The sequence below is a fragment of the Canis lupus genome, chromosome 22 (genome assembly GCF_003254725.2).
Source record: "Canis lupus dingo isolate Sandy chromosome 22, ASM325472v2, whole genome shotgun sequence".
Lineage (NCBI taxonomy): Eukaryota > Metazoa > Chordata > Mammalia > Carnivora > Canidae > Canis > Canis lupus.
Genome location: NC_064264.1, coordinates 29,991,862 through 30,063,950, shown reverse-complemented (window position 1 = coordinate 30,063,950; position 72,089 = coordinate 29,991,862). Strand labels below are relative to the sequence as shown.

General features: G+C 35.8%; 1 long non-coding RNA gene across 1 annotated transcript; it reads right to left on the bottom strand.

Annotated features, from left to right (window-relative positions):
- Positions 1-14,060: 14,060 nt before the first annotated feature.
- On the bottom strand, positions 14,061-42,015 carry LOC112655989 (uncharacterized). Its single transcript, XR_003134008.2, has 4 exons — positions 41,951-42,015; positions 21,033-21,130; positions 20,011-20,153; positions 14,061-14,091 (listed from the first exon to the last, which is right to left on the bottom strand). It is a non-coding gene; the product is annotated as an uncharacterized LOC112655989 (long non-coding RNA).
- Between the last annotated feature and the right edge of the window lie 30,074 nt (positions 42,016-72,089).

Genomic DNA, 72,089 nt, shown 5'->3' with positions numbered 1-72,089 from the left:
TGGAGACCTGGATCAAGTTCCGCATCGGGCTCCCTGCATGGAGCCAGCTTCTCCCTCTGCCTCTGTGTCTCTGCCTCTCTCTCTCTCTCTCTCTCTGTGTCTCTCATGAATAAATAAGTAAAATCTTAAAAAAAAATAAGTATAAGGATTTTTAACAAAGCAATGTTCACAATATCCCAAATGATGTAAACAATAGGAAATTAATTAAGTAAATTATTATACATCGTATAAGGAAGTACTAGTAACCGTTAAGAAAAGAAGAGCAACAGAACTCAGTCCTATGAGCAATATTAAATGAGTTCTACAAACAGTGTTGATTTAATTCCCAGGAAACTATACAAATTGGCAGAATCTTTAATGACCTGACAACATAGATGTTGTCTTTTCTACACAAAGAGAATGAGTTGGTGGTTACTCTAAGGTAAAATGCTTTGGGCGAAGCTTAAAGCTGCTTTTTGGTGACATTCCATCTTTGTTCCTTTGGCTGCCCTAAGGGTCCAAGGCAAGATAATCCTGCAAAGATTCCTCTGAAAAGTACTGGTGAGCTAATCTATCTTAGGAAAATGAGAATCATTTTTATTCAAAGAATGGTATGTAAAAATCACATTCAGTGGATTCAAACAGATGTAACTATATCCTTTAGTCTTGTTATAAAGTAGTAAATTGTATGGGCATTCTTTCATTCTGTATTACATATACATCTGAATCCTAAAGCTATCTTTACCTGACGAAGAAAAGGACAAAAATTCCCACCAAAATATTAATTTGCCTAAAAGAGACATTAAATACAATACCATAATTTATTACTTCCATGTAAAGAGACATTAAATACAATACCATAATTTATTACTTCCATGTCTCTGGGGTGCATTATCTGTTTTATCACAACCCGATTTCAGCTTCTCTTATTCAGGGAGAGAATTTTAGAATAGACAAGATGGATTCCCACATAGCTGTGGTTCTCAAACTTAAGCATGCATCACAATCACCTGAAGAACTAGCTATGGCACAGATTTCTGGGTCCCAACCCTCAGAATGTCTCACTCAGCAGGTCTTGGAGTAGAGCCCAATTTTGCAGTTCCAAGTTTCCAAGGTGAGGCTGATGCTGTTAAGTTTGGGCAGCATATGCACTGGCATCTTTAAGGCAGACATCCAGAAATTGTATTTGTCTTATAATTTACACAATTCTATTGATTTATGACATGTAAGATGTGTAATATGGTGATACCATAACAAACTTCCTCCTGTGGTTTTTGCATATTTTATACTTTAATGAATACATGAATTTCAAAGTTTAGAATAGAATGAAGTCATTTATTTAATCCATAGTTATAGTTAAGCCAACTGATCCTTCAGTATTCAATCTTATTATTATGAAATTAACTGATAGATGGTACAAAGTGAGAATGAAATCAGGTATCATTTGTTACTTCTTATGTCATTATTTGGAAATTCTTAAAATGTAAAATACTTCTATTTTTAAACTGTACACTAAGTAGGGTATTCTGATGAAGAGGTAAGGCATAAGGTGGATCCAGACAGTGATGGACCATATGTTTTATATATGTATACATTCTTTAAATCATGAAAACAGAGGCTCAAAGAAGTCAAAATTTGCATAGACAGCACAACTAGAAAGACAGAAAATGGTGCTCCTGGAAACCACAGTATTCATTTCCAGCTCTAGAGTTCTGTGGCTAAGTTGCTGACATCTTTTCCTTTTCTTTTAACTTCTGGAATCAACCACTCAAATACTATTTCAAGCGGCCAATTACATACTTGAAACCTAACAAGCTTCCAAAATTTCCAGAACTACTATATCAATATTAAGAATAATAGTGATTATCTTGTGGGGTACGGAGTTAGGTCAGTAAAAGCACGGTGAGGTGTGCATGTGTGTGTGTGTGTGTGTGTGTGTGTCCGGGTGAGAACTCTCCATAATAAGGATGTAATTTTAATTTCTAAAGATGAATTATTAAAAAAAATAAAGATGCATTATTAACAATCATTATAGATTTCTTTTTTGATACAACCATATAACAAAGTGTTTATCATGTTTTTCCTCTTTACTGTGATTGACAATAAACTTTATGTTTTTACCTACTTATTCCTAAAAATTCTTAGTAAACACTTTCCTATTTCCAACAACACCAAAACCTTGGCTCATTATACAATTCCTAATAGCATCCAGCTGATTGCCCTGCATTCCTTTACCCATATGATCAGACATTTCATTGTTCAAACATGCTGTAACTGATGCCTTGTTCTTTTTCAGGGATCATTTATCTCATCATCCATTAGGCCTACAAGTCTAATGTTAGAAGGAACACTTTTTCCTCCTCTGGTTTCCTACAGGAGGGATCTGGACACTATTTTTGCCTTTCTCTGCCCCTTTATTCATTCCATTTCTTGAGTTATCTGGCATAATGTGTCTGTTTGGAAACATCTGGACAAGCTTCATTTCATTCTATCCTTGCTCTCTCTAGGGAGCAAGATGCCTGCAATAAGCATTAATTTGGGGGCCACTCCTAGGAGATGTGGTTCTTCTCCAGAAGAGACTCCATGGGCTTGTACTGCCTCAACTTGGTGGTTAAGCCTAAAGAATTCAGAAGTTCAGGATTAGCAAACCTTCTTTCTTAATGGCTCTAAAGCTGTGTCTTCTAACCTTGTCTCTATTAGTAATAAAATAAAAAGTTTGTGTCATAACCTGAGTAGGGAAGGGACGTAGTATTGATTGTGGCCACTACAGACCCCAGTACCAACCATAAATCTCATGTTAATTTCTATCCCTCTGGGCTTTTATAGACTTTACATTACTTATAAATCCCTCTCTATCTTTCCCTTCCTACAAGGGCTATGGTTTGTCTTGTTTTCCTCCCCCATTATATGTCTATGCATATATAAGATTCCACATGATATCATTTAGACAGATACATATAACTTTTTTTGTCTAGCTCTCTTTAAATACTGCTTTCATTCTTATATCTTTGGGTTCATTGCTCTTTTTTCTTCTTTCAGTGTCAAATTCATTCTCAGACTGGTCTTCATTGACTTTTCCAAACTGTGACGCCTGCTTCTTCTACTTAGCTGCAGATGCCTTTGCAAAACTCATGTTTGATATTTAGTACAAATAGAGGAGTTTTTCATGAATAGACATGAAAGAAACATCAACAATTAATTAGGATGACACACTATTTGAAAACACTAATCAAAGTATATACTAGTAAGTGGGTTTCATCTGCAATAAAAATTGAGTTTCTACATTGCTCTTTACACAAAATAAAGGAAGGCAGATTAAACAATTAAAACAACAAAATAATATATATATATATAATACAAGTAAACAAATAAAATAATGAGAATCAAAATTCTAGAGAGAAATGTGAGATTTACAATATTGAGCTAGAAAAAATATCTTAAGTATGACACATAGCTCAGAAACCATAAAGGAAAAAAAATTGTAAATTATAATAGAAAAATTTAAAAGCCAAAACAGAGTGAAATGTTTTGATTGATGGCAATTTGGCAATGTTTTTCAAAGTGACAAATGTACACATCCTTTCTTATACCAGAAACTCTAGTTCTAGATTCTTTCCACTAATATACTGGTATGTGTAAGAAATGGCACATTTTTAAAATGTGTCATTCACTTAAATGCATCATTATGTGAATATTCATTTTAGCATGGCTTATAGTTGCAAAATATTGGAGAGTGTAATTGTTCTTCAAAAAAAGACAAATTCAGGGATCCCTGGGTGGCGCAGCAGTTTAGCGCCTGTCTTTGGCCCAGGGCGCAATCCTGGAGACCCGGGATCGAATCCCACATCGGGCTCCTGGTGCATGGAGCCTGCTCCTCCCTCTGCCTGTGTCTCTGCCTCTCTCTCTCTCTCTCTCTCTCTGTGTGTGTGACTATCATAAATAAATAAAAATTAAAAAAATTTTTTTAAAAAAAGACAAATTCAGTTTTGGTATATAATTGGAGACAAATTCAGCAGTTCAAAATAATGAGGCAATTTGGTGTTTACTAACAAACTGATTTATAAGATAATCTGTGAATAACTTGTTAACTAGGGAAAAGTATAGGACAGGAGATGTAGTAGACTACTTCTTAAGTAAAAAAGGAAGATGAAGGTGGAAAGAAAGAAAAAGATGCACTTAGTTCTATAAGAATAAAGAAGAAATCTGTAGATGTGGATCACCCAGTATGAGGAATTAGTGAGAGGAATAAGTGGACCAGGGAACTGGAATGAGAGGGATAACTTTTCATCATATTATCTTTGGAACTTTTAATTTTGCTTGCTGTAAATGTATTACCTGTTAAAAGATGTATTTTAAAAGAACATATCTGTATCTATAAACTCCATCTAAAATTATATAAAATTTTAAGCTTGCTTATATTCATCTTCTCCATTTCCTCCCACTTCTCAGGAATTGTTTAAAGTATCTGGAATTACAGTTCTCAAATGTCATTAACTTTTTTAAAAAGATTTTATTTATTTGCTTAGTTTAGAAAGAGAAAGATTGAGAGAGAGAGAGAGAGAGAGAGCAAGCAATGAGCAGGGGAAAGAACAGAGGGACAGGGAGAGAGAATCCCAAGCAGACTCCATGCTTAGCACAGAGTCTGATGTGGGGCTCGATCTCACAACCCTGAGATCATGACCTGAGCCCAAATGAAGAGTTGGAAGTATAACCAATTGAGCCATCCAGGTACCCCTAGACTGTTATTAACTTTAAATTAAAAACACTTAGAACATTATGCTTCATGTTAGCAAAGGCTATATATTTTAATTTTGTAAAATGCTGAGTCTATAATTCAGAAGAGTGTACCTATGGAACATATTTATCTCTGACTGCAGTTGTTACTATCAAGTGTGAGAGCAACCTTGTTTGAACAAAAGTACCTGGGGAGCGTATGATCTAGAATCATTCTAGAGAGAGATTCGGGAAGATAAAGTTTAAAGAGATATGGTTTAGAGAAAGCTTCGGTAAACTTGCCAGAGTACTAATCATTACTTCTCAGTCTAGAAAGGCTGGATTTGAGAGAAAGATACAAGGTAACCATACCAAATCCTGCCAATCTACATGACCATATATTACTTTACTCCCCTTTCTGCTTCTGCCCCTTCTATAAGACTCGGTTTCCTGTTTTCCTTGCTGTTTCACAAAATATCTCCACCATGTAGTCTGTATCACCTGCTATAGTAGTTTGCAAAAAAAAAAACAAAAACAAAAACAAAAACAAAACACACACACACAAAAACCACACCACAGTAGTTTTCAGCTTCCCCTATCAAGAGATGGAAGTCTCTTTTTGCATCCCTATATCAGGGCTGCCTTTGCTTTCTTTGACCAATAGTAACCCATGATGGTGAGGTTACGCAAATTTGTAACCCACACTTCTAGAGACCTTCCTTTCCTGCTGCTAATGATACCCTGTGAACTACATGACCAAGCTCCTCAGGCTAACCTTCAGGATGATGACAGAGATGTGGCCAATGAGACCTCACTGTCCTACCAGATAGTTGGTAAAAACTCAGGAGAGCCATCTAGTTGACTAGCTACTGAACATAGACACATCAAGAGTCTACTAAAGCTGGAGACTCACTCAGCTGCACCTGGCCCAAATTCCTGCCCACCGCCCCCCAACCCCCAGAATCATGATCTAATTAAATGACTGCTTTTCTAAACTATCTAGTTTTAGGGTGGTTGGTACCCAGCAAGGGCTATATTATTTTGGAGCAGTCCCTCACTTCTCACCTCCAATGTCAGTAAGTATATTACCCTGATGAAAAATCTTTCTCAACACTTCTCAGGGAAATACATATCTCAATTTCTAAACTTGAGTTTTGATTCCATAAGAAATTTATTTTTTTTAAAAAAATATTTTATTTATTTATTCATGAGATACACACAGAGAGAGGCAGAGACACAGGCAGAGGGAGAAGCAGAGAAGCTCCTCTGGGGAGCTTGACGAGGGACTCGATCCCAGGACCCCAGAACCATGACCTGAGCCAAAGAGAGACACTCAGCCACTGAGCCACCCAGGTTACCTTCATAAGAAATTTCTGAAACAAACAAAAAATTTTTCCTTTCACTGTATTCCCAGACTCTAAACGCAAGTTTGTCTCAGATCATTCTGATTCCCTTCTACCTTGTCATTTTTTTTTCTACCAACACATCCCTCTTTATTGCCAAGAAGCTTCACTTGCTTAAGAAGCCTCTTTAGACTAATCACCTGGCTCATCATCACTTCTCTCAGGCTAGCGGTCTGAAAGCAGATTGCTAAAATACCCAGGACTTCTTTACCTGCGGTGCTATAGACAGTTTTCTAGACCAAGTTTAATATGAGATTATGTCCTGAGGAACACTAACTGATCTTTAAGTCATATAATTCTTTAGAAAAAAATAGTTGTTTTGATAAAATACACCTGGAATATACTGGGGTGAGCAATAGTAAACTGGTTTTTGTTTGTTTTTTACATCTTAAATCACTTTCTTCATAACATTATATGAACTGTTAACAACCAAGAAGATCTAAACTGCTCCCGAATTAGCCATGGCACCATTAACATTTACTGAACAGATTTTAGGAACCATTACTGTAATATTGCCTCAAGCTTAAATGCATAAGGAAAAGACAACAACAACAACAGTTAAACAAAACCTTTAATCCTAAATGCCTGTGTGAAAAAAAAAAGAAAGAGAACTCATTAGTGATATGGAAATAAAGGAAGCTTTTTTATTTCTCTTAAAATTTGGTACCATGAATTTCTAGACTATGAGAATTCCTTTAGATGTTAGATCATCCATGTTTTCATAATATTTGCCCTTGTGGCCAAAACAGGTGTCTTAAATAAGATATGGCTTAATCTCTGATTAAGTCATCTCATGACTCCCATATTATTAGAGTAAATGTATAAACATAACCACAGTTTTGTTAACAGTGAATTGTATCTGTGACAGGCTGAAGCCATGCTTCCCTGTTATGTGCCACAGTACTTTCATATGACCTGAACTGATAACCGATACACCAGCATTTTGATCCCTTGGGCTAGAAGGCAGGCCGGGCAGCCAGGGTTCCAGAGGATGCCTTCTGCCCAAGTAAGTCCTTTATCTATTTTCAATATGCTGTACACATAGTATCATCTTCTACATGTGCTATGAGAGAAAACTTTGGAATTTTCGAACTTTAGTGTGTGCAAGACTCAGCTGGGGAACTTGTTAAAAACACAGATTCTGAGGTCCCATTCCTAGAGTTTCTGATTCAGTCACTGTGCACTGGGACCAGGAATATAGATTACTAATAAGCACTTCTCTGAGGCAGATGATGTAAGAAGCTCTTTTTGAGAAAACACTGGCCAATCATAGTATTTGTCAAGAGGAGAAAGAGAAATGTGTGTATGTGTACATAACACACACACACACACACACACACACACACACATATACATATATTGTTTCCCTTAGCATCTTCTTTACTCCCATCCTATAAATGTGGGAATGGTATAGGCTTCCCTTTTGGACTTCTCTCTTAGTCTATAGGTGATTTATTCCAAGATCAGGGTTTTAAACCTCATGTATGTGCTGATGACCCCCAAGTTTGTGTCTACAGTCCGGACCTCAATGGTGAACTCTGGACATGGTTATTTGATTTTCTACTTGTAATCTCCATTTGAGTTTATGACAAATAGTTCAAACTTGACATGACCAAAGCCAAATTCTTTTATCTCCAAATCTCTTTCTCCAGTAGTTACTACTCTAATTAGTGGCATCTCTGTCCTACATTCATGGTTCTGGCCAGAAGTCTTGGTGTCATTATTATTTCTTCTCACCTCCAAACTACCATTATATTCCCTAAGCTCTGGCTTCTAAGTATTTCCAGAATCATAACTGTCTCATATTCCCATGGCTACTCTCTAAACTAACTCACCGTGCTTCCCATCGAGATTGTTACAATGACTTACCAGCCAATCTCTCTCCTATCCTCCTGTTCCACTTGCGATCTAGTCTCTACAGGGTAAATCCTATAGACTGAATCTTTGTCATACATTGAAAAAGTCATACATTGAAATCTGAGCCCCAACATAATGGTATTAGGAAGTGGGGTATTTGGGAGGTGATTAGTTCATAAGGGCAAAGCCCACATGAATGGGATTAGTATCCTTAGAAAAAAGTCACCAGGGGAAGAGAGCTTCCTTCCTCACCTCTGCCCTGTGAGGGCATGATGAGGACACAGCTGCTTATGCACCAGGAAGTGGACCCTCACTGCCAGACACTGATCTGCCGATGTCTGGGTATTTGACTTCCCAGCCTCCAGAGCTGTGAGAGACAAATTTCTGTTTATTTGTAAGCCACCCAGTCTGTGGTATTTTTGTTACTGCAGCCATAATGGATGGAAAAAACAAGAGAATCTTTTAAAATACAAGTTAAACCACATTAGTTCTCCATTCAAATCTCCCATATCACTCAGAGCCTAACTGAAGACTCCCCACCTTTCTTTTCCTTGCTGGATCTCTCTGGACATACTAGTTCCCTTATTGTCTACTTAATATGAGAAGCAGTTGTCCATATGGGGAACTTTGCACTTGATCTTTGTTCTGCATGATTTAGTCCTCTTCCCTTTATATCTCTGGTTAAATGCCACTTTAATAGAAGAGAACTTTTCTGACCCCTATCACTTTCTAGGCCCCTTATCCTATTTTTGGTGATAGGTAATCATCACTTGACATATTAATTATTTTCTTGCCTTTCTCTCTTCAAAACAATCTCCATGAAAGTGGGAAATTCATCAGCATTACTCATTGCCATATCCTCAGCAACTAGAACTGTTTATCTCAGAATTGAAACTCAGTGTTTCAATTAGTAAGTAGGTGCATACATGATACTATAGTATAAAATTTCTGTTCAGCAAATAGTATAGTATCATTAATTCACTTATTGAAATATACTATCGGAGGGACCCACCTCACTCCAATATCAAGGGTGACATATACAGATTGAACAAATATTAAGGTAAATGAATAGCTAACAGTTCATTTTTGAGCATTCAGTTAATAATACTTAGTGTAACTACTAAATATTAGCCACGGTTTACACAGAGTTTTCCACTTAACCATCAGATCCTCACTACTATATAGACAAGTATGATTAACACCCCTTTTTATAGATGAGGAAATGTTGCCAGAGGGTTAACGTTTCTTGCCCTTGCTCAAACAGAAATTATGGGACAGGGTAATAGTAGGTGAGATTTATTGTGCTTTCAAGAAGTGCCTGGCTCTGCATAAGTGCGTTTCAGGCATCAGGTCAATGAATCTCGTAAGAGCCCTCTAAGTAACCTACTATTCCCGTGTTGTGGATGGAAACAGAAACTTAGGTTAAGTTATAGAGTTAGAGAAGTTAGGATTCAAAAGTCTGTTGCTTAAACATGTACTTGTCACCTGTGATTCTATTGTTTCCCACAGGCCTTGAGTACTCTCTGCTCTGCTGTCTAGCATTTTTACTATCACTACTGAGGTCAGCTTCTGGTAGACTCAACTGTATTCTGCTGGACACATTCAGAATGCAAACTTGAGTAGGATATGAAGCTATTCCACTCCAAGGGTTAAAAAAATGATGCCACATTGTCAAGTATTCTTAAGTAAAATATTAAGAATACTAAGTCATTCAGCATTTAAGGTTATTGCCTAAACAGATTTTTCTAGTAGGTATAAAGGTCAAGGCTCCATGAAACAGTAATATATTCAAACATTTTATGCAGCAGAATATTTGTTGCTGTGAATATAATTAAAATTAACCTCTTACCTTTGGCATTCAATTTTTTTTCAAATATATATTTGGAAGCAGCATTGAACAGTTTAGTCTCACTTTGAATGATTCCATCAGCTCTTGAACAATTTGTAGGATCTGTGAACTGAACTATTCTGAAATCATGCCATAATATCATTTTTTGAATTTGGGATGCATTTGTTCTTTTGCAGTGACGAAAAGTTAGGTAGGAGGATTGGACTTGCTGTACTACACTAATGAGATTTTCTGGACTGCAATTACTCCCAAGCAGAGTTTTATTATTTTTTCCAAAGGTGATAAATTACTAAACATATGCTGTGTGACTTGAGTTGTTTGGTGAAGAGGGTGAGATTGATGAGCCCAGATGGGCCTTTGCAATGAAGACAGAAAATCAAGATGGTTCAAATTTTAATTATGCTCTGTTAATAAGATATATGTAGAGAAGAGGTAGATATGAGAAATATCTAAAGTTCTAAATTTCTCATAAATCATTCATTCATTCCCCAGTATGTGTTGGGTGTTTATGTGTGCTAGGCCGTGTGATATATGGGAAATTAGGGATCATCCAGTGATGATTATAGTCGCAGCCCTCAAGAAACTTACACTCTAATGGCTTTCTAAACATTGATGCTTGTCTCTGTGAATTTCAATAAATTCTATACCACATGGGGTAGTACAGGGTAAGTGATGGCAAAAAACAATGTTGACCTTGGCGTGTTTTATTCTGTACTGGGCATTTGTACTTGCACCAGTAGGAAGGTGTAGGGATCGATACCTTCTTACAAGAGATTTTCTGTGAGCTCTCAATTCTGTTTCTCCTTCAATATAGCTGAAATAGTTAAATGCTCAGTTAAATTACAGGTTAAAGTGACTTCCAGTCTTTTATAGATCATTTTCCAGCTATATCACCTTAACCAATGACCATAACCACTGATAAAGATCAGAGTAAATAAATATATAGAGATCCTAAGTCCTTGAAGAAACACTATAATGAAAACTCAGGAGGCTGGTGTGGAGAGTATAATTTGACTATACTAATATTAGCTTTTATTAAATCTGAGTTTATTACCCTGATTCTTAAAACTTGTCTTTCTGAAAATACAGTTTGGTGTCAATTTTACCTTTAAAACAACCATGCAAGTAACCAATCTGTTTTGTTTTTAATTAATACAGGATAATTAATTTGGCTAGTCAGCAATGCACAATGTTGCTTTTAAATTTGTGGTTTGTGAAATTCCATTTAAATTTTTTTAAAAATGGGGTGCGCCTGGCTGGCTTGGTAGATAGAGCATATAACTCTGAATCTCAGGGTTGTGAGTTCAAGCCCCACAGTGGGTGTGGAGCCTATTTAAAAACAAACAAAATTTAAAAATGTAGAATTGTCTCTACTGGTGTGGTAAGCTCCATGATGACCATATCATAAGGTAAATATGCTACAAGATGCTGGGTAGGAAATATATGAGTCGCAAACCCTAAATATGACTTTTAGCTTTAAAGGGCCCCAAAGTATTTTTCATATGTCTGCTCCTGAATTTAAAAATAATGAAATAATATCTCTCTTGATTCGAAGAAAGTCTCGATCCAGTGACATCTTGGACCATGGAACAAACGGCTTGATTTCCTGATGCTTGGAATCTGATTAAAGCAATTATTTGATCTAATCACTTGTTTGTATGTATCTAAGATATTCAAACTGAAAGATGCCATGATCTTGGGTGACAGTCAAGACACCCTTAGAGGTCCCCACTAGTCTGGCATGACAGAGACTATGCACTCAAAAGGAGCCCTTTACAATTTTTTCCAAACATATAACTAGTAAATATTTATTATATTACTAAGCCATTGTTACTAGATGCTGTATATGCCTGCAGCTGTAATCAGTAATTATTACATACAACATTCACTAATCCCCAAAGGAGAATCAGACTTTTGATCAGTTTCTTTATTTGCCTTCATTAGACATCCTTATGGGAGGTTTCTCTTAGTAATGCAAAGGTACTTCTTCCAAGTGACAGGTTTTTAAGAAAGAAAGCAAGAGAATATTTTCATGCTGATACTGGAAACATTTAAAATTTAATATATTTTGAATGTCATGATTCAGTTAGAAATATCCAGGGGATATAAATAGGTCAGTAGCACAATGGTGATATTTATATTCACTAAGAAGTTTAAAAAAACATCTCCAGTTTGTTAAAAAGTACGAAGAGGAAGGCAAAGAAAGCCAAAGTACCTGCATGGTGTTCCGAGTAACCAGGCAAACATTATTTCAGCCTCCTTTGTCTCATTTTTCTTTTCACTTCTCTGGATCTCTTAGCAACCATCATTTTCATGCCAGAAGCAAAGATAAAATATTCCAGTCTGAGGTATTTGGGGTAGGTTTTAGTTTGTTTTTCTTTAAATAAAGCCAGATTTATTCTGGTTGGAACAATGGGGGGAAAACAAGGCTATACAGCCTCTTTCCTGGATGGTAATGAAAACAATCTTCAAAATATAATTGGAAGCTTGGTGGTAAGAGTATAATCTTCTAGATATGCTTGGAACACAGGACTCCCCAGCCTCCCTAGACCTAATTACTGCTAAATTGGCAAAAGTAGCTAGAATTACTTTGGATAGTGCTTTGTCCTGTGATTCTGATGTGTTACAGATCAATGTAATTTTATTAGTTCTGAGTGTTTAGAGCTACACATATCCCAAGTTGTTTCTGAGCAACATAAGTAAAATTTCAAACACTGCATTATCAAAAACAGACAAGGATAGAGAGACATAGTGTTAAGGGAAAAACACTAATCCACATGACCTCTGAAGTCAGATGAACTGGCCTCTTAGTCCTGGTTTTGCCACCAACTAGCTATGCATCCCTGGGCAAGTTATTTAATGCACCTGTTTGTTCTTCAGGAGGATCACACTAATCATGACGAGACGACATCATGGAACTGTTGTGAGGGATATGTTTTTGTAAATTACATAAAGAAGTTTAGCTTAACTCCTGATACTTAGCAGATGCTTAATATTTTTCTTTTAATCTTATATTTTCTGCAACCACTACTGACTATACCTAAGTCCCATATTTACCTGAATAGTATTTGTAGTCACATCCTATTGCTCCACCAGAATATTAAACGTAGTTTGTCCTTGCTTTTTTTTTTTTTTTTTTTTTTTTTTTTTTTTTTTTATTTATTGGTGTTCAATTTACTAACATACAGAATACCCAGTGCCCGTCACCCATTCACTTCCACCCCCCGCCCTCCTCCCTTTCTACCACCCCTAGTTCGTTTCCCAGAGTTAGCAGTCTTTACGTTCTGTCTCCCTTTTTGATATTTCCCACACATTTCTTCTCCCTTCCCTTATTTTCCCTTTCACTATTATTTATATTCCCCAAATGAATGAGAACATATAATGTTTGTCCTTCTCTGACTGACTTACTTCACTCAGCATAATACCCTCCAGTTCCATCCACGTTGAAGCAAATGGTGGGTATTTGTCATTTCTAATAGCTGAGTAATATTCCATTGTATACATAAACCACATCTTCTTTATCCATTCATCTTTCGTTGGACACCGAGGCTCCTTCCACAGTTTGGCTATAGTGGCCATTGCTGCTAGAAACATCGGGGTGCAGATGTCCCGGCGTTTCATTGCATTTGTATCTTTGGGGTAAATCCCCAACAGTGCAATTGCTGGGTCATAGGGCAGGTATATTTTTAACTGTTTGAGGAACCTCCACACAGTTTTCCAGAGTGGCTGCACCAGTTCACATTCCCACCAACAGTGTAAGAGGGTTCCCTTTTCTCCGCATCCTCTCCAACATTTGTTGTTTCCTGCCTTGTTAATTTTCCCCATTCTCACTGGTGTGAGGTGGTATCTCATTGTAGTTTTGATTTGTATTTCCCTGATGGCAAGTGATGCAGAGCATTTTCTCATATGCATGTTGGCCATGTCTATGTCTTCCTCTGTGAGATTTCTGTTCATGTCTTTTGCCCATTTCATGATTGGATTGTTTGTTTCTTTGGTGTTGAGTTTAATAAGTTCTTTATAGATCTTGGAAACTAGCCCTTTATCTGATATGTCATTTGCAAATATATTCTCCCATTCTGTAGGTTGTCTTTGAGTTTTGTTGACTGTATCCTTTGCTGTGCAAAAGCTTCTTATCTTGATGAAGTCCCAATAGTTCATTTTTGCTTTTGTTTCTTTTGCCTTCGTGGATGTATCTTGCAAGAAGTTACTATGGCCGAGTTCAAAAAGGGTGTTGCCTGTGTTCTTCTCTAGGATTTTGATGTCCTTGCTTTTTCCGTGACTCTTGTACTCCTGAAAGTTACAATAACAAATTCAAAGTCATATTCATCATATTTGTTCCTCCTTCTCTATTTCTACTAATTCCTAGTGCTATGTTTCTGCCATATTCTCCAGTCCCTAAAATCTTCCCCTAGCAGACCTTTCCCCTCCCTAGCTCCACCTAACAATCCAACCACTTGCTAGGGTTATGCAAGTCTCTATATTGCCATTCATCCTGTCTTCCCTGCACATCCTCACTGCTTACTGGCCACTTTTGGCATTTTGTCACCTACTGCTGGGATTATTCAACAACCACCTGCCTGTTTTCCTGGCCGTGCAGTAGGCATTTTCTCCCTCAAGTCTTCCATGGTTAACAGATCATCTTTCCTAGAGGAAAGTTCCGATTGTTTTGTTCACCTTCCCCAAAACCCTTCCACATCTTCCCACTGCCTGGTAGTAAAGCACATGCAAACCCCCTGCCTGGTACACCATACATCATTCACCCTACCTTCCTTTCTGGCTTTTATATTCCACTACAGAATACTTAAGATACTCAAACTTTATGTCAGACTATTCCATTCGAAGTTGAATCTGCATGCCTGTTTTTAATCTCCTGCCTTTGTGTCTTTGCTTAGGTTGTTCCTCTACCTAAAATGTTCTTCCTCCTAGTTCTATTCATCAAATCCTAAGTGCATGTATTCATATCATGCCATTCATGTGATCTTTTAAAACTTCTGTCCTAAAATCTATCTTTTCATCTTCAGTGACCATAAATATATATCTCTATTATGATACTATCAATGATGATATTTAACACATCAGCACAATGCTACACCATGGTAGGTCAGCATTTATGTTACTTTATTTATAGAACATATCAGTTGTTCTGTGTTCCTTATTTGGTATGAATTGGTATTCTCAGTGATATTTCTAGTTCCCTAAAAAAACATTTTCTTCCTCTCCTCACATTATTGAAGTTTTATGAGGAGAGTTTATCCCATTACTTGGAGAGCTAGTTATAAATTACAGAAATTTGCAAAAGCAAAAGACACAGATTCTCAGCATTCATTCAACAAAATTTAAACACACACACACTTGTTCTAAGATTTGTCCAATGCTCATTGCTAGCTGCATAAGAAAGGTTCAAAGGAAACAGTCATACAAATACTAATTTATTTTAGCTGTGATGAATGCCAGTAATGAAACTGAGTATAATGAAGACACCATGGCAACAACAGTGCCAGAAGCCAGATTAGATCAGATAAAACTTGTTTTAGAAGAGGGAAAAAGATGATAAAGTTTTGAATGGAAAAGGGAAATGACCAAAGAGAGTAATATTTGCACAATAAAATATTTTGAAATGCCTGAAAAATACAGATGAGTGTAGGGTGTGATACAAAAAAAGGATTCAAGAATAACTATAAGATTTTACATCTATAGACAAATGAATAGATAAAATGTGGTATATACATAAAATGGAATATCATCCTTTTTTAAAAAGGAAAGAAATCCCATCTTACATTACAATATGAAGCTTGAGGATGTCATGCTACATGAAATAAGTCTCAGAAAGACAAATACTATCTGATTGCACTTATATGAGGTATCTAAAGAAGTCAAATTCATAGAAACAAATAGTAAAATGGTGGCTTCCAGGGGTGGGGGACAGTGAAAAGACACACTGTTTGATGGGTCCAGAGTATCAGATTTGCAAGAGGAAAAGTTCAAAAGATATTTTTTTTAATTAATTTACTTATTTATTTATGATAGACATAGAGAGAGAGGCAGAGGAGACACAGGAGGAGGGAGAAGCAGGCTCTATGCCAGGAGCCCAACCTGGGACTCGATCCTGGGACTCTAGGATCGCGCCCTGGGCCAAAGGCAGGAAAAGATATTTTTATAACAATGTAAATATACTTAATACTATTGATGCATACATTTAAACTACAATCTATACCATCTTATGGTTAAATGGTAAATTTTATGTGCTTTCTACTCTGATAAAAAAATACCAAAGTCCTTAGTTTGGCACATAAGGCTCAGTGCTACTTATGTGACATTCTTTCCTACTATTCTCTCCCTTGCATATTACATAACAAACACAGTGGCATTTTTATTATCCTCCAAATACACTTAGTATTCCTGCCATCAGGGTTTTGCACCTAGTTGTTCTGCTCTTCCCAGCTTATTTGTATTAATTGTTCCCTACTTCAAGTTCTGGTCAAATGTTATCTCCTCACAGAGTCCTTTGCTGAAAACTGAGTATGAAATCTAAATCATTTTCTTTCCCCTTATCCTAGTTGATTATTCTTTGTGGTATTTACTACCACCCGACATAGATATTTAGTTGCTTATTTACTGTTTTCCTTATGAAAATGTAGGTATCATTACAATAAGGTTTTTGTCTCTTTTCTTGTTTACTGTTTTACATCCAAATTTGGTAGCAGTTCTTGGTATATGATAGACATTTATTTAATACTAGCTAAATAAATCAATCAATGAAAGAGAAATCATTTTAACACCAAGAATAGAAGATAAGAATTGAGCCTTATGATTTGAGATGTTCTTCATTATTATGAATGTCCTGCATTCCATGTGTGCTCCTTTCTTATTCTACTGGAGTTTATAGACTGCTGTGAGACCCACCACCATCAAATGTGGTACCCACCTTGCTTTGCTAACAAAAATACCCTTAAAATAAGTTGCCAAAACTCAAGAATGGCCTGATATATAGGTAAGGTATTATGTCCACTATAAGAAGTGATTTCAAATAAACCTATCCTCTGCCTCCCAATCTCCACTACCTCTTCCAAAAAAATACCCTAGAAAGGGACCAATCGTTTAATTTTAAGTTTAAAAGCAGTATTTAACCTAAGGAAAGTTATTTTTTTTTAAGATTTTATTTATTTATTCATGAGAGACACACACAGAGAGAGAGAGAGAGAGAGAGAGGCAGAGACATAGGTGGAGGGAGAACCAGGCTCTGTGCAAGGAGACCGATGTGGGACTCAATCCTGGATCCCAAGATCACACCCTGAGCCAAAGGCAGGGGCTCAACCCCTGAGTCACCCAGGCATCCACTCAGGAAAGTTATTAACCTTAACTTATAGTCACAAGGAGTATAAGAGGAGACCATCTTTGAAAATAGGTTTTGAAGAAAATTATAAGACTTGAACTTTATACAGTTTTATAGGTTTATATATGATAATCAAGAGAGGTTATTTGGGAACAAAAGATAGGTTGGGTTTTATGTTACAGTTTCTAATAATTTCTCTTACACAGAAATTTACCTTCAGATCCTAATTTTATTCTAAATATTCTCCATGATTTAAAAGTTGATGTTAATATATGCATTATAATAATCTTTTAAATGCAAGAGTAGACATAATTCTAAACTGAATGATTTTGGATATATTTTGCAGGAATAAATGTTTGCTTTTGCTTTTGGACTCAAGTGGGTTCAATTCACTTTGCAAACCCCTTTCATGTTTCCAGTTCTTAGCTCCAGACATAATACCCTCCACAGATGGTGGATGTCATTTGATCCTGCCCCTTTCTAGCAAATTCACATATGTCAGCAAATGAGCCTAAAACAACTCCAGGTTTCAAATGCAAAACATTCGTAAATTACACTGATTCATAATCAGGACAACATAATAAACTACAATCTAGTCATTCTCCGTGGGCCTTATTCAGCAGGAAAAAAAGCCATAGAATGGAAGCCAAGAGAGGATGTTGAGCTTGGCTCTTCCAGTACTAGGCTTTTGGAAATTCAATTACTTGTCTGTGAAAAGTACTGGAATGACAGGCTTGGAGAATAAAATCTCTCATCATTTCAGGACACCAAATAAAAGAACAGACTAGCCTAACCACAAAGGCCCACCAAGAAACTGAATTCTCAGGAGCTTCCATTCTCAACCTTGAATGAAGCACTTTCATTGTCAATGAGTTATGTCTTCCACCAGTTCCCTGCCACCCCCAAACTCTGGCTGTCTTCTTTATTCACTTAATGAACTATCACTCATGATCTGAATTGTTATGATATAGGAGGGATTGTATGTAAGAGCAGAACATTTCTGTTACTGTAGTTATTTTTAAGACTATTTTTTCTTATAAATTGAGAGAAGTGAGGGAACTCAGCTGTAGAACTGAAAACCAGAAGTAGCATTTTAAAGGAGTTAATATAACTCAGGTCTCAATAGGGGGTCTTGTTTTTTTTTTTTTTTTTAAGTCTCTAATAGAAAAAGGACAGGAATAATGCAAAGATTAATATAAATAATTCTGTGACATTTATATGGAAATTATGTACATGTGAAGCATCAAATAAAATATTTGGGAAAAGTAAAGACTTTGATATTGCCTGTAGCCTTAATATGCTTGCCTTTTTGTATTTAAAGAAAAAATTCTGCTATTTCTGGAGAAAAAAATGAGTCAATCAGTTCTGCCATTTGTGCCCTTCCAAGTATTTAATTAGATAAGAACCAAGCTTTAAAAAAAAGCCAACTACCTGTCAAACATAGGTTTAATCTAATTTGAACCAGTATAGTTAGATGATCTCAGATTGATATTTCAAAAGCTAAAGAACTCAAAAAATTGTTGCAGTCATATATGGTCTACAAACAAAGATATGAAGCTGGGAGTGATGATCTTTATACCTAAGAGAATTTTGTGTAATTTTATAAACTCAAATTTCCAAATTTCAAATCTCAGGATTTTGCTTAGTGAAACTGTAAAAGATGGAGGCAGGCCTGTATTTTAGTACCATGTAACACTCTGTACTTCTGGGCTGTACTCTGTATAGTCTCTCAACTGCTAGATTATTTTTATTTTCCTCAAAGTAACAGCAGATATCTTGCAATTCTGAACATTTCCAACAAAAAACTTTTTTTTACATACTAAAAAAAGTTGCCCCTGAAAATTCTATCAATAGAAGGTTGGCATGTGAAGGACAAATGAAATGAATCTTTCCAATGTAAAAATACACATCTTTATTGCTTTCATTTTATTCCTTCCTATCCATACCACATAAAAGTACTTCTTTTTTATTTGAAATACATTCACAATTATTGAAGTTTAACAAAAATGTGTATATTACCTATGATATGGGTTTTCTAATCACTGCTTGAAAGAAAGAACTGCAGTGAAATAAATTATCTAAATAATGTCAGTTTAAGTAGATGAAATTGGGTAAATTTTGCTTTGTGAGATTCTAGTTATTTTATATTTTTGAGGATTTATTTTTGCCCAGTCTTATTCTAGAATGATTTGAGGCAGGTTAAAAAGATTCAGGTCATCTAGAAAGATACATTTTTATCAAAAGTGAGAGAAATATAATAAGGGAAAAATAAGAGCAGACAAATACAATGAACCCCAGAGTGATAGCCACAAATAATACAGACAGTAAAACCCTATAGGCAGTCATGGGAGATGGACCAGAATACTGATCTGTGTCCCACGTTTTCTAGCAGGTAACAGGAGCTGGAAAAGTTAAGAGCAAACTAGTTGATTAGGACAAAGCACAAATATTCCTTATAATAAGAAAAAAGAGAAATTACCATCTGTGTCCTTATAGATACTATGAGATTTGTTTAACAAACACCCCTCATATCATCCTTCAAATAAACACAGTTAGATGTATAATTGTAGAGTTTCCATATATCATACTTTTATGTGAGTAGATGACATTCAACAAAGCACAATTTAGTAAAAACCATTTCACCCAAGGGACTATATATTACAGTCCACAGAGAGTTCTCTCTGAGAGAACTTGCTTAACTCAGAGATAGATTTTATTGCAAAGGGGATGCACAGGCAATAAGTATGCTTTTCATGGCACCTTTTTTTTTTACAACTTTACATATTTTATATCTAAGTCTTCATCTCATTCTAGGCTATAAGCTTCATGACTATACAAACAACACTGTATAGCTAGGTTCTAGCAAAGTATCTTACCACACAGTAAGCATGCAAACATTTGCTCAATGTTGAATAAATGCTTGATTTTCAGGAATTTCTACAAATATTGTTCCTCTTGAGCATTTCAGGATTTTCTCTCTGTCAAGCACCTGGAGGGCAGGCAATGTATGCGATAGATCCTTGTGGAGATATATAATTAAAGCAATCAGTTGGACTCACTTGAGCTCCTTTCTAATCAAGCTAGTAATTGTAGGTATAGTGCCTGAAATTAGATAATGCTGGACTTATACAGCAACAAATTATCATCTTTCATTAAAATTGTGTACTACTAAGCCAACTTAATCACACTGGGGAATTCTGGGAGCAGGTGAAAAAGATGGATCTCAGAGTTATCCTGCTCAACGGGAGAGGCAACTAGGGTTTTATACACCAACTGCCATCTGTCACTAGTTGAGGGCTATCCCCAGAGGGATGTTGTTAGTTCCTTGGAATTTCTGGTTTGTCCTATTTGAGGGCAGGGCAGGATCTGGGGACCAGAGAAACTTCTCTGAATTGTTAAGGCCCATAGCCATAGGGGCACTATAGTATCTGCTACAAAAACCATGTTTAAGGAGACATAGTATATTTTTTTAAAAAGAAAGGTTAGGTGGAATTTGACAACCTTATCAAATAATATTCTACTGTTAGGCTTTTTCTGAGCATCAGAAAGAAACCTGAAGAAAAAGAAACAACTACATATTTAATTTATCATTAATTAATTAATTCTCTGTTGTCCTCATCCCTAAATTTGAAGTACAGATTCACATTTGGTGAGCCTGAAACCTGCCAGCAGAAGGCTTTTCTATCACCTGAATGGTAGTGATTTTACTCATTTGTCATTTAATTTCTTTATTATTTTTATTTGTATTATATCTTTACTCTCTCCTATTAGAATTTTTCAGTGATTTACTTTGGCAACTCTAGCTGGAAACAAGCTATACAACTTGAACTTTGAAGCACAATATGTGTTTTCTTCTGGCCTAAAAGTCTTAATCAATTAAAGTCAGAGTAATAGTTACCAAGCAGCTTGGAAAAGCAAGGACATCTAGTCTTCCAGTTAATGGTCAGAGAAGTCACATATGAAAAACAAGTATGTTTCATGGGCAAGCAGTCTTTCCTAGGAGTGAGTCAACAAAAGTAAGGTCAGCTTATCTGCATATACAATTAGTAAAACTTGAGTACAGAATATTAATGGTGAAAGCCAACTCAGTAACATGAAAAATAAATGAAACCTAAGGAAAAACATAAGGGAAATTAAGGAATTTTTACAAAGCTCTTTCTAAATTAAGCATGTTAGATATACATACTAATCCTGGTTATAGTGGGTGTAGTAGAAGAAAGCTGGTTAGCTCTCAGAGGCTACAAGATGACACATGGAAACGTAATTGTATCAATTAAGATTATGTTTGGCTACAACAGCCATAAATATGGAGGCTCAAGGGAAATAAGAGATTGTTATTTTTCTTTCTCATTTAAAAGAGATCCAGAGGTGAGAAGGATAGGTCTGTTGCAGAAGTTCCATGTTGTTATCAAGAATCCTGATGCCCATTTTTACCATTTCAGCATTCTACTGTATGTCTGCTATTCCCGATATTCTCATGCTTCAGAGTAACTGCTGGAGCTCCAGCCATCATTTTGAAGCAGGCTAGAATCTCCCTCCTAAATAGTCGAAATCCATAAACAGTCTTCCTTGAATTTCACATCCTTTAGTATGTTTCCACTGTGGTCAACATTACTTATCAAATGACTGCAGCTAGACTTACTTATTTTAGAAACAGAAAATTAGAACTGATAGAGCAGGTAGTTAGACATGAGCTAGAGGCAAGGGTAATGATAAATAGGTTATGCATTAGAAGCCTGGGGGCACAACATCCTGACTCTGTCCTAAGGGCTTTCAAGATCCCTCAACATCCTGGCCTGTGGCTTCTAAGACTCTGGGGCTAATAGACCAAAACTCACAGGTGCAGAACCTGAACTCTCCTCTTCCATCTCTGCTGCAGGGTAACCTCTAGACTCATTATAATGCATTTGGGTTGTGGGTTTGGCCCCCCTCCATGGAGGGAGGATGCCATGATGGTTCTGATACAAATCCCATAGAATCAAAAGCTCTCCCGCCTGACCAGTGGGAGGAGTCCCTACCACTGATTGGAAGCAGCCTCCATTAGAGACCATTCTGTCCATGACCCAAGACCCTGCTTACATAAAAAGAAAAGACACCTGCAGCCTCAGGGCAGTTACCACCTCTGGGCCTGCTCACTCTCCCATCTTGAGAGTGTACTGTGCTTAATCAACTACTTTGTGCTGGTTATCTTCCTTCTGTCTGTCTTTATTTGAGCCTGGATCCTCAGGCAAATCTTTTGTGGGGATCCAAGAACTGAGACCTCCATTCACCCAATGTAGACTCTCCCACTCATAGCAGAACCTAAATTTCCATAATTTTTTTCTTATTTTCAACTTGTATTTCAAGTTATTAACTTGGCTTTTGGTTTTAATATTTATTTTTATTCAAAATCCTATTACTATCATAGAAGGGAGAAAGTGACTCTTCTTCTAGGCAATTAATAGCTATTGTCTCTGTAGCAAAATAGGCGTAAGACCACCAAAAAGAGAGAACTTGAATGTGGCCATTAGCTTAGAAATAGCACAGTAAAAGAGATGAGTTGCATGGTGTCATTCCTTAGAAATTTTGACCAGCCAATACAGAGTCATTCTCCTTCATCCATCCTCATGACACCAGAAAGTACACCCAGTTCAGGTCTATGTTTTAATAGCACTGTGTTTGTGGTGCACTGACTCTATGCCCAGTTCTTTGCTAACTGATAAATTTACCCCTTGAAACAACCAAGGTACATATAGGTACTACTTTATCCATTTTACAGGTGAGGAAGTACATAAAGTGAGACGGTCATAGAGTTAGAAAGTGCTAAACCTATAATTTCAGCCAGACATTTAGAACTTAGAGACTCATTCCTCACCACTATGCTATATTATGTTTTATTTTTTGTATCTTGGACAGAACCAAGATTAGGGTAGAGTGGGTGAGATATATGCCCTGGCACAGAACTCAATGGGGGTGGGGATCCCTGGGTGGCTCAGTGGTTGAGCACCTGCCTTCAGCCTAGGGCATGATCTTGGAGTCCCGGGATCAAGTCCCACATCAGGCCCCCTTCATGGAGTCTGCTTCTCCCTTTGCCTGTGTCTCTGCCTCTCTGTGTGTGTGTCTCTCATGAATAAATGAATAAAATATTTCAAAAAAAACTCAATGGGGTGTCAAAACACTCAATAGTCAAAATAAATAATATTTAGATAAAGTATTTTTAAAAATATAGATGCAAAAATGTTTCAGATAAATAAAATAGCAAAATTTTAAATACAGACATAAATGTTTGAGTTGGGAAAATGTCGTATGACTTTTGACTCTATGAGATCTGATGAGAGAAAAATTGGTCTCATTAAAAAGAATTGCACATCACCTCAACCAGTGACATTTGGGGCTAGAAAATTCTTTTCAGGAAAGGGCTTTCCTTGTATTGTAGGATATTTAGTAACACCCCTGGAATCTTCTCATTGGATGCCAAAAGCACTTCCTTCAGTTGTGACAATTAAAAATGTTTCCAGACATTGCCAAATTTTGCATAGGGGACAAAGTCACTTGGTTAATAACCACTCACCTTGGTGCATCTGATTTATTTTTGAATTGTTAAAAATAATTTTAAGTCTTTTTAAAACTGTACTTTTTTTCATAACACATTCATCCCAGAAATGTGGTAAATGACTCTATTAGTGGTAGGTTTGTTTTGTACAAACATACTAAGCCAATGCGATGAATTCATCCTTTGCTCACTGTAATTTAAAAAGTCCTCTGTGGCTTGATTATTTGCTATTTGAAGAGTAGAGGTGAGCTCAGGTGAGTTGAAGCTGAATTTTTCATCATGCTATTATTCCAACATTAGATTGCAATTAAATTTTACATCTTTCTTACCTCAAACATCCTTGTAATTCATAGCTAACATTCCAATCCCTCATTAAATAGACAAGCAAACCAGATATTAACAAAAAAAAATAGGAGCAGGAGGAAAAGAAGAAGAAGGGGAGGAAGTGGTACGAGAGAATAAGTGGTCTGAAGGGCCTAGGATAGTGCACATAACCATTCCTGCTGATATAACAGAAAGATTCTGTATGGGTTTTGGAGGTTCACTGACCCTACTTCAAATCTTGACTCCTCTCTTTCTTTTTTCTTTTTTAATTTTTTTATTGGAGTTTAATTTGCCAACATATAGCATAACACCCAGTGACTCCTCTCTTTCTTAACTGTGTGATGTTAGCCAAGTTACTAACTTCTCTGTAAAGCATGATTAGTAATTCAAGCCTCATGGGTTCTATGGAGATGGAGGTAAGTGTCTAGAATGGTGCTAGATACAGATAGGCAACACATTAGTTTCCATTGTCCTTTACTATTTATGTTCAGATAATTTCTCTCCTCACTGGATTTGAAACAATTTTTCATATGCTCCTGAAGCATAGGAATGTGATGTAGGATAACATACTTTCTATGCAAAATCTCAATGCAACAAAATAATGTCTGTGGCCCAGGAAGTTGTTCTTATTTCTGCTTGCTTGATTCTTATGCTATTTTGTAACTTATTAATGACTAATTAGAAAAACTGTCCTGCTCTCTGGACCACTGAAATAAATAGAGTTGGTACCAAAAAATCATGTAAGGTTTCCAGAAATTGGAGGTGGGGAGAGGGGTAAGAAGAGGAAGCTGCCTCAGTATTAGTGTCCTTGTTAAAAAAAAACCACACACACACACACACACACAAAAAAAAACTACCTCTAGTTTAGATAACTGATCCTTGGTTTGTATTCTTTAACTATATAAATATTAAAATATTAAGTGTAAATTCTTTATAGAAATATTTCAATGTCTACCTTGTGATGTTTTTCATAATAAATGTCTCAATGGTCCATTTTTTTTCCTTTTCTCATTGAGATTCCATTGAGTTAAATCTACTTGTAGGTGTTCCTCAGAGACGGTCAATGAGAAAATATACCTTTGGTGTGGAGTCTATCCTTTTGCAGTGCTTGTTTACGTATTTTTCATTTAATGTTGAATAGTGTAAGTTAAAGTCATTCAAACTGTCCCTCACTATCTTTCTTTTCATAACTTGATTTCAGTTTTTCTATTCCAACTAAAAAGAGTGCAATTGCAAATTTTCTACTTAATGGTGTGCTTTTTAAAGATAAAATATAATATGCTTAAAATTATGCTGTTTCCATAAATAAGGAGACTTCATAAGTGGGCTAAAACATTAAGCAGTTGAAATAATGCCATCTTTTCACAAAATTCAATGTCCTGTTAAATAATCTGTCAAACTCCTTCTAGTAAACTCAAATTATTTACAAACATTGAATTTTTAAAAATACATTTATCTAAGGAAGCCATAAATAACAAGTTCAATTTTCTTGAGTAGTCAATGCATTTAATGAATCTGCAAAGTGTAGACAAACTATTTTACTTGGATTATATTGCACAAGAGAAAGAGATCATAACACGTGTCCCCAGGAAACTACTCCACCAGCACAGTGGACTTTCATTATTGGGAATCAGAAAGAACCCTAGAAGCTTAGATAAATAAACAAGACTTGATAATCAAGAGAGGTATTATACACCATCTGTTACAGTTTAGGTAATCAAGGAAGCAGATTCTAAGATGGAGATTAGTAGAGGGGAGGATTATTAGGGAGTGCTCCTGAGATCAGCACTTGGAAAGGGAGAGGGAAGGAAGCCAGAATTTGACAGGAGAACATGTTGGGCTGTGGTGCAGTCACAAGGGAGGCCTTAGCCAGCCATATGGGGAGGTCTGATTCAAGGATGACCCTTTACATTTTTAAGAATTCAGGTCTGGAGGCTGAACCTTCATATTTCCATGTCAAAGAACCATGGCTTTGGGCAAAGTGGTTCTTCTCAATGAGGCAATTCTGAAGAAGGCTGACCACTGAGATCTGGATGTTGGGCACACATAGCAGCTAGATCAATATGTCCTTCACTCTCCCAAAGGAGGTCTGAGTGGCACGTCACAGGACCTATTATTACTATGCTTTTTAAATTTACGTTTTTGTAAAAACCATTTTTAAGAAACACTATTAAGTAAGCCCTTAAATACCATCATTAAGGGACATCTGAGTGGCTCAGTGGTTGAGTGTCTGCCTTCAGTTCGGGGCATGATCCCGGGGTCCTGGGATTGAGTTCTGCATCAGGCTCCCCACAGGGAGTCTGCTTCTCCCTCTGCCTATGTCTCTGCCTCTCATAAATAAATAAATAAAATCTTGAAAAAAAAAAAAAGGCCCAACATTAATATCTCCATAAAATAAATAAAATGAACTATTTGAAGAAACAAAGCTGCAAACTAGAATTGTATTTTTGAAGGTATCAATGACTATAGTTATTCCCCAGCCAAAACATTTGACAGATGGAGACGCTAAGGTATCATGTGGTAATGGTTTTGTCCTGGGTCACAGGGTTGGTTAATGTAGACTCAAGTCTCTAAGCTCCACCATTCTTTACCCTATAATAGCCTGCACATAGTGCTTTCCTCTTGCTCTCTACCAAATCTATTTGCTAGCAATCCTAAATAAAAATAATCTATATAAGTTGGGGGAAAATAAACATATATACAAAAACCATGAAACTGTGGAAGATAGATTGGCCATATTATCATGATTAAACCTTAATGACCTTTCCAAGAATACTGTGATTACATCCACTCCTTTCTTCATCTTCCTAAATGAAGAGAGATGTGTGGTAGTAGGGAATGGGAAGTAACTTCTTTTAGTTGCCCTGAGTTGTCAGAGTCAGGGAAACTGCTAATACTACATTTATCAGCTCTTGTGAATTGCCTAGATTTCATGGGATCTATTGTGTGCTGTGTTGGGTCGGTATTTGGCTGGATTATTAGACATAGAAGAGAGCAGTGAAGTTGGTCACTCTTACTTCCTCTAGATGTAAGCCCCCCTGTGAGTTCTATCTCAGGAGTTTTTTTTTCCTGATATCATATAAACAGATTACCCAGGACACCTAAGGATCTCTGCCAAAGAATACATTTTAAGATCTTTTCTCAACTCTACCTTTATATCTGGCCTTGGTCTCTGAAATTAAAACATTCAAGAAGAGATGGAGGTATAATAATTATGGCTAGTCCAACCTTCTTACCAAAGAGAATATAAAAATTGAAAACAACTGCAGATCCTCCTGAAAGTTTGAAATGCAATCAATAGTATATTCACCATTGGCTGCCATAAAAGTGTCAGGATGATCCAGTAGAGAAGGAAGAATGGTCATGGATTTTCCTGCCTGCTGACTGGGTTGTATCCTATCAACCATATTGATCTTTCCAGCCCACATCTCCATTATGGAATCAAGTAACAATTCAAATTAGTAACTAGAGGTCAGCAATTACCACAGCCCCTCCTGGATAATGCAATAGTTCCCATTCTTTCCAGACATATGCATGCTGTCAGTGATAGTGATGATGGGCCTACAGATGATACTGACTAGTCAGGTTGGATCCAGGCCCCATTCACAGCAAAGAGTCTGACAAGTTATAAAATTCAGAGCGGTCAGAGATCTGTGAAGTGGAGGCTCTAGCTTCTGTTTTTCACTTAGAAATTTGAGTGCCACAGGCCTGTGGCAATGTTTAGTCTTTAAAAAATTTAGTCATGTATACATTATGAATCCTTTTGCCCAAAAACTTAAATGTAGTGTGAAAAATATGAATTAAAGATGATTCCCCAGTCAAAACTCATTTAGAAGGGAGAACCATGGTTAATTCTAAGGCAGGAGTCATCCTACATAAAATAATAGGTCAATCAGACTTTTCAATTTGAATTATGATGTAGTCTTTATGCTGCCATCCTAGGTCAAAGACCAATAGGCAAGATGCCCAGCTAGTGTGCTGAGGTTGGCAGGCTGTACACAGAGAAATTGCTTAAATTTTAGCTCTACAGATTCAGTCACTTTTACTAATTTAATTTCAGGGTCTTCATTGACAGGTGATAGTTTTAGACACAGTTACCATTATTCAGCACATTTCACAAATTCTATTTCTATATAGTGAGGCTTGTTTCTGGAGGTAAGAGAGTTCAAGTCAAATGAGTCAAGTCCATTTGCCCCCAAAGACTCTTTCCACAGGCCAGACTCAAGTGGGCCCCAAATTCTTGAGTTTCATCACATCAGTTCAGCAGATATGCTGGCTAACTAAATTTTAAAACAAGGGTGCAAAAGGTAAGTCTCAAACTAATCTGTAAGATCCTCTAGCTATCTCTAGCAGCTATGTTAGGAGAAAATTTAGTCAATGTATACTACTACAATCCTTTAGTTTAACCTGTTTGAGATAATTAAAATGTGAGTAGAAGGAGAGAAGCATCTTAATATTGACACCTTGATTTCTGTGAAGCCTATGATTGACTCCTAGTCCTAACATCCTGTCTCTGACTTGAGAGAGCCTGTTGCAAAAAGACAGCAGAATATTGAGATCTTGACTTCTCTACAATAGTGCTACAGAAAATACCCATGTCTACTTCAGTACTTCATAAGGCTAAGTTATAAACATTAGGATGACTTTAGAATTATAAAACAAGCACAATCTAAATTTTAGTTTGTCTACAAGTCCCATAATATCTTGGAGTTCTCTCCATTAGATCAGTTCTCTCTAGTGTACTCTACTTCAATATCCTACATTTTGCTTTATAGCATTTGGCACAATACTAATGCATTTGGTGGGATTGTTTATTATATGTATGCTTTCCCCCAAGAGGTTGCTTATTTTGAAAACTTTTATATAGCCCGGGTATGGCACACAGTCTAGCACAAAAGAAGTGTGAAGTGTGAAGAACAGCTGTGAAGATGAAATATCTCCAATAAAGTGTTGAACTTCACTGGTGTAATCCAATCCTGGTAGCTTCTTTCTTATCCTTTTAATTTTCAAATTTCATATAGTTGTCACAGACAAAAGAAAAATACACATGAGGTTACCGGTTGTGCACTATGATTAAACTTTTGACTAAGCTAGAGCTCTTTTTTTTTTTTTGCTAGAGCTCTTTACATTTGAAAGTATCCTGTTCCAAATATTCTCAATATATACATTACTCAGCATATACACAGGAACCATGTCTGATATACAGCTGTTTCAAAGTATCCCTGCTTGATTAGCATCTACACATGATATGGCTTCAGTCAACTACTATTGAAAAGAAGATACAATTTCTATCAAGAAAACTTATTCACATGGATCATTAATGATTGGTCTTGACAGAGTCACCATGAACTAACACCTCAGTAGAAATAAAAGGCAACACATGCTTCTTAAATAAACAAAAATACAGAAATGAGTCTGCAGTGAAGGTTTACATAAAGATCTACAAAGGATCATTATGGATTTACAAAAACAAATTTCTTTACACATGTTAAGTAATGCAAAGCAAGTTGTGTATCCTTTGATTCTAAAATAAATGAAAGAAATCCTAGTATATATTTTTAATATATTTCCTACTCAAATATATCATGCAATACCTCATTCTGTGGCACAGAGGCTTGTTTATAACAAGTCTTACTCATCTGTAGAATCTAAAAGGGTCATCCTATAGCGTATTCCTATTATTTCTGGGTTTGAAATGAAAGCAAGAAGAGGAGGTTTAAAAAATTCAATTCTAATTCTCATCTTCCTCTTCCTACTTCGTTTTAAGCTTATCTCCAAAAAGAAAGAGATATGGGGTAAATTGGATTGGTTGTATGAATAAGGGGAAAAGAGAAAAGAAGGCAAGTGCTTTAGGTGAAAGTAGCGGGAAGAAGGCAAGAGAGATTAAGATTACATTTTTTCATGTGCACCATATATTCATGGTGACAGACAATCAGACCATGAGGAAAGATGTTGTCCTGCTGAGTTAGCAGATCTTCACTTGGTGGGGGCACTGAATACACAAACTTCTTCACACTGAGGAGTTAAACCATGCATACCAGCTTATCTTCTGGTTCAATGTGACCATCTTTTGAGTAAATAGAGAGTGAGGCTAAAATCAATCTATGGTTTCTGTCTGTTGGCAATACCAAACCTGGATAGAATTCTACTTACTGAATAATCTACAGAGGGAGAAAGAATAAAATAAGACCTGTAAAAAAATTCCTGCAGTAAAAAATGTAAAGAAAACCCATTCCTTTAGAATCAAAATCAATGTGACATTATTTAGAAAAAAAAGCTTCAAATTAGATGTGATCAATTTATCTATCTATGGGAATATTGCTGAGCCATAAAAAAAAGAATGAGATCTTGCTATTTGTAACAACATGGATGGATCTAGATGGTGTAATAAGTGAAACAAATCAGAGAGAGACAAATATCTTATTATTTCAGTCATAAGTATAATTTAAGAAACAAAACAAATGAACAAACAAAGCAAAAAAGACCAAAAAAACCCCAGGACTCTTAAATACAAAGAACAATTTGGTGGTTGCCAGAGAAGAGATGGATGGGGCAGTTTGGTGAAACAGATAAAGAGGATTAAAACTATAATATCATGTGAGCACTGGGTAATGTATAGAATTGTTGAATCACTAAACTGTACACCTGAAATTAATATAACACTTTATGTTAATTATACTTCAATAGGGATGCCTGGGTGGCTCAGCGGTTGAGTATCTGCCTTCAGCTCAGGCAGGGTGTGATCCTAGAGTCCCAGGATCAATTCCCACATCAGGCTTCCTACATGGAGACTGCTTCTCCCTCTGCCTGTGTCTCTGCCCCTCTCTCTCTCTCTCTCTCTGTCTCTCTCATGAATAAATAAATAAAATCTTTTTTTAAAAATTATGCTTCAATAAAAAATTAAACAGAAAAGCACATTAAGCAAAAACAAAACAAAGAAAAAAGAAAAGTTTCAAATTAATAACTATATTATTTAGAAGAAAGAATCTATAGAGTTTGAATAGAAAATTATATAGAAATAATAAGCTAAAATTAAAATATGGGACTTAAAGGGAGAAGAGTAAGGTAAGGAAGAATCAAAAAGGAAGCTAATAACATTAAATTTAAATTTACAATGGCATTAGGGAAAACTAAATACATAAATCAGAGGAATAACTTGAAAAGCTCTCACTAAAAGCAACTAAAAAGGGCAGACAAAAGAAAAAGCTGGGAAAGGTCATGCTTCTTAAGAGGGTTGAGAAGAGTGAGGAACATGAGCACTTGGAACAGAAGAAATATGAAAAGACATATTTAAAAAATATCTCAACTGGAAAAATTTAGGGAGATCTAAAAAAGGATCATAACTTTTTCAGGTGAAATTAGTCAAAAGAGATGATGCCTTGCCAGGGCAAAAAACACATGTGGAAAAAAAAAAAAACAAAACCCTACAAGTTCTAGGCAGAAAAACAGTTCCTTATGGAAACAAACCTCAGACTTCCCATCAAAAAGGGAAGAGTGGAGGCAAAACTATAATCCTTTGAGACAATGAGATGGAATAGAGGAAATGTTTATGCCTTCAAGTCATCTTTCATTAGTAAAAAACAGAAGTGAATTCTCAAATACATTAAAACTCAAAAAACATCATAAACCTTTGTTTGAGACCATAGATTTAACACCTACTCTAGATGACTTAGAGGTGAGAGAAATTTCAGAATTCAAAGACACAGAAAATTTTGGAGTTATTAAGAACTATTATTACCTTAGTAATTAAGAATAGCATGTAACATTTATTGGGTGCTCATTTTGTGCCCAGTACTACATGTGACTTATCTCATCTTTACTAATACCTTTCACATAAACATTTTTATCTGTTTATTTACAGTCAATACATTGAGTTAGAACAATCCCCCAAGATTATTATGGCTTATAAATATCTTGCTTAAAATTAGACTCACAATTTTAATCATGACACCAAAGCTTTTCCTTGTTATGTTTGAATTGCAACATCAAGTTTAGATTAATTAACTGTAGCCTGGTGTCAAAACTTGGTACAGCTCTTTCTGTATGCATACTTCATATAATGTCTATGGCCACATATAGCCGCTTTAAACAATAAAGGAGATATTGTTCTCTTCTAGAACTTACTAGTCATGGTTAACCTATATATAGCATTTACCAAGTGATAGGCACTCTGCTAAGCAGTTCACACATATTAATTCATCTATCCCACTTTATCCATGTGAACAGCAAAGCATGGAGAGGTAAATAACTTGTTCAAGCTCACTCATCTTGACAGACCTGGATTTTATCTTAAACCCTATATACTATTGCTTTCATTAAAATGGTTGGGACATTAAGGGAATTTTTCTTTACAAAATCATAATTATGTAGAAAATTATCAAAGAACTTGAGAAATTATTTTTCATATTTTTAAATCTTACATTGAATAATTTAATTACTTGCTTTCATTCACTGAGAAAAACTAACAAGTCAAACTAATCACAGAAATATCCTAAGAAAGTCCCAAAGGATATCTTATTCCATCAAAAAATAACTTCCATGATAACCACCCTTCACAGTCAGAATATGAAAGATGGGGGCGTCTGGGTGACTCATTGATTGAGCATCTGCCTTTGACACAGGTTGTGATCCTGGGGTTCAGATCCAGTCCCGCATCAGACTCCCTACAGGGAGTCTGCTTCTCTGTCTCTGCCTCTTTCTCTGTGTCTCTCATGAATAAATAATTAAACTCTTAAAAAAAAAAAGAATATGAAAGATGATGTCAATATGCATAGGAAAAAAAAAATTGAAAACGCATTAAAATGTAAAGAGTCTGTATCTGTTCATGGAATTCTGGATGTTTTCTTTATTCTTCCCATGTTTTCCAAATTTTATAGCTTTCCCTCTAAATTACTATAAACTTATGCGTGTAATATAGAAGCACAGCTAGGTTAAAAATTATGCATAGAAATACTGAAAAGAGGGCAGCTGGGTGGCTCAGTCAGTTAAGTGGCTACCTTAGGCTCAGGTCATGATCTGGGGCCTAGATCAGGTTCCCTGCTCAGTGGGGAGTCTGCTTCTCCCTCTTCCCCTCCCCCTTCCTCTGCTCATGCTCTCTCTCTCTCTCTGTCTCAAGTAAATGAATAAATCTTTTTTTTTTTTTAAAGAAATACTGAAAAGAAAGATAACAATGTTATGAATGTTTATTCCTGGATAGTGAAGCCATAGATGGATTTTTCTTTTATTATTATTTTTTTAATTGTTCAAATTAATCACAATCAGGATACCTTATTTTGGTGATGGAAAATCATTATTTTTAACAAAAAGAATTACAGCATATCATTACAAAAATTTATGCATGGTGGGTCATTCTCAATAGAACAGACTTCACACATGTCACACACATTCAGAATCTGCTAAAGCTCTGCTATGTATCATGGGCAACTTTTTGGTCTGTTCCATTTTTTTGTGGTTTACTCAGACTGTAAACACCATTTACAACGGCAAACCTCCTAGTACAGTGACCCACATTAGAAAATTCTCAGAGGTTTTCAAATTTCAAATGTGCCATATTTTAACTGAAACCTATTCAGATAATCTTTCCTATATATAATCTTAACATTTTTTTACAAAGGAAATAATGAAGCAAAAACTAAATATTACATATTTATTTGTGTATTTAAAATACTAACTTAAATTCTAAAATTACCTAGAGTAAAGCAGTTAAAGTAAAGTTTATATTACCAATTCTAAGTAATTTACTCAACCCACAGTGACATATAAATATAGTTTTGTTTGAATTTTTAAGATAAAAATTATTTAACAAACATTTATTAGTGATTTCTAGGCATCAAGCACAGAGTTAGTGGAAGAGAAATATCTTATTTGCCATAATTCTATTAAGTGAAAAAAAATAGCCTCATTTCTCTTTAATATTAATTATTATGAATGAAGAAGACATACAAACATTCTAAATAATTCTAAATGCTAATATGCTATTAATTGAGGAAATTCTAAATAGAATATTTGAATATTTGTGTTGAATTAAATATCAAGCATACCTTTAATCATGTACTAGTAAACATGCATTTCTCCTTTATCTCATTGCACAATCATCACTTACTAGCTCAGAAGTAATATCCCAGGGGACATTCTTCCATGACCCAGAATTTACTGATCAGTTTGGCATTAAATAGCCTTGAGATGAAGAATCATCCAAAGTTAGTTTCAAAGTGCAAATTTGAGAATAGTCCTCATTAGTACTCAAGCAATTGGCATGAGCTTGCCTTCCATATTGTGGGTGATCTCCCACATTACATAGGATCTGTGGATAAGGCAATCTACATAATTTCATTCTAACACAAAACAAGATCAAAATGAATGCTTTGAGAGTTTGAGACTAGAGCATGCCTTGAATCTTAATGATGAATTTGGACATTAGAAAGGAAAAGAAAGGCTGGGAAGAGAAAAGAGGGTGGAAAGAGGTAGTGGTCTGGTGGCTGGAATAATATTTATTTGACGTGACTATGTATTCATTCATTTTCCCATTTAAAAATATTTTTTGAAGCATCTAGTATGTGTCAGGGACTAAGGATGCAAAAATAAGCAGGGCAGCCAGGCTTCTAGTCCCAAAGCAATTCAAAATCTCCTACTTAGCAGATACAGAGATTGCAAGCCCTAGTTCCTTACCCTAATTCTTTTTACCTGAAACTGGAAATTGCCAATTAAAGATAGGGCACCTAGTTCTTTTGAGATGCCCTTAAAACCATGGTCCTTCAAAAGAATCTTTGAAAATAAGCTAAGGAAAGTTTTATTCCAATTACTAACTATGATGCAGCTCTTTTTAAAGAAAATTGTTCCAAAAAAAGGAGGGCTGGTAGGAGCAACCTTTTTGGAGGTGACGGATAAGTTTATGGCATTGATAATGATCATGGTTTCATGGGCATGCACTTTTCTCCAAATAAATGAAGTTGTACACATTAAATTCCTACAGTTTTTTATATGTCAAGCATACTCAAAGCAGTTTAAAAAGAAAGGAAAAAGAAATAAAATTGGGCTGATCCTTGTTGTACAGTTCAAAGATTTCAAAATGTATTAGAAATATCTTTAAATTTCACTGGACATAATGATGTCCTACTTATTCTGAGTTCTTTCCTCAGTTCATTCTTCCTATTGTCAGAACCAGGCTATCTGGCAAACTAGCATGTCTGATAATGTAGCTCTCCATTAAGACCATCCCAAATCACCCACTACATAAAATCCTTTGTATTTCTTTACTTTTGACCCTATGCATCCTGAGCACTCATACCTATGGACTACTTACTTTTCCTCAGTCACACACTGCTCTAGTCCACCTGCAGGTTTTTTCAGACACAATCTTCCTCTGATACTATCTCTTTCTGCACTTTCAAACTGTTATCCTAGGGCCACCTTCTCCAAGAAATTACCCCCAAGCCTCTAAACAGAATCATCTCCTCCATTTGTCTTAATTTCCTGGAATATGATTTAACCTTTCCTTACTTCCATCTTTCTTCCTTCCCTTTCACAAAATCCCATTTCACTTAAAATACATACGAACTCCTTACCATGATTTACTTGATTGAACCCTGTGGCAGGAACATACTAAGAGATCACCAATGAGTCATGCACTTGTATGTCTTCCTTGGAGTCCAATGGAAACTGTGATTTGCTTCTAACCAATAGAATCTGGCAAAGACAATAGGATAGTAACTCTCTAATTATATCACATTATATAAGACTCCTTCATAGCAGCCTGGAATGAGAGATACTCTTGTTGGCCTTGTGGAAGTCAGATACCATGCTATGAGACAGGCTGTATGAAGGCCTTATGGTAAGGAACTTTGGGTGCATTTAGGAACTGAGAGTGGCCTCTAGTAACAAGAAAATGGGCACCTCAGTCCTGCAAGCACAAGGAATTGAAATCTACCAACAACCATGTGAGCTGAGCCCCAAAAGGAGCATGCTGGCCAACATTATGAGTGGAGCCTTGCAAGACTCAGACCCTGGGTGGAAGATCCAGTTACACTGCACCCAGACTCTAGATCCCTGGAAACTGTGAAGTATATAGTAAATATATCTTAGTTTAAGTCACTAATTTTGTGATAATTTGTTATGCAGCAATAGAAAATGAATACAAGCCCTTAACTATACTCTATTACTTTTCCTGACCCTCTCCCCTTGTATTACTTAGATCTGGACACTCATGCCCTCTTTTTCTGATCCTCACTTCAGGAACTTTGCACATCCAGATACCTCTGTTTGGAGCACTTTGTCCTCACTCATCCTGCAGCTGGCTCCATCTCAACTTATGCCATTGCATTTTAAGTGGCCCCTTATCAACTTGTTTGGATATTCTGTCTCAATGTGATTTCCCTCCATCCCATTATGGTTTAGTATTAAATTTGTTTCTTTTATGGAATTGATCAAAATATACTATAATTTAATTATTTATTTACTAACATTTATTTCCATATTTCCACTAGAATATAGGATTGTTGAAAGAAAGTATATGTCTTCCTTCTGCATATTCAATATCTAGCTGGACATACAGTGAGTTCTTAATAAATATATACTAATTGGATAAGTAATGATAGAGGTAAGATCATGCAGATTCTTATAGATAATGGTTAAAAGTTTGCAGAGTGTTCTGTAGAGTTGATAATTGCCATAGTAGTGAGACACATTTATTATTTTGGAGCTAGAATTAATGAGCATGATGATGGGTTAAATATGGAGAATGAAGGAATAAGAATAATTTATTTATGTTGAACATAGATGGATAGGTAAGTAGGTAGGTAGAGGATTCTAGGGAGCAGCAGGGATGCATGTACAAAATAGAATTCACTGGAGTTATTGACTGTTTTGGAATTAGAAAAGGAAGGAAGTATGCAAAATAATAATCTAGGTGGGTCCCTGATCAGTTAAAATTCAAAGTACAGGAAGAGAATGAGTCTTTCTGTATGTAAAGAGATATTTATGTAAATATATTTTCAAGTATTGTATGACTTATTAGAAAATTATAATTGTAGCACTGAGAACAGTGTTTTGTTAACAACAAATGTTGAATAAATGTTCTTTAATTTGAATCACTGAATTAACTTTACATATGGTTTGGCTTTTAAAGATTTAATATAATCCATTACTAAAAAGAAATATTAGAAAAATTTTATTAGAATTGGGGGAAGTATTGGCAGGAAAAATTATTCAAGAAGAAAATATAACAGAACAGCAAGCAAGTTTGGTCTAATCCAAGGATGCCTTGGATTATAATGATAATATTTCTATAATGTCTCTGCCTGCCCCAAATTTTAACTTGACTCCATTATTTGGTATTGATGCCTCCTTATTTTTTTCATTTTATTAAAATTAGTGAAATAAAAAAGGTCTGAGGTAAGAGTAGGATTTATAAGGACCAAAACACACTGAGATTGAAAGCAAAATATTTCATAAATTACCTCATGGATACACATCTTCCCACAATGCAGTTGAAAAAGAACCAAAAGGGATATGGCACAATTTTGCTTGGGAACGTGCTGATTTAACTAAAATGAATAGTAGTCAGCTTCATGCTGACCTCTGATAATTATGGGTCATTGCCAATAAAACCAACTGCAATACATTGATACTTTATGATATATATATATATATCATATATATACTTATATATATATTATGCACAGTGTGTGTATATATCTTACAATGAATGTATATGTTTGCATATGTGTGTATATATATGATATATTTATATATCTCACAGGGGATAGATAAATATCCTATAACATGCAAAGATTGTGTTGGTAAAATTTGTATGGTTTGACAATGAGTTTGGACCTAATCCTATAGGCAATGCAGAGCTTGTAAAGTTTCCATGAAAGAGACTGACATGTTCAAAATTGTTTTTAACAACTGTAAATAGAGTGCAGAATATTTTAGTGCATCTTATTTCTTAACTATTCTACCAACACCCAGTGACATGCAATGATCAATTCTGAGATATGTATTTTAGTAAACATTTCATTTTAATTAATTGTACTAGAGTCACTATTGTTTCCATGCTAAAAACATCTTTCCACCCTTGCTTTATGACATTCCTTCATGGTATGACAAATGATGCCCCGGGAAGTGCATATGAAACCAATCTTTAAAACTGAAGAATGAATGAAGTTGAGTGATTTGGAAGATATTACAAAGATGGAATTGACAGAAATTGGTGAGAATATAATATGAGGAAGGAGGAGCTATCGAGGATGACAACAGGAGTTCCAGCTTGGAAGAAAGGGTAAATGGTGAATTCATGAATTGAGATAGGGGAGGGGCAGAGTACAGAAACAAGTTCAATTTTAGTCATAATGAATTACCAAAATTCTACTGGTAGAATAGCAACACTGTTTTATCTGAAATATTTTAACTATTTGCCACCTAAGAACAGTAGTTCACAAAGTTTCCAATATATTTGTATTTTATAGCAGACAAGGTGATTGAAAAGAAAGATAAGCAAAGAATAGTATATATTTCAATTTACTCAATTACTATTTATTTAAATATTTTTTTAAATTTTTTTTATTTATTTATGATAGTCATACAGAGAGAGAGAGAGAGAGGCAGAGACACAGGCAGAGGGAGAAGCAGGCTCCATGCACCAGGAGCCCGACGTGGGATTCCATCCCGGGTCTCCAGGATCGCGCCCTGGGCCAAAGGCAGGCGCCAAACCGCTGCGCCACCCAGGGATCCCTACTCAATTACTATTTATTATGTAAAGGTCAAAGAATAAAAAACTACATCATCTAAATAATATGTTTATAATGTATGGATCTTGCCCTCAATATAATAACTAGACGCGATGGAATATTTCAGCTCAATAAAATCAGTGCACTACAGAAGCAGTCTAATAATCCGTAGTTACTCTGATTATGATTAGCCTCGGCCTGAGCCTATAAATGCAAAACCAAGTTAAGAACTGTAAGTATGAAAAACTGACAAAAAACAAATCCTAAGCATTTTGCCTCAATTATACAATATTTCAGACAAAAGTAGAGGTATAATAATTTTCTTATTGAGTGTTACCAAAAGTCAATAGGCAAATAGATGACACTCTTGAAATACCTACTGAATTTATTTGTGTATTATTTAATTCATTATTCTCATATTTATGCTGCCCATGTGAAATATAGGTTATTAAAGTTATTTTTGTGAATATGTCTAAACTATAACACATCTTCATATGTCCTTGTTACTCATGCACATATCTATGATTCTACAGCTACATGTGACAGTTAATGCTGATACACAAAGCTTTCGTTTTCTTGGCTCAAAGCATACAGTGATACTATGCAAGTGATCTAATATGTTGAAAGAAATCTTTTTTAAAAGCTTGCTCAATGTAATCTATTACTTTTGGTTTAATTGAACTTGGTTCAGTTCAGTTTGCAAATTTAATCTTTTTGTACATTAAAATGTGTCTAAAACTTGAAAGGTACTGGCATTGTATTTCCAACTGTCTGGTTACTATTTAAATATAGCAGACAAGAAAACGATGAAAGTAGACAAATCAAACTTAAATTAACAGAGTCTGACTAAATTATTCCTATTAAAATAAATGTTTCATTATTTTCAAATGAACTTTTTGCTTTTAAATGATACTATGTGAAATTATTTATGATGTTTTCAGTGAAGGAATCTACATTTTATACCTTCCACTATAAGGAGTCTATAATGAATGAAACATTACAGACAAAGTGAAGTTCATTTCAAGGGCACTTTCCCACTGATAGACTGCTCACTGCTGACAGCAGATCAGTGACTCATAAAACTGCTATGCTGGTGTTCACTTGATACTCTAATGGTGATGCATCTACCTTGTTATCCTGTTCAATAATGACGCTAATATAGAGTGTGAAAATTTGCTAACAAGATCCACCTGAAGAAATGATTACCTCTCATAAAAATGTATGATTATGCCGTTAATGATATTTTGAAAGGTTTAATGGATCCCTGGAATCCTACCCTGTAAATAGCCAAACTGCCACTCATTTTCTGAGGAAAAGTGGGTGAAAGTCAATCTTTGGCAAGGCTGTACAAAAGACAACCAACTTCTTTTAGATGTTAAATGCATTTGTCCTTGAACTCCAACTAGTTCATAAATATTTCCTTTGATAGATATTTTTCCTTCTCACATATTTCTTTGTGGTTAATGGTGTAGAACTTTTACTCTTTTAAATGTCAAATTATCATTTCTTATACATACTTCTTGACAATTGCTACTAAGTATATTGTTTAGAGTTATTTGCAGAGTAAAGCAAAACTGTATAGCTACTATTCTATCAAAGTTTTATGTAAGGATTTGTTTCCTTAAATCAATTTTTGTTCTCAGTATGGCTGCATTATAATATGCTGCTAGAAGATTATTATGAAATGTCAAACATCTATTATGGTCCATATTGCTTTTCATAATAATATTTATTTGTCAAACACCTACTGTGAGTATTGCATTGTATTGTGTATTATAGCAGTATAAAGAGAAGACAAGCTCCTGACCCTGAGGAGACTGTCATCACTCTCCTGGCTGGGTAAAAGTAAAGGCCGATTCCTCTTGAAAACAGAAAAAGGATAAATAAAATGCAAATGAATGGAAACAGTGGTTATTGGGGATTAAGAGTGTACTTACCTTGATGAACATCTAGGTGATATGTGAAATTGTTGAATTATTATATTGTATATCTTAAACTAACATAATACTCTGTTAGCTACACTGGAATTAAAATAAAATAAAAATATTTTTTAAAAATAAAAGATATGTTATTATGATACATAAGTTCCTTGATACCTAAGTAGAAGGAAAAAATCATGTATCTATTTTTCTAAACTCAAAATTTCATCTTTATTTTTCTACATTAGAGTAAACCTAGATCAGCCTTCAGTAATTTGGCTATTGGGAAATTAAGGTAGATCTGTATACAAATAAATAGATAATTTAGAAGAAAATTCAGTTTATCAAAATTAACCCCAGGAAAGGCTTAAACAGATAAATTTTAATGGAAGAAATGAAGTTGTAAAGGAACTACTTCAGAAAAACATATCAGAGACAAACGGGTTCATTAAATAATTCTACCAAACAGAGATCAGTTAGAACATTAAAGATCAAAAACATTCAAATTCAGTTTACAAAGCAAGGATAAAATTGATACTAAAATAATAGACTAATATTAATTATGAGTATTGCAAATATTCAAAATAAAATGAGTAGATTCCAAAACTACCAACAATACATCTTGTCTGTTAGGAAGTGAATGTTGTGTACCCCTTCCCAATATTTATGTTGAAGCCACAACTCTCAATGTGATGGTAGTTAGAGATAGAGCCTTTATAGAAATAATTAAGATTAAATAAGGTCACAAGGTGAGGACACTGATCCAATAGGATTAGTGTACTTGTAAGAAGAGACACTAGAGAGCTTGTTCACTCTTTTGCCAGATTTAGTAAACTTTCCACCACTTGGAAAGTTTTCTTTTTTTTCAGGTGGCCACATCAATGAATATTCATGGAAGTTAATAAACAGATGAAATAACACATGAAGAATGGGTGTTCAGGTGGCCACATCAACGAATATTCATGGAAGTTAATAAACATATGAGTTAACACATGAAGAATGGGTGTGGACAAGTAGAATGCATTCCTGACGGGAATAGCACTGTGAGAAAAAAAATATAGAAGTAGACCCACTAATGAGGACATTTGTATGGAACAATGAAGGTATTTGGGAGGGAGGGGGGCAATCACTAAGTGTGGCCAGAAGAGACATATTCCTCTTTGTCCTTGAAACTGCAGGTCATAGACCCCCAGTGTTTGGGGATCTCTGAAGTGTCCAGCAGAGCTCCCTATAAAGAGATAACAACCCATCTTAGAGCTAGTTCACATAGGGTCATATGAATATTAGAGTATGACATTCTCTAGCAATATTTAACCTTCTGCATCACCAAGGGCAACCTTCACCATCTCTGAGCACTGGAGTCATCATGTTCTCATTCCTTACACACAATCCATTGTTAAGTCATAGAATGCCATCCTTCCACATTTACTGTGATAGGTCCTAATTGAAGCCCTCCTCCTGACACTGTAGCTTCCTGGGGATCTCTGGGGCAAAGGCAGAACTACTACTGTCTGATGACATTCTCACACTGCGTGTATTACCAAGCACTTGAGCTTTTGCTGTTATAGTAGTTAAACTTTATGTGGTAAATTACATAGGCTTTGCCCTTGTTTCAATGCTTGATTTAATCAAGGCTCTTATTTAGTAACCAATCCCAATGAAAATGTGGTCATTTTTTATTGATAACCAATACTTCATAAATATTTGACTCTGTGATTCAGAAAAAAGTCCTAATTAACTTCATTCACTCATTCATTTAGTCATTTATTTCTTTGACAAATCTTTTTGAATACCAGCCATGTGTCAGGCAGTATTCTAACCACCATGGTAAAGAAAATAATAATAATAATAATAAAGTCCATGGACCTTACATTCTGGTGAAGAAGATAGAACATGAACAGAAATAAATAAACAAGACAATTTTCACTAGGGATAAATGCAATGAAGAAAATGACATCAGGTGATTAATTGGGAAGGGCTGGGTGAAAAGGGCTGGGTTTAGATTAAATAGACATTTAGGTTAAATGGCCCAAAAAGACCTCTCTGAGAGGGCAGTACTGAACTTAGACCTGATATTTAGGAGTCAAGCATGTGATTGAAAATTGCCAAGCAAATATTTTAATTTCAAACTGAATAGAATGAGGTCAGATATGTAAGCAAGGATTGGCTCCTTTTGGTTCCATGTTTCCCAAATTTTGGTGGCCAGCCAGGGTATGGTAGGTATGTTTGGTCCAGAGAATACTAATGTGCAGGTCTTGTTCAGGTACTAATAAGCTCTTCAAAAGAATCATGAAGAATTCACTTTCCATCTATGGATAGTGTACAAAATGTAGAAATGTATTACAGATATGTTCAGACTCCTAGTTTTGCCCCAGTGAGCACTCTTGCATCTAATTAAGCCACCTGACTGCTTTTATAATTATGTAATCAGTCTGCACACATTTAAAGCCGCAGATGAAACATTCCCAAATTACTCTACACTTTTACTTGAAATTAGTGCATATTTTAAGCTGAAGCTTGGTGCTAGAAAAGGCTCACTTTATCGCTATCAAACAAAATTAAAAGAGACAGTATTTATAAAGGTAAAAGAAAGTGAAGAGCTGTTTTATCCAGAGAATTCAGTTAACATAAAGATCCAATCTAGTTAATTTATATGAAAAGCCCAATTTCTCAAATTATATGTTTAATTGTCAGTTCTTCACTTGTCTTGGCAAATGCAACAAGCCAGTCTAGTCATTTACATTGGAAATCTTCTATAGTTGTTTCTTCATATTTTCAAACAGTCCATGGATTTTTAAAAATTTGCCAGAAATATATATTTATATGTATTTTGTCAAATAATGGAATGTTTAGAAACATCTAAATGACAAGCTATATTTTTAGGTGTGATTTTCACATCTGATAGCTTATACTTATAACTTCAGTGTTTTAATGACACAAAATAATGATATAGTGACTGAGGAGTTAGTATCAAATACAAACTGCCAGCTATCCCTGTAATAGAGAGAAGCTGTTTTTGGCATCATAAAATGACAATGTTACAATCGGAATGAATACTGAATTTATATAATGTTTTGAAACTTTCCTAAAGGAAATTATTTTAAAATCTAGTTGTATGAAATTTATTTCATATTAAATACTGGGTTTTCTTTTCTTCCATTGGATCTATAGGTCATCAAACAAGTTAATAATTTCTCTCTTTTTTTCATTTTTAGGCATATTTGAGCATAGAATTTGAAAGTATAGAGAATAGTAAAATTAACCTTTTCCCCAGTTTCCACAATAAACAATGCATGTCAAAACCTGCTTCATGAATATCCATGTACATATATCTCTCCTACCCTCCCTGGATTGCTTTGAAACAAGTCCAGGAATTATATAATTTAATCTATGGATTTGAATTCCTGAAAGATACACCAGAGGGGCCACTCTAGGAAAGTGCAGGAATTTTTTTTCCCTTGAGTTCCCTTTAGCTTTTCCTTCTTAGTGAATAAGGCTAGACCAGACTTGAATGAGACTAATTAGACTCTCAAATCCATTCTTCCTTCTCTTAAATATCAGTCCAAAATTTCTCCTGGGTCATCCTGCTTCCTTAGTCCTGTAGGAGTAAAAATATTTCTCAACCATAAGGCACAGCCATCCCCAGTTCTTAGTACCTCACTGGATAAGTGAAAGCAGAAAGAGAGAGAAATGTGACCCAATGGTCTTTTCCATACTTCAAAAGTCACCAGTATTTGCCCCTTTCATGTAGTTTCCCCAAAGTTCTAACATCTTATTCCAACGCTATGAAACTAGAACCTCAAGAGGAAAATGTCTTCTCCTCTGTGAGTGGTTATTTTATGATGAAAAAATTCTCATTTTATTTCTCAATCTTTTCATTTCTCTGGGATCATTTTTAATTTGTCTCTATCATATTTCTTTGATTCAAGTTAAGAGCATCCTTCCTGCAGAAATTTCAGTTGTCAGTAGGAGAATTGGGATGTGAGAGAGAAGAGAGAAAGGTGAGGGGCAGTTTATACTCGCACAAGTGAACATTTGAATACAGATTTACTGAAATAATACTGTCAGTTGTTGGATTACCAAGAGTTGTTGCAGGTTCATGTGTATAAAATTAATCCTCTTTTTAATCTGGTATTCTCCAAGGGCTATAAGACATGTCCTCCCAAATCTTTATCTACCATTATAAAGTAGCTTATAAACCTTTATACAGTGCTTATCTCATTTTATTGTCTCAACTCAATACAGAGAGGAGAGGAGTTAGTCTTTCCTCATAAACAAGGTAATATATTTATAAAAAAAAGAAAAAGTTCTGAGAATTATATTAGGATAATAGAGAGGAATGCCCTCAAGAAGTTGGAAAGATGAGAAATGTGTCATTCTAAGAAATCATGCCCCAATGGATAAGAATAGGGAAGAAAAAAGCAATCATTAAAGAGCAGCTTCTGGGTGTGTCATAGCAGGCTGATCCTTGCCCAAAGGCACAGGCATAATAAATAAGAACTATCTCACACAGGGGCAGGTGATTAGTGTGAGAAAGTCAGTGAAGTAAGCATTGTCTATGCCTACCTGCACTAATCAAGGCTCTCTCAAAAACAATCTGGTCTACTTGGAGGAGATATGGCATTCTCAACCCCAATGAGCCAACAGAATCTTGCAGAGGCTATATGACTCAGCTCTCAGACATATAGCTATCTGTTATCAAAGCATAATTAAGAATCCAAATCATAATTTAAAAAACAAATAAAAAATACATGGAGACAAATGAAAATGATAACATAATGGTCCAAAATCTTTGGGATGTAGCAAAGTGGTTCTAAGAGGGAAGTTTATAGCAATATGGGCCTACCTCAAGAAGCAAGGAAAATCTCAAATAAACAATATTATACCTCAAGGAAACAGAAAAGGAAGGACAAATGAAACCCAAAACCTATAAAGGAATGAAAAAATAAGGTTTAGAGCAGAAATAAACCACATAGAAATTTTAAAAAACAATAGAACACATCAATGAAATCAAGAGCTGGTTCTTTGAAAGGATCAACAAAATTGACAAACCTTTAGTCAGAGTCATCAAAGAGAAAGAGGGAGAGTGAGGAAGAGAGAGGATTCAAATGAGCAAAATCAGAAATGAATGAGAAGGAAAAACAACCAACACCACAGAAATACAAAGTTATAAAAAATATTATAAAAAAATTATATGCCAACAAATTGAACAATCTAGAAGAAATGGATTAATTCCTAGAAACATATAACCTCCCAAAACTGAATCAGGAAGATACTGAAAACCTGAACAAACCAATTAAATGAAACTTAATTAATTTAATTAAATGAAATTAAATCGGTAACCAAAATATTCCCAACGAACAAAAATCCAAGACCCAATGGCTTTACAGGTGAATCCTACCAAACATTCAAAGAACAATTAATACCTAAACTTCTCAAACCATTTCAAAAAAATATATAAGAGGAAGGAAAGCTTCCAAATTCATTTTATGAGGTCAGCACTACTCTGATAACACAATCAGATAATGAAACTACAAAAAGAGAGAGACAGAGAAAGAGAGAGAGAGAGAACTGCAGCCCAATTTCTCTCATGAATATAGATATAAAAATATTCAACAAAATATTAGCAAACTAAATCCAATGATGCATTGAAAAAAATCATTCACCATGATCAAGTAGGTTTTATTCCTGGGATACGAGTGTGGTTCAATATTCAAAACTCAATCAATGTGATATATTGCATCAACAAGAAAAAGTTTAAAAACCATATGATCATTTCAATAGATGCAGAAAAATCATTTGACAAAGTACAGCACTCATTCATGATAAAAACCTTCAACAAAATAGGTTTAGGTGGAACATACCTCAGCAAAATGAAGACAATATATGAAAATCCCATAGTTAATATCATACTCAATGGTGAAAAACTGAGAGCTTTTCTTCTAAGGTCAGAAACGAGACAAAGACATACACTCTCGCCACTTTTATTCATCATTGTACTAGAATATTTAGCTACAAGATTCAGACAAGATAAAGGAATAAATTGGTAAAGAAGAAGAAAAACTTTCACTATTTACAGATGACATGATACCCGGTACATAAAAAATCCTGAACACTCTGCCAAAAAATTACTAGAATTGATAAACCAATTCAGTAAGATTGCAGTGTACAAAATGCATATACAGCAATCTATTGCATTTCTATATACTAATAATGTAAAAGGAGAAGTTAAGAAAATAATCCCACTTATAATTACATCAAAAATAATGAAATACCTAGGAATTAACCAAGGAGGTGAAAGACCTATACTCTGAAAACTATAAAACACTGATGAAAGAAATTGAAGATAACACAGATGTAAAGATATTCCATGCTTGTGGATTGGAAGAACAAATATTGTCAAAATGTCCATACTACACAAAGAAATCTACAGATATAATGCAATCCCTACCAAAATACCAACAGCATTTTTATCACAGAACTAGAAGAAAAATTTCTAAAATTTGCATGGAACCTCAAAAGATGCCAAATAGCCAAAGTAATCTTAAGAAACAAGAACAAGGGGGATCCCTGGGTGGCTCAGTGGTTTGGCGCCTGCCTTTGGCCCAGGGCGCGATCCTGGAGACCCGGGATCGAATCCCGAATCGGGCTCCAGGCATGGAGCCTGCTTCTCCCTCTGCCTGTGTCTCTGCCTCTCTCTCTCTCCCTCTGTGTCTATCATAAATAAATAAATCTTAAAAAAAAAAAAAAGAAACAGGAACAAGCTGGAGCTATCACAGCCCCAGATTTTAGCTTATACTACGAAACTATAATAATCAAAATAATATTCTACTGGCACAAAACAGATACATATATCAGTGGAACAGAATAGAGAGCCCAGAAATAAACCTAAAGTCATATGACCAATTAATCTATGACAAAGGAGGCAAGAATAAGCAATGGGAAAAAGGCTCTTCCACAGACAGTGCTGGGAAAACTGGACAGCAGCATGGAAGAGAACGGAACTGGAACACTTTCTTACACTATACACAAAAATAAACTCAAAATGTATTAAAGATCTAAATGTGAGACTTGAAACCACAGAATTCCTAGAAGAGAGCACAGTTAGTAATTTCTCAGACACTGGCCATAGCAACGTTTTTCTAGATATGTCTCCTGAGGCAAGGAAAACAAACACAAAAATAAACTACTGGGACTATATCAAAATAAAAAGCTTCTGCACAGCAAAGGAAACAATAGCAAAATGAAAAGGCAATGTACTTTTATGGGAGAAGATATTTGCACATGACATATCTGATAAGGGGTTAGTATACAAAATATATAAAGAACTTATACAACTCAACACCAAAAACAATAATCCAATTAAAAGATGAGCAAAAGACAGATGACCAACAGACACATGAAAAGATATTCAACATCACTCATCATCGGTAACGTGCAAATCATAATCACAATAAGATACCACCTCGTACCTGTCAGAATGACTAAAATAAAAAACACAAGAAACAAAAAATGCTGGCAAAGATGTGAAGAAAAAAGAACCATCTTGCATTGTGGGTGGGAATGCAAATGGGTGCAGCCACTATGGAAAACAGTATGGAGTTTCCTCAAAAAATTAAAAATAGAATTACCATATATGATCCGGTAATTCCACTACTATTTACCCAAAGAATAAAAAAAAAAAAACATTAATTTGAAAAGAAATATACACCCCTATGTTTATTGCAGCATTATTTGTAATAGCCAAATTATGGAAGCAGCTCACGTGTCCATTGATAGATGAATGGATAAAGAAGACATTATGTATATAGATAGTGACATTATATGTATATATACCACACATACACACAATGGATTATTATTCAGCCATAAAAAGTGAAATCTTACCATTTGCAACAACATGGATGGATTTGAGAGTATAATGTTATGTGAAAAAAGTCAGAAAAAGACAAATACTATATGATTTCAGTCATATATAGAATTTAAGGAACAAAACAGATGAACAAAGAAAAAAAGAGACTCCTAAATATAGAGAATAAATTGGTGGTTACCAGATGGAAGGTGGGTGGAGGTATGCGTGAAATGGCTGACTAGAACTAAGAGTATATTTACAGTGATGAGCATTGAATGATGTATACAATTGTTGGATCATTATATTTTATATTGTACACTTGAAACTAATATAATAGAGTATGCTAATCATACTGGAATGGGTGGATGAATGGATGCATGGATGGATGAATGAATGAAGATAAACAAACAAATAAATAATTCAGGTCTGAATCCTTTTATCTCCTGTGTCTCTTTATCTAAATAGTTGTTCTCAACTTGTGGTTCTCAGATCTGCTCTCTCAACATCACCTGTAAACTGGCTGCGAATGCAAATTCTTGACCCTTGCTCCAGATCTGCTGAACCAGAAACTCAGAGTGGGGTCCAGCAATGTGCATTTTAGTAAGTGTTCCAGGTGATTCTAATGCATGTCAAAGTTGAGAACCACTATTCAAAGACCACTGCACAATGCCTTGCAAATAGGAGATTTTCAAGATATGACTATTAAACATTTTCCAATTGATGATTTTCTCACAATCTTATAAGATGCTGAGATTGGTTAAAACTGAAATATGTCTTAAACATCCTTTTCTGGGTTTGGTGGAATATATATAGAAAACCTAAAAGTTTCACCTTGCAGTTACCTCCATCGTTACACATTGTATTTTAATTAAAAGCCCACTGATAAGTAATCAAAGTATATCCTAATATAGTGTTTCTTTTGAGGGGATGAATTCTCACTGATGATAAATTGCTGTGTAGGTAATCCATTGCTGATAATTAAAAGTTAACCATAGTTAAGAAAACAGTGATGAGAATTGTTAAGGCTCACATATTAGGTATTGCATTGATTTAAACATTGCTTTAAAACATCTTTTTTTTCTAACTGATTGATATGAGTTTAAATAACCTGCGATGTCACTAATTTCAAAATGAAATTATGTAATAATGTTACCACATAGATTTTTATCATTTCCATGGCTTTTCTCCTATAAATCTCAAAACAACCATAGTACTCAAAGAGATGAAATGATTTCCCCAAAGTTACATGCTGATAGGTGGAAGAATTTGTGCAACACCAACATATACATACATAATTTAAAGTTTTCCTCCCAAATTCAATATCATACAGATGTTCCTTAGAAGGAAGAGGAGGGGGCAGCCTGGGTGGCTCAGTGGTTTAACGCTGCCTGCAGCCCAAGGTGTGATCCTGGAGGCCCGGGATTGAGTCCCGCATCGGGCTCCCTGCATGGACCCTGCTTTTGTCTCTGTCTCTCTCTCTCTCTCTCTGTGTCTCTTGTGAATAAATAAATAAAATCTTAAAAAAAAAAAAAAGAAGGAGGAGGAGGAGGAAAAGGATGGATGGGAGGAGGAGGGGAAGGAGAAGAAGGAGAAGAAGAGGGGGAGGAAGAAGAGGAGGAAGAGAAGGAACCTAACATTCTCTGAGGTTTAACTGTTGTCCAGGGATCTGGTTTTTCTGAGCTGGTTGCTATGATTGTTTATGGTGCTATCTTTGTGCTAAAACAATTCACAAAACCTACCGTGCTGCAAGAAATATGGGATTCATTTTCAAATTTTGCAAATAGGTTCTTAGCACTTTCTTTTGTGGGATTCCAAGTCAGAGCTGCCTGGGTGGCAGCTATTTTTTTATTTATAGTTACTTGAACTAACACGAATTCCAGACACTAAACATAGACTTAGTGAGAATATTCAAACACAATTTAACTTTTCCATAATAACCTTGGTTATGATTGGCCACTATGAAGTTACCTCTTAATCATATTTCCATACCACATTGCAGACTGAAAAAAATGTTTTCCTACCAAATGTTAATATTTTACTTTTACTGATATGTTCCCTATTATCTCCAATTTCAATGATATAAATGATTTGAAAAATCATTGCTATGTTAGTTCTTAAGTGTTTTTAAATTTTCTTAGATAATATTTCAGAAAACCAGTATTATGATATCCAGTTATGAGTTTGCAATAGAATGTTCCAGACCACAGCTTTAGAAACCTGTAACCACTACACAAATGTTATAAAATAAAGTCATTTATGAGGTCATGAGATTTTTCTGTATTTCTTGTCTTATTTTATTTTAGTTTTGACAGTATTCTCATTTTAATGGAACTTTCAGTCTGTTAGAAGCTATCAGAAAGAAATGTATTCCAATGAAATATGTATATGTGTGTGTGTGTGTGGAATATATATATATATATATATTCCATTGGCATATATATGTGTGTGTGTGGCATTTAAAAAAATAAATATCCAAAATGGCTTCAGAGTTCCCAAAAATACTATTTGGGGATTGACTACAAATAAAACTACAAATTATATATATACAAATTATATATACATATTTAAAGAATTTATTTATTTGGGAGAGAAAGATAGTGAGAGAGAGCAGGTGCGGGGGCAAAGGGAGAAGCAGGCTCCCCACTGAGCAAGGAGTCCTACTCAGAGCTCTATCTCAGGATCCTGGGATAATGACCTGAGCTAAAGGCAGATGCATAACTGACTAAGCCACCCAGGAGCCCTTAAAATTCTATTTTTATTTTACATACTACAAAAGACCTGCAATAACATGGCCAGCATACAATAGATAAGCAAAAGATCTCTACTCTTTGATTTTGATAAACATGACATGAATTTCTGTTTTAATGATGCTTTCTTAAATTAATATTCAAATTTGTTGGCATTCCTTGTCATGTGCATCAACTGACAGCACAGAAAATATGTCAAGGAGCATTCAGAGCACCTGGAAGAAGGCAAACTTAGATTCTAAAAATAGTTACAGGTAATCCACCAAGAGTCAGGAAAATACAATATAGTGTAGTAAGAGGCTGAAGGGATTATGAACACTGCTTTTTCAATTTATAGGTGGCTGAACTGAGGCCCATTAAACTAGATAACTTGCCTAAGGTCACAGATGACTCTTTAAAATTTCTTGGGTTATATTTCAGAAAATCAATGACTCTGTGGCCTTGGACAGGTTCTCTAGTTTAATATATATCATGATATAGTTTAGTGTCACAGCAAAGACTCAAATCTAGCATTCTTGATGCTCAGAAATAAACAGGGCTCAAAATGTATTCATTATTTATCATATGCCTGAATTGTATTCTACGATTATCTTCTTTATATACTCAGTTTTGTCCTCTCGATTTATTTTCCATTATTAATATAAAATAACAATAAGAATAGCATTTCACAGAGGACCCATTAGCACTAGTCATTCTATATACAATTATTTCAAATTTTTACTAATATGCTACAAAGTAGACGAACTTGTTAATGAAATATAGCCAAGCGTAAGATATACTAAGTTAAAAGAAGGGGAAATTCCATGGTATGAAAAGACTGTCAGCATAATTAAATCTATAAAAGTATAGAATTAATGCCAATCACTTGGTGAACTACAGTTACAGGGCAGAATGTAAATGCTATAAACTTTGGCCACTTAAAAATAGTAATACAATTAATATACAGTATGAGAAAGATGAAGAAAAACATGGGGAGTTAGATTATTGCTTCATCTTTCATATTTCAAAGAAATAGACCAGTTGGATACTTTATACTTCATATTTCAGAGGGAATATGTCCCAATTAACATGAATAAATCAATAAATAGAAACGTATATGTATTATTTAAACTCATCCATATTATTCAAAGCTATGCTTTATTTAAAGCATATTTAAGCTATATTATTTAAAGTGGCAAAGAATACCAGGTGATAAATATAGTGGATTGGCTTGTTCAACATTTATATATTTTTAAATGCCTTTCTATAGTATAGAGAACAGAAAACTGAAATCTAGATTTCCCCGACTTACACATGTGAGGGTTCCAGGTGTGTATGAGCATCCACCAGACATATCCATTCACTGATATGGACATGGAAGTGAGAAAGAGAGAAGTGGAATGCAAAGCATCCATTTCCTGACAGAGATCACAATGTAACCAGTGTGGGCCCAGGAAAAAGCACCAGCCACAAGGGGAATGGCAGTTTTCTTAAGTGTAATAAACTGAGTGCCATGGGAACATCTTTCTGTTTCAGTAGTTTCCTTAAACATTACCTCAGGTTTCTCAACCACAATCATGGATGAATAGTGCAAACCTAGGAGAAAACAACTCTGCCCAGAGCCTGATTTTCTAGTCTTTCCAACAATATCACAAACCACTTAAGTACCTGGTAGCAAATCCTCTTCTCTAATCAGTACCTGCAATACTGATCCTATCTCTCTCCTTTTCTCTCACCCTCTCTCCCTCTTTGCCCCTCTCCTTCTCTCCCTCTTCTCCTCTATCTCTCCTCCCTTTCATGTCTCTCTCTTATATATAGATCCACATACATATGTGCATCCCATGGAGCAAAAGATGGCTACAAAGAAAAATATAAAATAAAATAGTGGTATTAAGATTAAGAACAATAATTACAACACTACAGGCAAGTGGGATAAATTCACTTTGTGTTATATTAGATTTTTAAAAATATAGGCAATCATAACAAGGTGATTATAAAAGGGTAAGGCCAAGGCGCCTGGATGGCTCACTTGGTTAAGCATCTTACTCTTGATTTTGGATCAGGTCATGATGCTCAGCATTGTGGGATTGAGCCCCATGTCAGGTGCTGCACTCAGCACAGAGTCTGCTTGTCCCTTGCCCTCTGCTCCTCCTTGCTTGTGCTCTCTCATAAATAAATAAATAAATAAATAAATAAATAAATAAATAAATAAATAAAAAAAATATGTTTTATCTAAAAAAGGATAAAGCTATGCAAACAAAGAGATATTAAATGTAAACAAAATGTCAGAAGTTGATAATATAGATACCAGATAAAGTTAATTGCAAAACATAAATTAGAAACACTTCAAAAGATGATAAAAATTAAATGCCATGATCAATTTTTAAGTGTCAGATAACAGAAAACCAAAATACAAATACTAAAAATTACTGTAAGTACAAGAAATTCAGAAACAAAATAGTAACAAGAAACTCAAATTTTGCCACTCTCTAGGCCAAGTGTCAGCAAACTTTTTCTGTAAAGGGCCATATAGTAAATATTTTAGGCTTTTAAGGCCACAGTGTCTGTTGCAAATATGCAACTCTGTCAGACACACTATATAAATAAACAGGCTTTATTCTAATAAATCTTTATTTATAAAAACAGATTGCTGGTGGGTATGCCCACTGACTGAAATTTGCCAACATCTGCTCAAGATCACAACTGATTAAGTAAGCATATAGAGGATCTGAAAAATATTACTATACTGATCCAATTGATAGAAATTAACCATAGTTCCATGTAAACAGACAATATACTTTCTTTACAAAATTTTGCAATGTGGAAGCAGTTGCTACCATTTATTAAATACTTTCTATGTATTTGGCACTAAGAAATTCACATACATCAACTCATACAATTTACTATTTTTATGCCCATTTCATAGGTGAAAACACTATGGTTTAGGTTAAAAAGAAGTTCCTACATTATCCCCCACTACTCTTTGCTTGTTCCTTATATTCCACTTAAACATGTTTTAAATATAATGGAAAGTTTCATGTTTCCATACCTTTACCCTTGCTGTTCATTCTGGTTATACTGCCCATTCCTTGAATTTCCAACATCAAATTTCTACCCTTATCCAATATCCAGTGTGATGATATTTCTTCCATGAAACTTTCCCTTTTCCATTTCAAGCTAAATAAAGTAACATCTGTTCTCCTACACACTCAGAAGGCCTTGCTCTCTTATTGCAGTTATGTTATCCTCTACATTGTTATTTATGCATATGTGTTCTTTCCCCACCTTTTTCTGGAAACTATTAGATATGTGAAGTTATTCTAATTATTTGAACTTTTAAATCTTTCATGTCATAACAGAAATACCATGTGCAAAGGAAACATTCATATATGAATTGAATGTACCATGTTACTTTTCTTTTTCATAATGAGTTACATATAATTTTTCAATATTTATCAGATGATTATTTTAGAGGCATTTTTAAAATTCACTCAAAAGTGAGTAAATCAACTTATCTATTGATCAACTGCTAGATATAGGCACATACATATAAATATGATGTAATTATATATAATGGGTAAGGTTTTTTATAATGGGTAAGTTTTATATGTATATTTGTATTATGTACATATATAATACAATTATGGACAAGGATAATTATGGTTAAAGATGGTATTTCTTTCAGGAATGTTTGAATCTTCTATAGCAAGTATCACAATGCCTTTTGAAAGTCCAATGATGGTGTATATATACTTTTCCACATTGGGAAGGAGAAAATATAGTAGAAGAAGGACACAGGAGCTACATGTAACTCAGTTGAATTAAGTAGTAAAGGAAAGAGACATTCTTAGGTTGGGTTCCCTCTTGGGCCAGAACTTCCTCTGGAAAGTTCCCCATCAGAGAATCAAGTGGTGGCAACCCCAGACCCATGATGATCACACTAACGTGTTGCTGTAGCATTTACAAACTGTAACTAATTCTCCACATAGTTTTTCTGTGAGGCAGCCATTCCAACAGATGTAAAAAGCTCTCTGTAAACAATTTTAGCAGTCATGTGTAATCACAATACATTATGCAACAGATGTGCCCAGGAAATTTAATTTGAGTGAAGAGTGAGGATTCATTGAATTCAGTAGAATAGCTTATGACTGAATGAGAGGTTTCTGCAAAGCTACCAAAGTTTCTTCAAGAGAAGCTTCCCCCACTGTATTTTTCTGGACTTAGAGGTAAATATAGTTCTTCTATGTTGAAAAAGAAATTAAAATGTTTGCTTATCATTATATTGTTGGTAGTGGCAGTTAATGATTTCTGGCTTGTAGACTGGCCATACTCTCACTCTTAAAACAATCATTTTCTTTTACTATCCTCCATTTGTACCAAAGAGTAAGAAATATTGTAAGGAAGCAAAAATTTTAAATTAAAAAACTAGCGAGAGAGACAAAACTCACTATTCCCTATTCTCAAATACAAAAGTAAAACCTCTGGTAAATTGCAAATGGTTTATACAGGCTTTCAAGAATCTCAGTGCTGGAAATGAGCTCTAATGAGCAGGTCAGAAGGTTTACTTAAAATGAAGGGGTTTTAGTGAGTTGTTCTTTTTAATCTCTTTTTTCCTCAAGGCACTTCATAAACATTAGCTCATTAATCTCATAACACCTCCATGACACAGGTTTGATGAAAGAAGCCAGTTATCTGCCTTGACTTTCTAAAGGAAGATGGAGCACAAGCATTTCTTTTTTGCAGGGAAAACTATCTTGACCACACTATGCCCCAGGGGGAACTGGTATGCCTCTGGATCTATAAAAACAAGAACAGAGAATTTCATGTTTTCCTCTAGGGAGTAATTTCCTTGAGGTGGAGACAGATGTGGCCTTTACCCTTAGTCCTGTAGTACACTGACTAGAAAATGCAAGACAGGCAGTTTAGAGAGTGGATTGTGCTAAAAAATATTTTAGGAGAATCCGATGAAAAGTTGTGAGTAGGAGCCTATGGATCCAGTGGGGACAGAACAAATTCTTCTCTGTGTTCTTCACTTGTCAAATAGTGAATGATGAAACAGGAAGGGATTTTTTCAGTCATCTCAGGATGACTTGCATACTAACTCTGAGTGGGAGAAACTTACTCCTCTGAAACAGTATGTGACATGGACTTGGGGGCCCTAACCAGTCTCAATAAGAGCAGTGGTGCTGCTGTTGGAAAAGGAGAGTGGAGTTAACATACAAGTTTCCCTTGATTTTCCCAATCACCCATTTTAAGATAGATGAAGGAGCTCACCCAAAGTCACACAGCTGGTAAAATCTGGGTCTTTGATTCCTAGTCTGGTATTTTGCCAAATCATTCCCTTGCAAATAAGAAATCTATATGTAAAAATACGATGGTTTAACTGTGTTTGCAAACAAAATATATCAATTCTACTTCACAGAACAGAATTTAATAAAGCACAAGAAAGGGTCTACTCTCTTATACCATTTAGAATGACAGGATCTGGGTAATAATAATAAGGATAGTAAATACAAATAACATTGTCACCATTCATGGGATGCCTGGGCGGCTCAGTGGTTGAGCCACTGCCTTTGGCTCAGGGCATGGTCCCAGGGTCCTGGGATAGAGTTCCACAACGGGCTTCCCTCGAAGAGTCTGCTTCTCCCTCTGCCTATGTATCCTGCCTCTCTCTGTGTGCCTCTCATGAATAAATAAATAAAATCTTAAAAAAAAAAACACTGTCACCATTCAGAAATGTAGAGTAGCTAATAATGATATTAACAACTAACAACAACAGTGAGCAGCATTTACTAGACATATGTTTGACTACAGAATTCTACATAATTATTGCAATAAATAAAGTGCATAAATCAGATGTATAGTAGGTTAGATGGTGATACAGGCTGAGCAGAGAAGTAAGGCGAATGCAGAGTAGTGCTTGTGTGCTTGTGTGTGTGTGTGTGTGTGTGTGTGTGTGTGTGTTAGGTATTTTCAATTAAAAAGGGTGGCCTAGGCAGGCATATATACTTATTATGTTGAAATAAGCAACTTTATTAATACTAAAAAGATGATTAAACCATATACCTACACTCAAGGAGATCACAGTCATATGGAACACCAGAGACACAACACCATAATCATAATTTGGTATGGAAAGTGCTAGATGGAGTATTTATAAAATGCAGCTGGGAACAGATAGGACAGAGCATTTAACTTTTTGAAGTAAAAGATTTGATCTCAGAACTGAGATATATATAAGAAAATAAAGTCATTTCAGGCAGAGAGAATAGCATATGGACATTCTGGAAAGAGCAGGAAGGGCAACATGGCAAAACACTGGGTGATGGGGGGAGATGAGTGAAAAAGAGATAAGACAGGGAAGGCAGGTTGGAGCCAAATCATGGCCCCTAGTAATATCTAGGATTTTCTGAACACTTAATGACATTTACATCAAAGTACATGTGTCAGCCTCATCTAACTTTCTCAACATATATATGAGTTTAGTATTGTTAGTATCCCTTTTTTACAGCGGAGGAAACTGAGGCACTGGAAGTTAAGTAGCTTGCCTAGGGTCATTCTTTTAGGAAGGGGTAAGGCCTGGATTCAAACTAAGCCTCACTGATTCCAGAACCTGTCTTTTAGCTTCCTATGCCATCCCTTCATGATCCCTGCTATCAGTCAGCCACAGAGCAAGTGCAGTGTGGAGGGAACACTACGGACCAGAAGCTAGAATCCTGGCTCCTCACATCAGCTTTTCCATAACATATAGGAATCTTTGTGGTACTCAGTTTCACTATCTATAAAGTAGAAAGATGCTAAGGCTCTTTCCATTCTAGTTTACATGACCCCTCTGTCAAAAGTCTTGTTTTTGGTTTCCAAATAAAGAAATGTCTTTTTTCCATACCTATCTTACAATGGCATGAGTTCTAAGAGGCCAAATAAAGAGAATTTGCTCTTCCTGCAAAGTCCACACACCTGCCTCATGGCACTCTGTCAGTTCTCTGCTCTATGGCAGTACCTCGGTTTTCAGTTCCCTCGGGTGGTCACAACTCAGCTGACCCCAGTGCTGCACTGTCCTCTGCTGGAGACAGCCTCAAAGCCCTGCTCTTTCCTCGGGGAGGAAGCTCTGTGCTCCCTATTCCCTGAAGCAGAGCAAAAACCAGCCCGTGGCTTTTTAAAAGATCCTTCACTGAAGGTTTAGAGATAAGGAGAGTATAACACACTGAGTAGCATCAATTGGATAGCAGACTCCAAACCCTGTCCCTGCATGGGCCTCTGGACCTTCAATTCAGGTCAGAAACTCCCAACCTGCACCACAGAGCCATTGGTTTCCTCTTACCCTGGTTCCTAAGGATGTCTTTACTTTCGAGCTCAAATATGCAATTTTTAATTATGCTACTCCATATAATATTTTTGGAAGAAAGCTCCAGCTCAGCTTGCCACGTTTTGATAATCTCTGAATATGGTTTCAAGTTCAATGCCACACTCCAAAAATTGTTTATTGTAGTTCAGAGGTTAGGAGCTCTATCTTTATTTCACCTCAAATTCTACCGTATTAAATGTCAATTCCTTCCACATGGATAAAGTTATTCAAAATCCACTGAAATACTTTAAAAGTATATTCAACAATAGTTTTCTTCCCTTTTCTCCCCCTTAGCTTTGGAAACACTTCTGATTTAAGATAATCATAAAAAGCATAAAAAGAGAAACTTAAGTGGTCTAAGTTAACCAGTCATGTTGAGAGAGTGCACAAGCAGGAGGAGCAGCAGGCAGAGGGAGAGGAAGAAGCAGACTCTCCACTGAACAGGGAGTCTCATGTGGGGCTCGATCCTAGGACACTGGGATCATGACTTGAGCTGAAGGCAGATGTTTAACCAATTGAGCCACCCAGGCACCAATTTAATTAATTAAAATTAATTTTAATTTTTAAATATTACATTCTGAGTATACAAATATAAATGAAGAAAAAAAGAAATCCAGCGTAGCATACAAGGTCTTCTATTAAGTGTGTTGGTTTTTAAAGTACATGTATAGGGGCACCTGGGTGGCTCAGTTAAGTGTCCAACTCTTGATTTTGGCTCAGGTCATGATTTCAGGGTTGTTAGATCAAGCCCCTCATTGAGCTCCACACTGGACTGAAGCCTGCTTAAGATTCTTTCTCCCCCTCTGCCTCTGCCCCTCCCTCATTTCCCTCTCTTAAAAAAAGCACGTGTACAAAACATGAAAAGGAAAAGTCCACATCCAAGAACAAATAAACAGGAGTATTATGATACTCCAAGCTTAGTCTGAGGAATGTTAAAACCCAGAATGAACTAAGACTTACAAAAAATGGCACAGAACTAAAAGGGCTTTATTTTAACTATGCTTTAAGAAGAAAAAAGGAATAGCCTTAGTGTTTGGAACAGATAGTCTAATGCTAACAGATGATAAAAAGAACACAAAACAATTGGACTTTTTTCTACCTAAGAAAAAAAATCTTCAAACTGGAAACAACCAAGTAAAACAGACTAGAAAACGAAACAGTAAATGATAAGACTTTCTAGATATTTTAGATATATTTTTCTCAATAGGCCAATTACATTTCAAACTTTATCTATGGACAATATTGAAGTAGATGTGTCAAGTACAAGAATATGAGCAAGTGTTATCCTTATTTTGAAAAGACAGAAAGGAAATTTAAGGATAAAAGCTCATTCAACATCAGGTAAAACTCTAGATTAGTTGTCAGTGATTGAGCAGATGGATTTTGGGTACTGAAGAAAAAATATACTGGTAATCAACGGTATTAATATCAGTTTAGGTAGAAGAAGTTATGTTAAAATAACCATATTATTTTTTTCACAGTTATGATACTGGTAAATCAGTGAAAGAGATCAGCATTGTTCTTGTTAAATATTGAAAGTTGGGACACCTGGGTGGCTTAGTGGTTCAGCATCTGCCTTTGGCTCAGGGCGTGATCCTGGAGTCCCAGGATAGAGTCCTACTTCAGGTTTCCTGCATGGAGCCTGCTTCTCCCTCTGCCTATGTCTCTGCCTCTCTCTTTCTCTCTCTGTCTTTCATGAATAAATAAATAAAATCTTTAAAAAAATATATATATATATACATATATATATATTTATATATATATATATATGAAGTAAGGAAAAATGAGGAGAAGCGGGAAGGGGACAAGGAAAGGAGGGAAAAATGAAGGGAGAAAAAAACCCTATTATTGTGGATCCAGAAGGAAGAACTAAAATTAATTAGTAAAGTTACTATGAAGGACACTTTGGGTGAGTAAAGAGAAGGAAACAGCATTTAAGTTTTGAATCCTTACCAGGTGTTACAAGGGGGCAATTATATATCTTATTATAACCAGCTCCAACAACTTTATGAGGTAGGTATTTTATCTCTTTTTTTCTAGATGAGTGGTTTAAAGTCTGAAAAGCTTTCCATATGTGCCAAGTAGAAAGCGACAGAATCAGGATTAATAACATGTCTCTTCAACTCCACAGTTCTGGCACTTTATTCTTCATCACCGTGCCTCAAAGCAAGAAAAAGTCTTCTCACCATAAGAGAAGGCCACCAGAGTCAATAGGATTTATAACTCATTTGATGTGAGAAGTAGAGGATGGGGAGGAATCAAAATGACTCCCAGGTTTCTGACTTGCTGACAAATCTAGTCATCCTTTACAATTAAAAAAAAAGAGATACCACCATCATTTTGTATCATTTTGAATACATACATTTATCAAATCAAAACATTACATACCTCAAATTTAACTGATGTCATATGTGAATATGACATGACATGTAAATAAAGCTAAAAAAAGAAAAGAGATGGCTACCAGTGGAATGGTCTGCTATCTGAGGAGAGGAACTTACTGGGAGTATTTTGCCTGAATGGCCACAGTCAGAGGAAACAAAGAGGAACTTTTCGAATAGGGTAAGGAACTAAACTAAATACCATAAAGAACACTTCTAACTGTAAGTTGTTATATTTCTGTCATTGTGCTTTTATTTAAGGACTCTTAGCTTCCTTACTGTCATAACCCTTCTAGAATATTTACCTTGTCTAAGATTAGCTTGTTAACCAAAAGAAGCAGTAAAATTTCAGTAGAAGTATGTTGGGAAAGGAAAATCTCACCATCAAATGACATCATGTACATTGCCTACATTGCCTTGGTTAAACAATGTATGTTTTGATTCTAGCTCTGCTATGCTTCTCTGTGTGACCAATGGCAATGTGTGACTATTTACATACCTCCTTGTAACATTTATTACTAATTATTTAATTTGCAATTTAAAAAAGAAGTCTTAGTGCACAATAGACTTTTTAAACCTTTCTGCCTACATATAGAATAATATTTAACATATAAACCTGTATCATCTATTATATGCTCAATTTATAAGTCAAGACATAAGTCACTGTGTGCTGGAACACAAAGAAAATATCAGAATCTCTTAAAAGACAGAGAAGAAAAAAAATCAATAAAAGTTAAGCTGCTACTTTATCCTAAAAGTTTGAACTTAATTTTTAGCTGTGGATTATATGTATCAGTTCTTTTTGTATTAAAATAATAACTAATCTGCAAATGAACTCCACGTGTTTTACTTTTTAGCTTAATTCATCAGTTTTCACCCACTTAATCAGTTATATCTACCTAAGCCTGCCTCTTGTACAATTACTACAATTCTATTCTCCTCTTTCAACCCAGAAGATCAGATGGTTATAACATTGGAGAAAATACTTCTGGAAACCAGGAAATGGCAAATTTTGTAGATGTTACAACAGAAATTTAAATTAACCAAGTTAGAAGCAAACTGGGCTCTAAAACTTTTCATATTCTATTTCAAGTTCGAAATCCATACTTATGAAAAAGATTCTGATCCCCAAAGGAATGTGACACCACCTCTTTTTTCATAACCTTGAAATGAAGAAAGGGGAGATAAGTTTTTTGACACTGGAAAATAAACCACGTAATTCTAATCCCTGCTAGGCACCTTCCATACATTATCATATTTAATTATCACAATAACTCTAACAGATGAGGACACTGAGAGGAGAGAAGATAAGTTACTTGTCCTAATTATAAATCTAATTAGTGGTAAAGTTAGAATCTGGTCAGGAGGAGAACTCAAACCAGTGTCTTCTTTACCACTCAAAAAGGCTTCATTATATGGAACTTAGCTATAATTTATCCATTGATTTAGCAATATGGTTTTTCTTTTCTTTCTGAAAGCCCACAAAACCGAGAAGAGGGAGGAAATTAGATTCTTGTGTAAGACATAAACAGAAGGGTTATAATAGCTCCAAAAACAAAACTGACTCCAGTGGTATTCTGTTGGCAAAAATAACTGAAAAAGTAGGAAAGTGAATGCCAGTTCAGAAGATTAGTATAGAGGGAGATCACAGCAAAGAGCTGAGGTGGGATTCCCTTGTCAAGAGTCAAGTGAGAGAGGCCCTGAGTGTGGCAGAGTCAGTGCTCTAGTTTCAGGGAAGGAGAGAGACAAAGATTAGTAAATCCATGCACAGGGCTCTGACTGCTTAATGGAGGTACAGACCAAGTCTCAGGACTGGGCAGAGACCCAGAACTAACAGAAGAAAAAATGTTACCAGAGCAAGAAGGTATCAGTTCTACAATGGCATGAGAAGGCACACTGGGAAAGAAGCTTTTGGTGAATGATCCAGAAATGTGACCTACTTTCGAGGCACATTAGTATGAAGACCTGGAGTCAAGATGGAGGTAAATCTTATGTGTGTGTATTTGCAGGGCATTGGTGCTTAAGGAGAGAGGCATTGGTGCTAAAATCAGAGCTAAGACCAAAATAAAATCTATTTCAAATCTACTCCTAGGAAACCCTTTAAATCACCTAAAATATATAGTGATATCACATGCTATAAGTCTTAGGCTCACTGAACTAGAATAGAAATGAAAGAAACATTCAACAATTTGAGCCAGACAAACGTATTCTTGCTTGTCTTTACAATTTATTCAATTTGTTTTAATTTTAACCTCCCATGATTTTTAAAATATGTTAATAGATTTGTTGGTTGTTAAAGGAATTAAATGCAATTATGGTGTTACAGCTTTCCTCATATTGAAATCTTAAATTTTAAATCAAATAGGTTACATGTGGTATTGCATCAATATGTCAAGACTGTCTCAGAGATAGAGGTGTGGTGAATTGTGGGAGCTGTCAGGAGTATAGCCTTCAAGGAGCTAGCTGAGGAAGGCTAAAATAGGGAAAATGAGGTGCCTAAGGAAGATGGATGGTTGATCACATTGGTGGTGATAAATTTGGTCACAGTCTCTTTGAAGAGCATAGAGCATCTTTTGTGGCTTTGGTAAAAGAAAGTTCTTGAATCACAAAGCAGTCCCCTATAATAATCATAGGATGCATCATTCTAGATATATTTGTTCTCCAATAATTGTATCACATCTATCATTTTCTCATCATATATAAAAATAAGATTATAAAGTAAAGGTAAAAAATGGGTAATCAACATGCCAAAATATGCACAATCCAAATGAACATAGTGACTCGACAGATAAGGTACAAACTGTTTTTTTAATTTCACATGTCATTTGAGAACTAGTTTTTAGCCAGAATTATTTTAATGGCTGATATAATTCAATATATAGTTCAGGTGGATTTTGGTCAAGAAAAAAATCAGTCTGCTTTCAAAGATTAAACATAATGTACCAATTGGAATACTCCAAAAATGTGTGAAGGCATTTCAAAAAAAAGAAATCCCAAAAATGATCATTGGAATTGGTGCTCTTAAAGAGAATACTCTTACAGAGCCCTGAAACAAAATCCTGCTTCTTATCTTAACAAACAAATAATGATTTTATGAAATGCTTCTATAATGCCAATCAGTAAACTCTCCAAAAGCTTTCTCCGATCACACCACAGGTGAATTATATTCTCTCCTCCACTCTAGCCTTGCTGCAGGATTGTGAATGCCAGGAATGATAGACTTTCAACTTCTATGAGCGACTGGACTTAATGGCAGCCTTGGCCAACTTCTACGGGCAGACAGAAATGTCGTTCTTTCCCCTTCTTTTCCATATGTGCCATTATGAAGGGACTGCTTCCTTTTCCTGAATTTCTACATCATTGTTTATAGTCATTTGGCTTTTACCTTATTCTGCTTCACATTAGAGGTGGATTTTAATCTTTCTCCTTGATCATGTATCTTTGAGATCAGCATCATTGACTAATAGCAACAGCCATTATTTGTTGAGTGCCTAGTTATATTGCAGAGCAGATCACATGAACTATTTCCTTTTATCCTTTTAACGGGCTGACAAGGTAATATTGTTGTTATCTCCTTTAACTTGTGGAAACTGATGCTTGGCTGACTATTTTGTACAAGTTTCCATAGCTTGTCAGGAAGAGCAGAGATGGAAACCAGGGTGCCTGTCTAGAATAAATGCACAAATGTTAGGAAATTTCCCTCTCTCCTTACCTTGCCTTAGAGAGTTGTTATAAGTATATTAGATAATAAAATGTGATCACTGTAGAAATCTACCTTTCCCTGCTTTTAATAAACAATTTTGGATGGAATGTGTTATATGATAATGGGACATGTCTAGAGTCTGGATTTTGTTGGAGATAGATGGACGCCCTCAATAGTTAAGCTCAGTATTCTTATAATAATATTTTATTTCCATTTCTTAAGGTATTTTAAATAAGTATTTAAAGCATTTTGTCTTTTTCACAGAATTCTGCCCTCAAATATTTCGTTCTTGGTTCATTTCTTTCTTCCTTTTCTCTCTGAGGATTTTCCAAGCTTTTGGCAATTCTTAAATTCTGGTTTAGCTTTGCTCACACTAGACTGGTATTATTTTTCTTCCCAATTTGCAAGTGGCAGCTGCATGCTGGTGAGTGTGCATACTGACATCCTCTATTCCCGCTTTATCGCTCTTGTTAGCATGCCAAAAGCTACTCATCATTCATATACAGTGATCCCATTTCTATACCCTGCCCCCTCTACACACACTTAAAATTAATTGAGTGAGTTATTTTAAGATAACTGCAATCATGGACTTGGCATTTATCAAAGTCTTAAGATAAATCTTTTAAGATCTAAATGACACAATTCTTATTACTGCTTACACTTACCAAGGATCAAGTAAAAATATATAACAACATGCTGTATTCACTGTTGAAGTCATTAGTTTATGTTTCCAATTACATTTTTTATATACATTTTATGTGTTGGTCTAAAAAAGATTTTAATTAGAACTTAGCCATCACATTAATAACACTCCCCATAGTAGCATAGTGGCTAAGACTATAGCCTTTTCTACTTTTCAGCACTAAAGATTCAATCCTCACCCTACTCAGTTACAAACTGTAGGTCGAGATTCCTCTTTCCCAAATGTCTATTTTCATCTGAAAAATGAGCATGTTGAGGGCTTGTATGAGATCATGAAGCCAAAGAGCCCTCCAGAACCATTTCCTTACCCCTTATTTTTCCAAGTCTACATATCTTTTCCAGACCTATGGCATTAATATAATTTGATTTCTGTTTTAATCCTAGAATTTATGTCTCCTTCTTGAGTTCAAGATTCACATATCTACTCCCTACTGGAGATCTCTACTCTGGTGTTGAGGGATATCTCAAATTAAATACAAATCAGAACTCATATCCAGCCTCCAGTCTCTGCTGTGCTAATTTACCTCCTCAATTCAGCAAATATCATTCACAGTCACTCAGACTTATATCCATAATTTCTTTTTCCCTCTACTCTTCATTCAATTCCCTAGTAAGTCCTATGGGCACTACCTCTACTATACCCCTAATCCTGACCACTTTCTTTTTTTTTTTTAAGATTTATCTATTCATGAGAGACAGAGAGAGAGAGACAGAGACAGAGACAGAGACACAGGCAGAGGAAGAGGGAGAAGCAGGTTCCATGCAGGGAGCCTGATGTGGGACTCAATCCCGGGACTCCATGATCACGCCCTGGGCTGAAGGTAGGCGCTAAACCACTGAGCCACCCAGGGATCCCCCTGACCACTTTCTATTTTTCCTGTTGCCAGCCTTTGTTGGCTTGGACTGTTGTGACAGTCACACAACTGATCTCCCCACTCCCCAACAGAAGAAAACAGAATCAAGCTGCAAGATCATTAAGCTGTAGCAAAGAGATTGACAAGCTCTTTGCTTATGGATTAGGTCAGTGATTCTCAAAGTGAAAAATGCTATATTTAAAGGTTTGGACCTGGGGTAGCCCCAGTGGCTCAGTGGTTTAAAGGTTTGGACCTGGAGTATCAGCATCTCCTAGGCACTGATTACAAATGCAAATTCCTAAACCTACTCCAGATCTACTGAGTGAGAATCTCTGAAGGTGGGAACCAGCAGTCTATTTCAACAAACCTGGAAGGTAACTCTGATGCATGATCCAGTTTGAGAACAGCCACCTTAGGCTGCAGTAGATGGGTCCCACTACCATACCAGAACAATGCCAGAGAGGAGGTAACAACCCAGGGCCTGTGTTAGCCTCCCTGCAGCAGTGAATGTGTAATCTAAGGAAGGAACTGTCACAGAGCACCTGCCCAGCCCTCTGTCTTGTGGTACAGCCTCAGATCTAGTGCCCAAGCCACAGGTATAGAGACCACAGAAAAGGAGTCCCCTTGCACAGGGGACACAGCATCAGCTTCATTAGCAATTCCACAGGGGCAAAAAGTCTGGCAGGGTGGAAGAGAGTCATGTGAAAATAGGGAATGATGTGCAAGTGTCAGCTTGCAGCTATGAAGAAACTAGTCAGCAGAGTTGACAGCTGCCTGAGGAATAATTCCTGAGCCCACAAGAACCCTAGTGCAGGCAAAACTGTCTTGGGGAATGCCAGAGTTTCACCAATTACTCTAGCTGAGGCTGAAAAAGCAAAAGTTCTTTATCTAAGGAAAGAGTTTTCAAATGTTTCCCAAGTGTCCTACATATTCTAGCTAAAGCACCTGCAGCCTTCTTCCCATTCTTTCTTTACTATTTCTCTTTCCTCTCCATCACCCTTTTGTTTCATTGCTGTTTTTCCTTCTCTCTTTTTCTATTTGTCTCTTCTAACATTATTAGGTTGAATGTCAGGCAAAGAAAACAAATGCTTGGCATTGATTGATTCTATTTGGTGTTGCTAGGAGATGGCCCCAAACCTCCTTTCCTTGAGAGGGCTCAGGTGATATGCCAACAGCATGGCCAGCAAATATCAGTGCTACTAATAAGCCTGATCTGACCACTCTGCTTCCAAATCTGATCTGTCATCAAGGTGAGATTTTTTTCCTCCAGACCAATAAAACAATGTATCTCTTCTACCAGGTTCTCAGTATTTTCATGGATAGAGGAAGGAACACCAGAAGTTGAAAGGGAAAGTTATTCTTGATATTTAAGGACAAGGGGAAGGAGAACCTCATGATAAACCCCACAAAACCACAAAGATCATTTACTACAGTTTTTTTTTTAATTTTTTTAAATTTTTATTTATTTATGATAGTCACACAGAGAGAGAGAGAGAGAGAGAGAGAGAGAGGCAGAGACACAGTCAGAGGGAGAAGCAGGCTCCATGCACCGGGAGCCCGACGTGAGATTTGATCCCGGGTCTCCAGGATCGGGCCCTGGGCCAAAGGCAGGCGCCAAACCGCTGCGCCACCCAGGGATCCCATTTACTACAGTTTAATGGGAGAATGTTTAATCTATTTTTCTAAACCGTGGTAAGAACATCAAAGTTGCTTTCTTCAGCATGTCTTTTATCCTAACACTTACTTGGGCTTTTGTTTTGTTTTGTTTTTGTTTTTTTTAGTAATAAATTTATTTTTTATTGGTGTTCAATTTGCCAACACACAGAATAACACCCAGTGCTCATCCCGTCAAGTGCCCCCCTCAGTGCCCGTCACCCATTCACCCCCACCTCCCGCCCTCCTCCCCTTCCATCACCCCTAGGTTCATTTCCCAGAGCTAACATTTACTTGTGTGACCTATTCAATGGTCCAGAAGAAACCTGCAGGTGCTCTAAAGATGCCTCCATTTGACCCCACATATGATGTAGTTTTCCCCAAATTCTCTCACTCTCCCACTAGAGTCCTCCAGGAAACGGACCTAGGCTTTGAATGTTTATCTTTGAATGTTTAGCCCAATTCCTGGCAAATGGTAAGTTGTCAAAAATACACAAAAATGCACAACTTCTGCCATGTTTTATTCTTCACAAAAATACACAACTTCTGCCATGTTTTATTCTTTAGATGTAAGTCACTAAATATGGCCTGTCATAGTAAGATAATTAGGTTCCACTATTGAAAAGAGGAGTATCTAAGAATGTGTGGATGTATCGTAAGTCCACGACAATTGGTTTAAAACTTTAACTGAACACTTTTTTGAAAAGAGACATTCTACAAATGTAGTTTCCCATAATAGTCTCAAGGTCACAAGTCAACAGATGGCAGAAAGAGTAAAACACACATCTCTGAATAATATATAACACTGTTTTTCTAAGTAATCAGTCTTAGCCAGAAACTCAACTTTTATGACAAGATTACAAATAGTATTGATTTCACTTAAATTTATGGTAATTGGTGGATAAACAAGTGAAACAGCAAGCAAAAATTTGATGAATAGTTTACATGGTGTGTCTAAGAGATGGAAAGAGATGAATGACCGAAGCAGTGAATTGAGAGAAAGAGTACTGATGAGTAAAAATGAGATTGGAAAGTTAGAAGGAAGTCAGTCAGATGACACGGTCTTGTCAGCTAGGTAATGCATGCATTAAAGAGCCACTGGAAAGTTTGGGGCAGAAGAACTTAACCTGATGTATTTCTGAAAAGCTCATTCTTGATGCCATGTGCAACATTAACTGTAATGGTGTAAATGGGGAAAGGGACAAGAAACAATTGTAAAAATCAGGCTTGGGCCAGAAGTTAGTAGCGTAAGTGCTGGTGTTGATAGTGTAAATCTGGTTACATTTTGAAGGTAGAACCAACAGAATTTAATAATGCACTGGATGTGAATTATGAGAGAAAAAGAGGACATTTTGACATAAAGTCTGGAATATTGTTTTACCATTTCCTGTTATGGGAAAAACTATGGGCAGATCAGTTTCAAGAGTGAAAGAGCAAAAATTTGTTTAAAATATGTTAAACTTGAGGTATATAACAGAAATATTATCAGTCAGGATAGGCTAGGTGAAGATGCAAAACCAATAATCCCACAATATCATTGACTTATAAATAGATTTATTTCTAACTCTTATTTATAGTCCAACAGTGCCAACAGCAGGTTCTGCCCATTTGGATCACTCAGAAAGCCACTCTGATGGAGTCTATTTCTAGACACATACTTTCCCCGTTAGATAGCATGACAGCAAAGGAAATGTGGTGACTATGCTCTGGCTCTTTAAGACTTCACATATAAATGACCTTAAAAGACTTCCTGGTCTCACTTTATTAGGGAAAGTATGCACATGGCTGGTTACATGAGAAAGGAAGGTTCAGAGAAATGCAAGTCTACCATTTAGCAAAGTTAGGAGAATATTTATGAATGACTCTAACAACCTCCACAATATCAAGTGCAAATGCTGAGTAAGCTGATGGATACTTAAGTCTGGAATCAAGGAGGGAGCTAGACTGGAAATATATATTTGTGATTGGTCAGCATGTGGGCAGTTAGCATGTAGGTGGGATTCAATGACACCACTAAAGCACTGAGATACTAGGGTTGAGATACCTCAACATCTAGAAGTAGGAAGAGGCAGCTGGGTGAGAAGTAAGCTGGGAGGAGACCCAAGAAAGACAGCATTTAAAAATAAATGCAGATAACATTCTTTGGTTTGTTTGAAAGAGAAGGTAGACATTTTTGTGTGGTAGTATCTATTTTCTTTGCGAAATAAGAAATGTTATCAGCTAAGAATAAAAAATGGGAAAATGTGGAAATTAGAGAGGAAAAAACATATATACTATTGATCTATAAAAGTGGGAGAGTGAATATCTTGGGGAAATGGAGGAGAATATTTAGGTAACACTGGAGGAATGACTTGAGGTGAGTCATCAAGGATTTAAAGATCTATCGGAACTGTTGTGTGATTTTTCTGTCATCACTGTCACCTGCTTAGGTGTAGCTACAGAGTACATGAAAGGTGTTATTTAACTGAGCTGTATTTGCCAGTCCACAGTGAGAGGGAAGGGAGAACTGGGGGTACACATAAGATGTGTTTGTAATGACTGGCCATGGGGATCAAATTGGCTAAGTAGGAGACTGAAAATATGGGAGAGCTGAGGAACAGTGAAAAAGTAGGGTAGGATCAGTAGTTTGTGGAAGGGTCCTAAGGGCTTTGAGAAATCCCTGGATTGAGGCATTAAAGAAAGAAAACTAAATGGAAAATAGGTAAGTGTTGAAGATTGGTAAGGTCTAAGCTAATCACTGGAGTAGATGCCTCAGGATGGAAGATGAGATCTTTGGAAGAAAGAGTCAAGCATCTGGAAGCCAGTTTATTGGAGAAATCATTAGTATGGATGTTGAAATCCTAACATCAAATTTTGGTGGTGAAGCTATCAATGTTGAGAGAGATGGGAAAATTGACAAAAGCACTGAGAGTTCAGTGGGTCTTCATAGCAACACAGATGGTGAGGTCCAGACTGATTGAGGATTGGCAATACACAGTGGAAGTGGGTATAGAGAGAATAGTGTCCTGTTCCATCTTAACACATGGTCTGATGAAGCACCTGTGAGACATCCCAATGGAGATGTCTAGGAGGCAGCTGGATAAACAGGATATGTATTCAAAAGAAGTCATCACAATGGGAGTCATATATTTGAATGTCATCAGCATCAAGAAGGCAGTGGCAGTTATGAGAATAAATGAGGTCAACATGGGAAAACACACAGACTTGGGAGAGAAAAGAACCAAGGGAAGAACATTGAAATGCTATGCAAAGGAACAGGGGGGAAAACTAGGAAAAATGATCAGACACAAGAGAAGTCTGAGAATAGCTTCTTAAAAACTGATGTCTAGCTCTTTGGTAGATAATACAAAACTGAAAGGCTAAGGTGAGTTTGAGGTTGTAAGGAACCCTAAAAGAAGGTAAGTAAGAAGAAATTGGTTTTAAGTACTTAGGAGTGACTGTTTAATAAATAGATGCATAATTTGAGTCTCACCATCTTATTTTTTTCCTGACCTTTCCTTTGCAAAAGCTAATTATCAGCCTATATTAGGAGGATGAGTGATGAGGCTGGTTTTGACATGTTGTAGCCATGGTTTGTTGCATTTAGGGACCAGGTAGATTTCCATGATACTGCTTTCTAGAAATCCTGCACTGAAGTTCATCAGACCACATCACCTTAGCAAACAGTGATGACATCATCCATTCCAGAGCACTGCATTCTGCATGTGTTCCCTTAAGAATCCTGTTGAAGTGCTCTGAAACATGAGCATGAACAGATGACAGAGGGCCATAGAAATCCATTCCCTGATGTATTTCTTAGTTTACAAAGAAATTTCATATGCTGTCACATATTTTGAGTTATGAATTAAAACCTAAATTTCAGTTTCAGGTTGTTGTATATACTGTTTAAACATGGATGTGTGACATTCAGAAGAAGGTATGAGGAGACAACTAGAGGTTAATGGGCAAAATCAATTTGTTTAATGTGTGTAAGCTCCATCTTTCTCAGGTTTCATACTTTATTTTAAACTTTCACATATTTCAAGTTAACCAAAACTATTCTCCTGGAACTCCTGTTAAAAGGTACTTTTAGGATATATAAACAAATATGGTTTTAATTTGAAGTCAACCCTAAAATATCTGGAAAAATCCTGTGATTTCTCTAGAAGTCCCCAGACAACCAAACTAGTTCAAGTTAGGACAATAATCATATTAAATTCACTCATAAACCTAAAATAAATAAAAAACATAGCTTTCAA